This window comes from Ranitomeya variabilis, chromosome 4 (assembly GCF_051348905.1).
Source record: "Ranitomeya variabilis isolate aRanVar5 chromosome 4, aRanVar5.hap1, whole genome shotgun sequence".
Classification (NCBI taxonomy): Eukaryota; Metazoa; Chordata; class Amphibia; order Anura; family Dendrobatidae; genus Ranitomeya; species Ranitomeya variabilis.
The window spans coordinates 202,249,480-202,310,427 of record NC_135235.1 but is presented as its reverse complement, the minus strand read 5'-3'; the positions used below and the strand labels follow the sequence as shown (position 1 = coordinate 202,310,427).

Here is a 60,948-nt window from a genome sequence, read left to right as displayed (position 1 = left end):
AAATAGGAAAAAACGTGTAACACATTTTATCGATTGGCAGGTGTAAAAAAAAAGTATATGTGGCTTCGTAGACACTCAGCTTTACAATCGTACATGACACTCTATAAAGCCAATTTTGAAAATATTTGCCCCAAAATCTCATCAACCTCTCACTCATTATTCTTCTGTTTATCCTATTCCTGTGTTATCCCTTTGGGCAGATGTCACCAAAGCATTCCTAAGGCTTTGTACACCAGTTGAGTATTTTCAGAAAATTTTTCCTCACCTAAATCCAGCGTGTTTGCAGAGAAAACGCTACGTAAAATACACACAGTTTTGCCGTATTTTTATGTGCATATTTGTTGCATTTTTTTCCCATTCGTTTGGCTGAGAGCATCTATTGAACAAGGGGATACTTAATGGGTGAAATAGCTTGAGATCATCTGGAAGTATTGACTAAAGTTCTCAACCATATAAGTTTTGCAATGCTAAATTTCATGATAAATACAGTAAGTAGAGGAAATGTAATCATTATCAATAAATTCCTACAAAATCATAAAAACACTTGTTTTGTCTAGGTATGTTATCACTATAGAATTAAAATGGCCACCATCTTGATACACTGACAGATACTGGCCCTTGAATATTAATAGGACAAGAGCTTGTAGGCATGTACAGCACAAAGCTTTGCTGATGTGACTTGAAGATAGATATAACAAATATTGTCTTTCAGAAAGACATTGTGGACCTCTTCTTACCTCAGCACCCCTAGAATCTCCAGTATTACATCAGAAAGATACTGTGGTCAGCAGTGTGAGCAGCCTCTTCTTACCTCAGCACTCCTGGTATGCCCGGTATTAGATCAGAAAGACAATGTGGACAACAATGTGTTCGGCATCTTTTATCCCATAACCCCAAAATTAGATCAGCTGGACAGGGTGGAAAGTAGTGTGAGCAACCTCTTCTAAACTCAGCATTCCTCTCATCTCCAGTGGTAGATCAGATAAACAGGATGAACAGCAGTGTAAGCAGCAACTTCTTACCTCAGCGCTCCTGGTTTCTCCAGTATTAAATCGAATATAGTGGGAATACAGCAATGTGACCAGCCCTTTCCTACCTCAGCACTACTGCTGTCTCCGGTATTAGATCAGATAGACAGCAGTATGAGCAGCCTCTTTTTACCTCAGCATGATCAGTATTTCCAGTAATACATTAGATTGACAGGTTGGATTGCAATGTGAGCAGTCTCTTCTTACCTCAGCACCCCTGATATCGCCAGTATTAGACCAGATAGACATGGTAGACGGCAGTGTGTGCAGTCTCTTTTTGTAACAAATGGAAACGGGGGCATAGAAGTTGAAGTTCACATTCATTTTTATTAAGATTTAACGTGGAACCTCGGGACCACGGTCCGTAGGGCTCCAAAGGGGGCATGACTATGTGAGCCCCAGACACCCGTGGTAAGTCCCCTCAAACAGAGTCAGAATGGAATGCCTGGGGGACACGGGTGCTACCACCAGATAGACCCCGAACTCGCAGCAGCTGTCCCAGCGAGACAAACGGACAAACAGGGTTAGCGGGAGACGTGAATCTAATGAGGTGATACCGGGTAGATGAGTAGAAGCTGGTTCCAGCGGTACTGATGTTGTCCGGAGATGAGAATGGCAGATTGGCGGGACGAGACGGATCTGGCGTAGACAGAGTGAACGTCATCCAAGATAGCCGGGTAACCGGTAGCTGATGATCTGTGGAGACAGAGAGTATAAGCAGAGTACTGACAGAGAACTTCAGAAACAGAAGCACATGCGGACAGGAACCGGAAGAAGCAACAGTGGATACTTGTTGCTCCGGCGCCCTCCCTATGGTGGAGGAGCTAGAAATAGCAATGAACAACACGCCGTTGGCCAGAAGCATCTTTTTAAAAAATGTGCGCTGTCTCACTCTGCCTGAGAACCTGCTGGCAGCACGCCAGGAAGCAGGAGAGGAAGGAGAGGAAGAGGCTGCATCCTGACAGCGTGGAGCCGGCACAGAGCGGGAGTCCCGACGGGGACCCCGCAAAGGTCCAGAAACCGAACCGGGTGTAACACTTTTTACCTCAGTACCCCTGATATCTCCAGTATTAGATCAGATAGACAGGATAAATACTACTGTGAGCAACCTCTTTCACCAGTATTAGATCAGTTAGATAGAGTGGATAGTAGTGTGGCAGCCTCTTCTTACCTCAGCATGATTGGTATCTCCAGTATTACATTAGATAGACAGGGTGGACAGCAGTATAAGCAGTCTTTTCTTACCTCAGCATCCCTAGTATCTCCAGTAATGTATCAGATAGATAGGGTGAACTCCAGTGTGAGCAGCCTCTTTTTTACCTTAGCACCCCTGGTATCTTCAGTATTAGATCACAAAGACATGGTGGACAGCAGTGTGAGCAGCCTCATCTTACCTTAGTACCCCTAGTATCTCCAGTAATGTATCAGATAGACAGAGTGGACAGCAGTGTGAGCAGCCTCTTTTTACCTTAGTGCTCCTGGTATCTCCATTGCTAGATTATATGGACAGGGGTGGACAGCAATGTGAGCAGCATCTAGTGATTATTACCCTCCCTAGACAAACTGAATGTGATTTGCTAATTAAAGGTATTTATGAATTTATTTATAATTACTTTTAGATATTTATCGATTTCTGTTCTCGGAAACCCTTCTATGACAGAAGGAAGAAGGATAAGTAATTATCACTAAGAGGTGCAAATCAAACATAAGCCAGATGGCATTTCAAAATTATGTGTAATGCACTGTTTCAGAAAAATTAATAAAGGATGTATGAAAAACATGATAGAGCCAAGGAAGAATAGATAAAAATCACAAGGAAGTACAAAATCAACAATAAACCAGGTGACATTGCAAAGGGTTAAAAAGCTCCAGTAGATGTGGACGTCATACAAAATCCACAAAACAATGGAGGAACTGTTTTTTTCACCCTTGTAACTGACTTAGAATTGTTTTACCATTTATGTACATCTAATATATAAAGCTAAATGTGTGTGTGTATGTGTGTGTGTGTGTGTGTGTGTATGTCCGAAATTGGCATCTGCACCGTCGCAGCTACAGCCACAAAATTTTGCACAGTCACACGTCTGGACCCCGAGAGCATCATAGGCTATGTTGTGAGGCAAAATTTTAACCCCGCGCGTTCCAATTCACCAAACAATTTTGCCCCTATCTACATAATGGGGAAAAAGTGAAAGGAAAAGTGTTGGAGGCAAATTGACAGCTGCCAGATGTGAACAAAGGGGACTTAAAGAGTGAGAGAGATGGCGCCAAAGAGTATATACCGTACAGTTTCTAAGGTGGGGCCCCGACATGGGATACTCACCACACACGGGGATATGAACACACACACAAAATGCGCCACACACTACCACGTGCTTGAACACATATATCACCCTCAGCACACATTTCACCACACATACACCAACCTCGCCACATAAAAGTCAAAACACAAAAGTTGCCGCTCAAAACTCGCCACGTGCAAAATTCACCACATGCAAAACTCGCCACATGCAAAACTAGGCTCACGCAAAACTCGCCATACGTGCAAAACTCACCTCATGGAAAACTCGCCACACGCAAAACTTGCACACGCGGAAAAATTGCAACACATGCAAAAGTTGCCTCACACAAAACTTGCACATACTCAAAACGCACCACACCTAAAACTCGCCATGCGCAAAACTTGCTGCACACAACTTGCTGCACTAACCTGTCACATGCAACTCGACACACAAAAAGTCGCTACATGCATGTCGCCACACGCAACTCTACACACACAACTTGACACATGAAACTCACCCTAAAACACACACAAGTCTGGTATTATCCTTCAAAAATAAAAATCTGATTAATAAGCAGACAAACTACAAGAGCAACAACTGTACCATATAAGAAATACGGCAGCTGTCAGTCACATGACCTGTCTATTATGTGTATGTGTGAGCTAATATATACTGCCAGGGGGGAGGGCTTCCTGTTGGCTGGGGATTTATCAGGCTGCCAATTTAGCTTACATATACTGAGGTAAAAATACTGAGCAAATAACGTGTGAACGAGGCCTAATACAGGAGGAGATGACATACAGATATATACTATATACAGGAGGAGATGACACACAGGTATATGCTATATACAGGGGAGATGACACACACATATATACTATATACAGGGGAGATGACACACACATATATACTATATACAGGGGAGATGACACACAGGTATATACTATATACAGGAGGAGATGACATACAGGTACATACTATATACAGGAGGAGATGACATACAGGTACATACTATACACAGGGGAGATGACACACAGATATATACTATGTACAGGAGGAGATGACACACAGGTATATACTATATACAGTAGGAGATGACACACATGTATATACTGTATACAGGGGAGATGACACATGTATATACTATATACAGGAGGAGATGACACACAGATATATACTATATACAGGAGCAGATGACACACGTATATACTATATACAGGAGGAGATGACACACAGGTATATACTATATACAGGAGGAGATGACATACAGGTACATACTATATAAAGGAGGAGATGACACACAGGTATATACTATATACAGGAGCAGATGACACACAGGTATATACTATATACAGGAGGAGATGACTTACAGGTATATACTATATACAGGAGGAGATGACATACAGGTATATACTATATAAAAGAGGAGATGACACATAGGTATATAGAGGAGGAGATGACATACAGCAGGTATATACTATATATAGGGGAGATGACATACAGGTATATACTATATACAGGAGATGACATACAGGTATATACTATATATAGGAGGAGATGACATACATGTGAGGTCGAAATGACAAGTGTTAGGGGGAATGAGAGGAGTGAGGGGGGAATGAGAGGAGTGAGGGGAAAATAAGAGGAGTGAGGGGGAAAATGAGAGGTGTAAGGGAGAAAATGAGAGATGTGAGGGGGAAAATGAGAGGCGTGATGGGAAAATAAGAAAAGTGAGGTGCTATAACTAACCACAGATATTTACTATGCCCAGGCAACGCCGGGCTCTTCCGCTAGTTATATAATCACAATACCAGAAAACCACATTGTAACTATTCCATGCGTTGAATTACGCAAAACACAACATGATAAAATTAATGTTTACGTTGAAAACTACCATTTGTACTGCTAAAGTCAACCTCCATACGGATATGTTTATGGAAAAATAAAAAATGCTTTGCCTCTTGTAAGATGGGGATTAAAAAAACGAGTGCGAAAACAAAAATTGGCAATGGAGGCAAGAGTTTATTCAATTTGTTTCAAGAAATTATTCACAACATTTTTATGATTGATGATATTACTTACCTACTCAACTTCAACAATTCCACAGAGAATATAATTTTTTCTGACCATTATCAACCATGGTCTCTCCCCATTGGCGGAAACAGACAGAATTGGTCTCCTGTGCAAGACCAATATATGGGCCCATTGAAGTCCAATAGTTCATCATAATGTACAGTTCCACTTGATTGGGAAAGGAAATGGGCCACATTACCTCCTGGGCCCCTCCTTGCACCCCAATGTACAGTTCCACTTGATTGGGAAAGGAAATGGGCCACATTACCTCCTGGGCCCCTCCTTGCACCCCTTATTGTGTGGTGAAGGAGTCAGTGATTGTCAGTGAAGGCATTTCTGGTTCATAGACATGTGACCAAAGTGAAGACAATGGATGTCAGAAAAGCACTGGAATGGGAGATTTTTGGGGAGCGGTGATGGTGAGTTAAAATTACAATTTCAAAGTTTGGATTTCACATTTGATAGAGATATTCTGTAAAAACCTGGTTGTTATTATGAATGGGGAAAAAGTTGGTTCAATAAAGTATCACACAAAAGAATTGATTATTGATTTGTCACTAAAGGTACAGTACAGACCAAAAGTTTGGACACACCTTCTCATTTAAAGATTTTTCTGTATTTTCATGACTATGAAAATTGTACATTCACACTGAAGGCATCAAAACTATGAATTAAAACATGTGGAATTATATACTTAACAAAAAAGTGTGAAACAACTGAAATTATGTCTTATATTCTAGGTTCTTCAAAGTAGCCACCTTTTGCTTTGATGACTGCTTTGCACACTCTTGGCATTCTCTTGATGAGCTTCAAGAGGTAGTCACTGGGATTTGTTTTCACTTCACAGGTGTGCCCTGTCAGGTTTAATAAGTGGGATTTCTTGCATTAGGGCTCATTTCCATTTGCGAGGAAAACGGACCAGTGCAATCCGATAAAAAATCGGATTGCACTCAGACCAATGTTATTCAATAGGTGTCTTTTCATTTGCGATTTTTTTCTCAGTCGAAATCGGACTGAGAAAAAAATCGCAGCATTCTGCGTATTGCTGCGATTCTCGGAAGAGACTCGCCAATGCAAGTCAATGGGTGCAAGAAAAAAATCGCACAGCACTCGCACCATGCGAACTCTGTCCAATTTTTACGCACCGGAGTCCTTTGAAAAGCCGGCAATTCAGCGCGGTGTACAGTAGAATCACACTGACAGGTTAGAATAGAGTAGATATATACACATAGAATAGGTATATATACATATATGTCAGTGAGACACCTATATATATAAATTTATATTTAATGCAGCGCTAGATAGCATAAAAGCCGCTAATTCAATTGCCGGCTTTTGCTCTCTACTTCACAAACCCAACAGGATATGAGATATGGTTTACATACAGTAAACCATCTCATATCCCTTCTTTTATTACATATTCCTCTTCACTATGGGTATAAAATGATTTAACCCCTTCAGATGGATTTACATCGTGGGACCTGCCAGAACGATGGAAGCTATGGGATATTGTTGATTTTTTATTTTTCCTTTTTTACAGAACGAGGGTCTTCAGGTGGATTAAGAGAATAATAAAATATTACAACACCCTGTGTCTTTATTTCATTAAAATACTTTGTAATAATGTGTGTGTGTTTTATTAACCATTTCGTACTATTGGATTAATAATGGATAGGTGTCATAATTGACGCCTCTCCATTATTAATCTGGCTTAATGCCACCTTACAATAGCAAGGTGACATTAACCATTCATTACCCCATATCCCACAGCTACACGGGAGTGGGAAGAGAGTGGCCAAGTGCCAGAATAGGCGCATCTTCCAGATGTGCCTTTTCTGGGGTGGCTGGGGGCAGATGTTTTTAGCCAGGGGGAGCCAATAACCATGGACCCTCTCTAGGCTACTAATATCTGCCCTCAGTCACTGGCTTTACCACTCTGTCGGAGAAAATTGCGCGGGAGCCCACGCCAATTTTTTCTGCAATTTAACCCTTTAATTTAATAGCTAGAGCCCCCAAATTTGACACAGACACTTCTTACATTAGTGAAGAGGAATATGTAATAAAAGAAGGGATATGAGATGGTTTACTGTATGTAAACCATGTCTCATATCCTGTCGGGTTTGTGAAGGAGAGAGCAAATGCCGGCAATTGAATTAGCGGCTTTTATGCTATCTAGCGCTGCATTAAATATAAATATATATATATGGGTGTCTCACTGACATATATATATATGTATATATACCTATTCTATGTGTATATATCTATTCTATTCTAACCTGTCAGTGTGATTTTACTGTACACAGCACTGATTTGCCAGCTTTTCAAAGGACACCGGTGCGTAAAAATTGGACAGCAGTACGGAAGTCATACGGATGTCATACGGATGTTGCGATAAAAAATCGCACGACACTCGCATGACACTCGCATGACAATCGCATGATTTTCCTCCATTTTTTCGGTCCGTAAATCGGACCATTTTATCTCTCGCATGTGGAAATGAGCCCTTATAAATGGGGTTGGGACCATCAGTTGTGTTGTGCAGAAGTCTTGTGGATACACAGCTGATAGTCCTACTGAATAGACTGTTAGAATTTGTATTATGGCAAGAAAAAAGCAGCTAAATAAAGAAAAACGAGTGGCCATCATTACTTTAAGAAATGAAGGTCAGTCGGCCGGAAAATTGGGAAAACTTTGAAAGTGTCCCCAAGTGCAGTTGCAAAAACCATCAAGCGCCACAAAGAAACTGGCTCACATGAGGACCGCTCCAGGAAAGGAAGACCAAGTGTCACCTCTGCTTCTGAGGATAAGTTTATACTAGTCACCAGCCTCAGAAATCGCAGGTTAACAGCAGCTCAAATTAGAGACCAGGTTAATACCACACAGAGTTCTAGCAGCAGACACATCTCTACAACAACAGTTAAGAGGAGACTTTGTGCAGCAGGCTTTCATGGTAAAATAGCTGCTAGGAAACCACTGCTAAGGAAGGACAGGCAACAAGCAGAAGAGACTTGTTTGGGCTAAAGAACACAAGGAATGGACATTAGACCAGTGGAAATCTGTGCTTTGGTCTGATGAGTCCAAATTTGAGATCTTTGGTTCCAACCACCGTGTCTTTGTGCGACGCAGAAAAGGTGATCAGATGGACCCTAAATGCCTGGTTCCCACCATGAAGCATGGAGGAGGAGGTGTGATGGTGTGGGGGTGCTTTGCTGGTGACAATGTTGGGGATTTATTCAAAATTGAAGGCATAATGAACCAGCATGGCTGTAACAATATATAGGTACTAAGGAATCTGATAGTGTGGGATAAAATCAGTCTGAGAGCAAAGCTGCAGTAAAAGATGTATTTAAACAAAACAGAAATGCTAACAAAACTAACACAGATATTCCTGCAATTGTAACGAGGTGCTCAGCACAATATGGTAATCACAGCACAGTGAATAGCGGGACGCGACCGCTAATATGAACCAGTCCAGCAAGGATATGATGAGGGGGCAAACAAGACACTTGACAAGGAAGTCCAGTAGGTTATTAGTGGTAATGCACACAGTACTTAAACTTGGGAATCCAGCAGAAGTGAAGTAGAAATGCACACAGAACTTAACGAGGTAGTCCAGCAAAACTTGATCCCAAGTGCGCACAACACTTGTTTGTGGAAGTTCAATAATATGCAGGTGGTGCATTGAGCACGAAGTCCTGGTGAAAGAGGATGAAGGGGAAAAGAGGAAGAGCGCTATCTAAGTGTAGTAGATGAGTACAAAACTCTCTTGGTGAGAAAAGCAACACTAGAAACTTGCTCACCTGGTGTGGTTGTGCAAAGAGGCACATCACTGGGAAAAGCTTAGCAAACAAGCAAAATCCTTCCACAGGTGTGCTGCCAGTCGCAGCAGATCCAGAGGTGAGAAGCAGCTGAAAGGGGTGAGGCAGACCACCGAGTAGTTAGCAGCTGAAGCATGGAGTTCACCAGAACACAAGCAGAAGCTCAGGAGCCAGCAGCACAAAATACTCAGGCACAGAACACCACATGACTCGGACTTAAATAATCAGTACAAACAGGAAGTTCCATGACAGGGTGAGATCCAAGACTCCATCTTGGATCAGGGCGAACAGGAACAAGGGAAGTCCGGAATCCTTACAATGGCTACCACAGCATCTTGCAGCGGCATGCTATTCCATCCGGTTTGCGTTTAGTTGGACCATCATTTATTTTTCAACAGGATAATGATCCCAAACACAAATCCAGGCTGTGTAAGGGCTATTTGACCAAGATGGAGAGTGATGGGGTGCTACGCCAGGTGACCTGGCCTCCACAGTCACCAGACCTGAACCCAATCGAGATGTTTTGGGGTGAGCTGGACCACAGAGTGAAGGCAAAAGGGCCAGCAAGTGCTAAGCATCTCTGTGAACTCCTTCAAGATTGTTGGAAGACCATTCCGGGTGACTGCCTCTTGAAGCTCATCAAGAGAATGCCAAGAGTGTGCAAAGCTGTCATCAAAGCAAAAGGTGGCTGCTTTGAAGAATCTAAAATCTAAGACATATTTTCAGTTGTTTCACACTTTTTTGTTAAGTATATAATTCCACATGTGTTAATTCATAGTTTTGATGCCTTCAGTGTGAATGTACAATTTTCATAGTCATGAAAATACAGAAAAATCTTTACATGAGAAGGTGTGTCCAAACTTTTGGTCTGTACTGTATGTGCTGTGAGCCGGTGGTCCAGTAAGTTCATCATGTATGAAATATGAGTAGGTACAGATAAGATCATTTAGAGGTAAATCCAACTGATCTCGAATTTCACAAGTAAAAATAGATTCAATAGAATCCAAAGCTATTGTGATTCAATTCATGCGAATTCAAGCAAAATGACCGGATAAGACCACCAATTTGGTCTTCAATGTGCCATCTTTGGAATCTTACAATGCCTGGCATCTTTGGTGCCTCTTGCACTGAACAGGCTGTGACATCATGATGCCATACAACGTTATGACGGGCATCATGACATTATAACATCATGACCTAGCCAGAGCAAAAAATGGTGAATCATAGACACTGGAAGGCGCCGATGATGCTGGGAGCCAAAGGTGGCCCAGTAAAGACCTCATTACTGACCGGACCGAAGAAGATGGCTGGAAAAGAACTGCTTATTATTTTCTGCAATTGGGAGAGACCTCAGACCATAATAATGTAGATTTGATTTGCATCGAATAAAATATAAATTTGAACAAGTTTCAACTACTGGTAAGGGGAAAAATTTAAAAAAATCTGAGTAAGGAATAGTGGAGTTCTCTAGGTCTTCTAGAAAGACTCAAAAGATGCAATTAGTTATGCAATATCGTTGTACCAACGGTAACTTTCCATTACATTTATGAGTGTGACCGAACACCACACGCAGTGACTTATACAATTATAGAGAACAATGTAATTCTTCAGCCAACTTTTCACAACAATACTTAATTGCGATATCAGCTCACTGAATGAACGTTGTAACTTCCTTAGGACCATTTGCAATCAAGAGTTGAAATTCTTGGCTCCAGCATCCGGTATTTGTGGTAATAGATACCAGATCTCATGTTATTGTTATAAGAAATTTTATAGTTCCACATGAAAGGTGAAAGAACTATTGTTTAAGTTTTAAGTTATTGATAGGTTTGTGCCCTTAGGAGCTATAATGGCTGGTTAGTGTTTTAGTCTTTGTGTTGAGTAGATTGGTTGCTTGGAGGAAGGTATTTGGTGCCAAAGAGAAACTCTACATTTGTTAATACACCTTAGAAAATGGTTGCTATAATATGTATGCCTATTCAGTAGGGAAAGAAACATAGCCATACATGTACAGTGCCTTGGAAAAGTATTCATACTTTAGATTCTCTGATCCTGGTCCCTAAATTAGACAGAAATTGAAGGTGGATACTCAGAAAAATGAAGCTTGTACCAAAATCGGGATATCAGCCATGAGTTGTAAATAGAATACAGTCAAGGTGCAATAAATCGAAGGATACAATAGAACTGAAGTCAAGAAAGAGACAGAAATCAATACCAGGCAAAAAAATTTCTTGGGAGTAGACAGAACAACAAACCTTCAAGTAGGCTGAGGTCAAGGGTTGTAATCAGGAGAGTTGAACAGGAGTCAAAATACAAGAACAATACATCAGACAAAGGAACGTCAACAAGTCATCAAGACAAGAGACAAGCCAAGGTTCCTTAACCCCTTAACGACCGCCGATACGCCTTTTAACGGCGGCCGCTAAGGGTACTTAAACCACAGCGCCGTCAATTAACGGCGCTGTGGAAAAAGTGAATAGCGCCCCCCAGAGTCGGATTTTCTCTGGGGTCTCGGTTGCCAAGGGTAGCCGAGACCCCAGAGAACATGATTCGGGGGGTTTTTACCGACCCCGAGTTGCGATCGCCGGTAATTAACCGTTTACCGGCGGTCGCAACAAAAAAAAAAACGCGATTTGCCTTTTAATTTCTCTGTCCTCCGATGTGATCACACATCGGAGGACAGAGAAATAGGGTCCCCGATGGCCCCCGATAGCCCCCAATACTCACCTATCTCCCCCGGTGCTCCTCGTGGCTCCCGATGGGCGCCGCCATCTTTTTTCCGGGAAAAAATGGCGGGCGCACGCGCAGTACGCCCGCCGCCCGGCACCCGGAAGATCTTTGGGGTCTCGGCTGCCGGGGGTAGCCGAGACCCCAAAGAACATGATCGGGGTCGGTTTGCCCCGACCCCTGTTTTGCGATCGCCGGTAATTAACAGTTTACCGGCGAGTCGGCGACCGCAAAAAAAAAAAAAAAAAAAAAAGCGATCTGTAATTCTCTGTCCTCTGATGTGATCGCACATCAGAGGACAGAGAAATAGGGGGATTCGGGGACCCTATAATACTCACCCGGTGTCCCTGGGTCCTCCTGTGTCTCCTCTTGCCGGCCGGCTTCTTCGTCAGGAAAGAAAATGGCGGGCGCATGCGCAGTGCGCCCGCCATCTGCTGCCATCTGCCGGCCGGCAGGAGAGACGAGTTGGGGCTAAAATTAGGGTTAGGGTTAGGGTTAGAGTTAGGGTTAGGGTTAGGGCTAGGGTTAGAGTTAGGGTTAGAGTTAGGGTTAGAGTTAGGGTTAGGGTTAGAGTTAGGGTTAGGGTTAGGGTTAGGGTTGGGGCTAAATTTAGGGTTAGGGCTAGGGTTAGGGATAGGGTTAGGCTACTTTCACACTAGCGTTTTTTGGCTTCCGTCGCAATTAGTGTTGAGCGATACCGTCCGATACTTGAAAGTATCGGTATCGGAAAGTATCGGCCGATACCGGCAAAGTATCGGATCCAATCCGATACCGATACCCGATACCAATACAAGTCAATGGGACTCAAGTATCGGACGGTATCCTGATGGTTCCCAGGGTCTGAAGGAGAGGAAACTCTCCTTCAGGCCCTGGGATCCATATAAATGTGTAAAAGAAAGAATTAAAATAAAAAATATCGCTATACTCACCCTCCGACGCAGCCTGGACCTCAGCGAGGGAACCGGCAGCGTTGTTTGTTTAAAATTTGCGCTTTTACTTGGTTACGTGAAGTCCCGGCTTGTGATTGGTCAGGGCGGCCATGTTGCCGGGACGCGGACCAATCACAGCAAGCCGTGACGAAATTACGTCACGGCTTGCTGTGATTGGTCCGCGTCCCGGCAACATGGCCGCCATTAACCAATCACAAGCCGGGACGTCACGGGAGGCTGGACACGCGCCCATTTTAAAATGGGCGCGTGTCCAGCCTCCCGTGACGTCCCGGCTTGTGATTGGTTGCGCCGCGGTCAACCAATCACAAGCCGGGAGGCTGGACACGCGCGCATTTTAAAATTTTAAAATGGGCGCGTGTCCAGCCTCCCGTGACGTCCCGGCTTGTGATTGGTTGCGCCGCGGTCAACCAATCACAAGCCGGGAGGCTGGACACGCGCGCATTTTAAAATTTTAAAATGGGCGCGTGTCCAGCCTCCCGGCTTGTGATTGGTTGACCGCATGGCGGCCATGTTGCCGGGACGCGGACCAATCACAAAGCCGGGACGTAATTTTAAAATCCTTAAGGACCTGAAATTACGTCACGGCTTGCTGTGATTGGTTGCGTCTCCCATGTGACTGCGACGCAACCAATCACAACGCCGGAACGTAATTTTAAAATCCTGAAGGACCTGAAATTACGTCACGGCTTGCTGTGATTGGTTGCGTCCCGGTCACATGGGCGGCACGCAACCAATCACAAGCCGGGACTCACGTAAAGGAAAGAAAAGCGCGAATTTTAAACAAAGAACGCTGCCGCTTCCCTCGGTAAGGTGCAGGCTGCGTCGGAGAGGTGAGTATAGCAATATTTTTTATTTTAATTCTCTCTTTTACACATTTTTACATTAATGTTGTTTCGATACCGATACCCGATATCACAAAAATATCGGATCTCGGTATCGGAATTCCGATACAGCAAGTATCGGCCGATACCCGATACTTGCAGTATCGGAATGCTCAACACTAGTCGCAATGCATCGTTGGAGAAAAAACGCATCCTGCAAAAGTGCTTGCAGGATGCGTTTTTTCTCCATTGGCTTGCATTAGCGACGCATTGCGATGGATTGCCACATGTCGCATGCGTCGTGCGACGGATGCGTCGTGCTTTGGCGGACCGTCGGCACAAAAAAAGCTACATGTAACTTTTTTGTGCGACGTGTCCGCCATTTCCGACCGCGCATGCGTGGCCGGAACTCCGCCCCCGCCTCCCCGCACCTCACAATGGGGCAGCGGATGCGTTGAAAAAACAGCATCCGCTGCACCCGTTGTGTGGCGCTTACAACGCTAGCGTCGGTACGTCGGCCCGACACACTGCGATGGGCCGAGTACGACGCTAGTGTGAAAGTAGCCTTAGGCTTCTTTCACACTTGCGTCGGTACGGGGCGGTCGCAATGCGTCGGCCCGACGTACCGACGCACGTTGTGAAAATTGTGCACAACGTGGGCAGCGGATGCAGTTTCTCAACGCATCCGCTGCCCAGTCTATGTCCTGGGGAGGAGGGGGCAGAGTTACGGCCACGCATGCGCGGAAATGGCAGACGCGACGTACAAAAAAAAAGGTTACATTGAACTTTTTTTGTGACGATGGGGCTAAAGTTATGGTTAGGGTTGGGGCTAAAGTTAGGGTTAGGGTTGGGGCTAAAGTTAGGGTTAGAGTTGGGATTAGGGTTTGGATTAGGGTTGGAATTAGGGTTACGTTTGGGATTAGGGTTGGGATTAGGGTTACGTTTGTGATTAGGGTTAGGGGTGTGTTGGATTTAGGGTTTTGATTAGGGTTATGGTTAGGGTTGAGATTAGGGCTGTTTTGGGGTTAGGGTTGTGATTATCGTTAGGGTTGTGATTAGGATTATGGATCGGGTTAAGATTAGGGTTAGGGGTGTGTTGGAGTTAGGGTTGGAGTTATAATTTGGGGGTTTCCACTGTTTAGGTACATCAGGGGGTCTCCAAACACGACAGCCAATTTTGCGCTAAAAAAGTCAAATGGTGCTCCCTCCCCTCTGAGCTCTGCCGTGCGCCCAAACAGTGGTTTACCCCCACATATGGGGCATCAGCGTACTCGGGATAAATTGGACAATAACTTTTGGGGTCCAATTTCTCCTGTTACCCTTGTGAAAATAAAAACTTGGGGGCTAAAATTCTTTTTTGTGGGAAAAAAAAATATTTTTTTATTTTCACTACTCTGCATTATAAACTTCTGTGAAGCACTTGAGCATTCAAAGTTCTCATCACATATCTAGATAAGTTCCTTAGGGGGTCTAGTTTCCAAAATTTGATCACTTGTGGGGGGTTTCTACTGTTTAGGTACATCAGGGGCTCTGAAAACACAACATAACACCCACAGACAATTCTATCAAAGTCTGAATTCCAAAATGGCGCTCCTTCTCTTCCAAGCTCTGCCGTGTGCCAAAACAGTGGTTTACCCCCACATATGGGGTACCAGCATACTCAGGACAAATTGGAGAACAAATTTTGGCATCCAATTTCTTTTGTTACCCTTGTGAGAATAAAAACTTGGGGGCTAAAAAATCTTTTTTGTGAAAAAAAAAATATTTTCTATTTTCACTACTCTGCATTATAAACTTCTGTGAAGCACTTGGGCATTCAAAGTTCTCACCACATATCTAGATAAGTTCCTTGGGGGGTCTAGTTTTCAAAATGGGGTCACTTGTGGTGGGTTTCTACTGTTCAGGTACATCAGTGGCTCTGCAAACGCAACATAACGCCCGCAGACCATTCTATCAAAGCCTGCATTTCAAAATGGCGCTCCTTCCCTTCCGAGCTCTGCCGTGCGCCTAAACAGTGGTTTACCCCCACATATGGGGTACCAGCATACTCAGGACAAATTGGACAACAACTTTTTGGGTCCAATTTCTCTTGTTACCCTTGTGAAAATAAAAATTTGGGGGTTAAAAAAATCTTTTTTGTGGAAATTTTTTTTATTTTTTATTTTCACTACTCTGCATTATAAACTTCTGTGAAGCACTTGGGCATTCAAAGTTCTCACCACATATCTAGATAAGTTCCTTGGGGGGGTCTATTTTCCAAAATGGGGTCACTTGTTGGGGGTTTCTACTGTTTAGGTACATTAGGGGTCTGCCCGCAGACAATTCTGTCATGATTCCCCAATGGCATGGGAACATCAGAAACACAAAAATAACAGACTAGCTCTCGGGTGATGGAAACTCAAGCTGACCGTGACCTAAATCTACCACACAACTAACAGTAGCCAGGAAGCATTCCTACGGCTGCCTAGATGCCATGCGCCAGCCGGAGAACTAACTACGCCTGGAAGAGGAAGGAACAGACCTGGCTTACCTCTAGAGAAATTCCCCAAAGATGATAGTAGCCCCCACGTATATTAACGGTGAGTTCAGAGGAAAAGACATACACAGTATGAAGGTAGATTTAGCAAAGCGAGGTCCACTTACTAGATAGAGGAAGGATACAAAAGAGGACTTCACGGTCAGCTGAAAAACCCTTTCAAAAACCCATCCTGAAATTACTTTAAGACTCCTGTGTCAACTCATGACACAGGAGTGGCAATTTCAGTCCACAAGAGCTTCCAGTAACAGGAAAAGACAAAACTGTAAACTGGACAAGAAAAACAAAAACAATAAGGACAAGAGTCCACTTAGCTGATCAGCAGACTAGTAGCAGGAACATGCAACTGAATGACTCAGATTACAATGATGACCGGCAAGGAAGTGACTGGAGAGCAAGGCTAAATAGGGAACTCCCAAAACTGATGGAAGCAGGTGAGCTGAGGCAGAAAAGCACACACAAGTCTCCAGTACCACCAGCCACCACCAGGGGAGCCAAAAAGCGGATCACAACAGTACCCCCCCCTTAAGGAGGGGGCACCGAACCCTCACAAGAACCGCCAGGGCGACCTGGATGAGCCCTATGAAAGGCACGAACCAAATCCGAGGCATGAACATCAGAGGCAGTTACCCAAGAATTATCTTCCTGACCATAGCCCTTCCATTTAACCAGGTACTGGAGTCTCCGCCTGGAAATACGGGAGTCCAAGATCTTCTCTATAACATACTCCAATTCACCCTCAACCAGCACAGGAGCAGGAGGCCCAGCAGAAGGAACCACCGGCACCTCGTATCTCCGCAACAACGACCGATGGAACACATTATGGATAGCGAAAGATGCCGGAAGGTCCAAACAAAAGGAAACAGGGTTAATAATCTCCAAAATCCTATAGGGACCGATGAACCGAGGCTTAAATTTAGGAGAAGAAACCCTCATTGGGACAAAACGGGAAGACAACCACACCAAGTCCCCAACACGAAGGCGAGGACCAACCCGACGCTGGCGGTTAGCAAACCGCTGAGTCCTCTCCTGGGACAAATTCAAATTGTCCACCACTTGTTCCCAAATCCGATACAACCGATCCACCACAGCATCTACTCCAGGACAATCCGAAGACTCCACCTGACCAGAATAAAAACGGGGATGAAACCCCGAATTGCAAAAGAAAGGGGAAACCAAAGTGGCAGAACTGGCCCGATTATTAAGAGCAAACTCCGCCAACGGCAAAAAGGCAACCCAATCATCCTGATCCGCAGACACAAAACACCTCAAATACGTCTCCAAAGTTTGATTAGTTCGCTCCGTCTGGCCATTAGTCTGAGGATGGAAGGCAGACGAAAAAGACAAATCAATGCCCAACCTGGCACAGAATGCCCGCCAAAATCTAGAAACGAACTGGGTACCCCTATCAGAAATGATATTTTCAGGAATACCATGCAAGCGAACCACATTTTGAAAAAACAAAGGAACCAACTCAGACGAGGAAGGCAACTTCGGCAATGGCACCAAATGAACCATCTTAGAAAAACGGTCACACACCACCCAGATAACAGACATCCTCTGAGAGACAGGAAGATCAGAAATAAAGTCCATCGAGATGTGCGTCCAAGGCCTCTTCGGAATAGGCAAGGGCAACAACAACCCGCTAGCCCTAGAACAACAAGGCTTGGCCCGAGCCCACACATCACAAGACTGCACAAAAACACGCACATCACGAGACAGAGATGGCCACCAGAAGGATCTAGCCACCAAATCCCTGGTACCAAAAATTCCAGGATGACCCGCCAGCGTAGAAGAATGAACCTCCGAGATGACTCTACTGGTCCAATCATCAGGAACAAACAGTCTACCAGGTGGACAGCGATCAGGTCTATCCGCCTGAAACTCTTGCAAAGCACGTCGCAGATCTGGGGAAATAGCGGATAATATCACCCCATCCTTAAGGATACCTGTAGGTTCCGAATCACCAGGGGAATCAGGCTCAAAACTCCTAGAAAGGGCATCCGCCTTCACATTCTTAGAACCTGGTAGATATGAGACCACAAAATTAAACCGAGAGAAAAACAACGACCAGCGCGCCTGTCTAGGATTCAGGCGCCTGGCAGACTCAAGATAAATCAGATTCTTGTGATCAGTCAAAACCACCACCTCATGTCTAGCACCCTCAAGCCAATGACGCCACTCCTCAAATGCCCACTTCATGGCCAAAAGCTCCCGATTACCGACATCATAATTTCTTTCGGCGGCAGAAAATTTTCGAGAAAAGAACGCACAAGGTCTCATCACTGAGCAATCGGAACTTTTCTGCGACAAAACCGCCCCCGCTCCGATCTCGGAAGCATCGACCTCAACCTGAAAGGGGAGAGAGACATCGGGCTGGCGCAACACAGGGGCAGACGAAAAGCGGCGCTTAAGTTCCCGAAAGGCCTCCACAGCGGCAGAGGACCAATTGGCAACATCAGCACCCTTCTTAGTCAAATCCGTAAGAGGCTTAGCAACACCAGAAAAACCAGTTATAAATCGACGATAAAAATTAGCAAAGCCCAAGAACTTCTGAAGACCCTTTAGAGAAGTAGGCTGCGTCCAGTCACAAATAGCCCGAACCTTGACAGGGTCCATCTCAACAGAAGAAGGGGAAAAAATGTACCCCAAAAAGGAAATCTTTTGAACCCCAAAAACACACTTAGAACCCTTTACACACAGAGAATTCTCCCGCAAGACCTGAAAAACCCTCCTGACCTGCTGAACATGAGACTCCCAGTCCTCAGAAAAAATCAAAATATCGTCCAAATACACAATCATAAATTTATCCAGATATTCACGGAAAATATCATGCATAAAGGACTGAAAAACTGAAGGCGCATTAGAAAGGCTGAAAGGCATTACTAAATACTCAAAGTGGCCCTCAGGCGTATTAAATGCGGTTTTCCACTCATCCCCTTGCTTAATTCGCACCAAATTATACGCCCCACGGAGATCAATCTTGGAGAACCACTTAGCCCCCCTTATACGAGCAAACAAATCAGTAAGCAGCGGCAACGGATACTGATATTTGACAGTAATTTTATTCAGGAGTCGATAATCAATACAAGGCCTCAGCGAGCCATCCTTTTTAGAGACAAAGAAAAACCCAGCTCCTAAAGGTGATGAAGAAGGACGAATATGTCCCTTTTCCAGGGACTCCTTAACATATTCTCGCATGGCAGCATGCTCAGGTACAGATAGGTTAAACAAACGACCCTTTGGAAATTTACTGCCTGGAATCAGATCTATGGCGCAATCACACTCTCTGTGGGGAGGGAGAGAACCAATTTTAGGCTCTTCAAAAATATCCCCAAAATCCGACAAAAATGCAGGAATCTCAGAGGGAATAGATGACGAGATAGGAACCAAAGGTATGTCCCCATGAGCCCCCCGACATCCCCAGCTTAACACAGACATAGTTTTCCAGTCCAGTACTGGGTTATGAGATTGTAACCATGGTAATCCAAGCACTAAAACATCATGTAAATTATACAACACGAGGAAGCGAATCATCTCCTGATGGTCTGGAGTCATACGCATAGTCACTTGCGTCCAGAACTGTGGTCTATTACAAGCCAGAGGTGTAGAATCAATACCCTTCAGAGGTATAGGAACTTCCAGAGGCTCCAAATCAAACCCACAGCGCCTGGCGAAGGACCAATCCATGAGACTCAGAGCGGCGCCAGAGTCCACATAGGCATCCACGGTAATAACTGATAATGAACAAATCAGAGTTACAGACAGAAGAAATTTAGACTGTAAAGTGCCAATAGAAACGGACTTGTCAACCTTCCTAGTACGTTTAGAGCATGCTGATATAACATGCGCGGAATCACCACAGTAGAAGCACAAGCCATTTTTGCGCCTATAATTCTGCCGCTCGCTTCTTGACAGAATTCTGTCACATTGCATTTTCTCTGGCGTCCCTTCAGAAGATACCGCCAAATGGTGCACGGGTTTGCGCTCCCGCAAACGCCGATCAATCTGAATCGCCATTGTCATGGACTCATTCAGACCTGTGGGCGTAGGAAACCCCACCATGACATCCTTAACGGCATCAGAAAGGCCTTCTCTGAAATTTGCCGCTTGGGCACACTCATTCCACTGAGTAAGCACAGACCATTTACGAAATTTTTGGCAGTATATCTCAGCTTCATCTTGCCCTTGAGACAGGGCTATTAAAGCTTTTTCAGCTTGAATCTCCAAATTAGGTTCCTCATACAGCAACCCTAAAGCCAGAAAAAACGCATCCACATTGAGCAACGCAGGATCCCCTGGTGTCAATGAAAATGCCCAATTTTGAGGGTCACCTCGCAGCAAAGAAATCACAATCTTAACCTGCTGAACAGGATCTCCAGAGGAGTGAGGTCTGAGAGAAAGGAATAATTTACAATTACATTTGAAATTCAGAAACCGAGATCTATCTCCGGAAAATACCTCTGGTGTAGGAATCTTAGGTTCAGAAATAGGAGTACGTATAACATAATCTTGTAAATTCTGAACCTTCGTAGCAAGATTATTTAAACCTGCAACCAAACTCTGAGGGTCCATCCTTAAACCGGAGAGATCAGAGCCATTCAAGGATTAGAAGGAGAGAAAGGCAAGGCTGTAAATAGAGCAGAAATACAACTGAGCCAACTAAGTAGCAAACATGAGAGGAAAAAAAAAAAAAAATCTACAGACTTCTTTTACTCTCCTTTCTTCTGCCAATTACTTTAACAGCGGCCGGTCATACTGTCATGATTCCCCAATGGCATGGGAACATCAGAAACACAAAAATAACAGACTAGCTCTCGGGTGATGGAAACTCAAGCTGACCGTGACCTAAATCTACCACACAACTAACAGTAGCCAGGAAGCATTCCTACGGCTGCCTAGATGCCATGCGCCAGCCGGAGAACTAACTACGCCTGGAAGAGGAAGGAACAGACCTGGCTTACCTCTAGAGAAATTCCCCAAAGATGATAGTAGCCCCCACGTATATTAACGGTGAGTTCAGAGGAAAAGACATACACAGTATGAAGGTAGATTTAGCAAAGCGAGGTCCACTTACTAGATAGAGGAAGGATACAAAAGAGGACTTCACGGTCAGCTGAAAAACCCTTTCAAAAACCCATCCTGAAATTACTTTAAGACTCCTGTGTCAACTCATGACACAGGAGTGGCAATTTCAGTCCACAAGAGCTTCCAGTAACAGGAAAAGACAAAACTGTAAACTGGACAAGAAAAACAAAAACAATAAGGACAAGAGTCCACTTAGCTGATCAGCAGACTAGAAGCAGGAACATGCAACTGAATGACTCAGATTACAATGATGACCGGCAAGGAAGTGACTGGAGAGCAAGGCTAAATAGGGAACTCCCAAAACTGATGGAAGCAGGTGAGCTGAGGCAGAAAAGCACACACAAGTCTCCAGTACCACCAGCCACCACCAGGGGAGCCAAAAAGCGGATCACAACACAATTCTATCAAAGTCTGCATTCCAAAATGGCGCTCCTTCCCTTCCGAGCTCTGCCGTGCGCCCAAACAGTGGTTTACCCCCACATATGGGGTACCAGAATACTCAGGACAAATTGGACAACAACTTTTGGGGTCCAATTTCTCTTGTTACCCTTGTGAAAATAAAAACTTGGGGGCAAAAAAATCTTTATTGTTAAAAAAAAATATTTTTTATTTTCACGACTCTGCATTATAAACTTCTGTGATGCACTTGGGCATTCAAAGTTCTCACTACACATCTAGATAAGTTCCATGGGGGGTCTAGTTTCCAAAATGGGGTCACTTTTGGGGGGTTTCTACTGTTTAGGCACATCAGGGGCTCTCCATACGCGACATGGCGTCCGATCTCAATTCCAGTCAATTTTGCATTGAAAAGTCAAATGGCGCTCCTTTGCTTCCGAGCTCAGCCATGCGCCCAAACAGTGGTTTACCCCCACATATGGGGTGTCGGCATACTCAAGACAAACTGTACAACAACTTCTGGGGTCCATTTTCTCCTGTTACCCTTGGTAAAATAAAAATTTGGAGGCAAAAATATCATTTTTGTAGAAAAAATGCGATTTTTTTATTTTCACGGCTCTACGTTCTAAACTTCTGTGAAGCACCTGGGGGTTTAAAGTGCTCACCACACATCTAGATAAGTTCCTTAAGGGGTCTAGTTTCCAAAATGGTGTCATTTGTGGGGGGTCTCCACTGTTTAGGCACATCAGCGGCTCTCCAAACGTGACATGGCATCCGATCTCAATTCCAGCCAATTCTACATTGAAAAAGTAAAACGACACTCCTTCTCTTCCAAGCTCTGCGGTGCGCCCAAACAGTGGTTTACCCCCACATATGGGGTATCGACATACTCAGGAGAAATTGCTCAACAACTTTTGTGGTCTCATTTCTCCTGTTACCCTTGTAAAAATAAAAATTTGGGGGCAAAAATATCATTTTTGTAGAAAAAATGTGATTTTTTATTTTCACGGCTCTACGTTATAAACTTCTGTGAAGCACTTGGGGGTTCAAAGTGCTCACCACACATCTAGATAAGTTCCTTAAGGGGTCTAGTTCCCAAAATGGTATCACTTGTGGGGGGTTTCCACTGTTTAGGCACATCAGGGGCTCTCCAAACGCGACATGGCATCCGATCTCAATTCCAGCCAATTCTGCATTGAAAAAGTCAAACGGTGCTCCTTCACTTCCAAGCTCTGCGGTGCGCCCAAACAGTGGTTTACCTCCACATATGGGGTATCGGCGTACTCAGGAAAAATTGCACAACAAAATTTGTGGTTAAATTTCTGTTTTTACACTTGTGAAAATTAAAAAAAATTGTTTTGAAGTAAAATGTTTGCAAAAAAAAGTTAAATGTTCATTTTTTTCTTCCACATTGTTTCAGTTCCTGTGAAGTACGTAAAGGGTTAATAAACTTTTTGAATGTGGTTTTGAGCAGCTTGAGGGGTGCAGTTTTTAGAATGGTGTCACACTTGGTTATTTTCTATCATATAGACCCCTCAAAATGACTTCAAAGGTGATGTGGTCCCTAAAAAAAACATGGTGTTGTAAAAATGAGAAATTGCTGGTCAACTTTTAACCCTTATAACTCCCTAACAAAAAAAAAATTGTTTCCAAAATTGTGCTGATGTAAAGTAGACATGTGGGAAATGTTATTTATTAACTATTTTTTGTGACATATCTCTCTGATTTAAGGGCATAAAAATACAAAGTTTGAAAATTGCAAAATTTTAAAAATTTTCGCCATATTTCCATTTTTTTCATAAATAATCGCAAGTAATATCGAAGAAATGTTACAACTAACTTGAAGTACAATATGTCATGAAAAAACAATCTCAGAATCAGTGGGATCCGATAAAGCGTTCCAGAGTTATAACCTCTTAAAGTGACACTGGTCAGAATTGTAAAAATTGGCTCGGTCATTAAGTACCAAATTGGCTCTGTCACTAAGGGGTTAAAACAGGATGGCTGAATGTTTGAAGGAAGCACCAACTGCCATAAAAACATACACTTCCACACCAGTGATCATGGTCAGCACCACTGGCCACCAGGCATGTTGAGTTATGTCTACATAGAGTTTTTGGGAGATTATCCTCTCCATAATCCTCATTAACCCCTTTCTGTCATTGGACGTACTATTCCGTCCATGTGGGGTGGGCCCTACTTCCCAAGGACGGAATAGTACGTCCAGCACGATCGGCCGCGCTCACGGGGGGAGCGCGGCCGATCGCGGCCGGGTGTCAGCTGACTATCGCAGCTGACATCCGGCACTATGTTCCAGGAGCGGTCACGGACCACCCCCGGCACATTAACCCCCGGCACACCGCGATCAAACATGATCGCGGTGTACCGGCGGTATAGGGAAGCATCGCGCAGGGAGGGGGCTCCCTGCGGGCTTCCCTGAGACCCCCGGAGCAACGCGATGTGATCGCGTTGCTCCGAGGGTCTCCTACCTTCTTCCTCGCTGCAGGTCCCGGATCCAAGATGGCCGTGGCATCCGGGTCCTGCAGGGAAGGAGGTGGCTTACCGAGTGTCTGCTCAGTGCAGACGCTGGTAAGCCTGCAGCCCTGTCAGTGTGATCGGTGATATGACAGAGTGCTGTGCACACTGTCAAATCACCGATCTGTAATGTCCCCCCCTGGGACAAAGTAAAAAAGTAAAAAAAAAATGTCCACATGTGTAAAAAAAAAATTCCTAAATAAATAAATAAATAAAAAAAATTATTCCCATAAATATATTTCTTTATCTAAATAAAAAAAAAATCAAACAATAAAAGTACACATATTTAGTATCGCCGCGTCTGTAACGACCCCACCTATAAAACTACATAACTAGTTAACCCCTTCAGTGAACACCGTAAAAAAAAAAAAAAAAAACCGAGGCAAAAAACAACGCTTTATTCTCATACCGCCAATCAAAAAGTGGAATAACACGCGATCAAAAAGACTGATATAAATAACCATGGTACCGCTGAAAACGTCATCTTATCCCGCAAAAAACGAGGTGCGATACACCATCATCAGCGAAAAAATAAAAAAGTTATAGTCCTCAGAATAAAGCGATGCCAAAATAATTATTTTTTCTATAAAATAGCTTTTATCGTATAAAAGCGCCAAAACATAAAAAAATGATGTAAATGAGATATCGCTGTAATCGTACTGACCCGACGAATAAAACTGCTTTATCAATTTTACCAAACGCGGAACGGTATAAACGCCTCCCCCAAAAGAAATTAATGAATAGCTGGTTTTTGGTCATTCTGCCTCACAAAAATCGGAATAAAAAGCGATAAAAAAATCTCCCGTGCCCGAACATGTTACCAATAAAAACGTCAACTCGTCTTGCAAAAAACAAGACCTCACATGACTCTGTGAACTCAAATATGGAAAAATTATAGCACTCAAAATGTGGTAACGCAAAAAATATTTTTTGCAATAAAAAGCGTCTTTCAGTGTGTGATGGCTGCCAATCATAAAAATCCGCTAAATAACCCGCTATAAAAGTAAATCAAACCCCCCTTCATCACCCGCTTAGGCTACGTTCACATTTGCGTTGTGTGCCGCAGCGTCGGCGACGCAACACACAACGCAGGAACACCGCATGCACAACGCATGCACAACGCTGCGTTTTGCGACGCATGCGTCCTTTTTTTGCTTGATTTTGTATGCACAAAAAATGCAACTTGCTGCGTCCTCTGCGCCATGACGCGTGCGCCGCAGTGACGCATGCGTCGCAAAACGCAAGTGCAACGCATGTCCATTCGCCCCCATGTTAAATATAGGGGCGCATGACGCATGCGGCGACGCTGCGGCGCCCGACGCTGCGGCGCAGAACGCTAATGTGAACGTAGCCTTAGTTAGGGAAAAATTTAAAAAATTTAAAAAATGTATTTATTTCCATTTTCCCATTAGGGTTAGGGCTAGGGTTAGGGTTAGGGTTAGGGCTAGGGTTAGGGTTAGGGCTAGGGTTAGGGCTACATTTAGGGTTGGGGCTAAAGTTAGGGTTAGGGTTGGGGCTAAAGTTAGGGTTAGGGTTTGGATTACATTTACGGTTGGGAATAGGGTTGGGATTAGGGTTAGGGGTGTGTCTGGGTTAGAGGTGTGGTTAGGGTTACCGTTGGGATTAGGGTTAGGGGTGTGTGTGGATTAGGGTTTCAGTTATAATTGGGGGGTTTCCACTGTTTAGGCACATCAGGGGCTCTCCAAACGTGACATGGCGTCCCATTTCAATTCCAGCCAATTCTGTGTTGAAAAAGTAAAACAGTGCTCCTTCCCTTCCAAGCTCTCCCGTGTGCCCAAACAGGGGTTTACCCCAACATATGGGGTATCAGCATACTCGGAACACATTGGAGAACAACTTTTGGGGTCCAATTTCTCCTTTTACCCTTGGGAAAATACAAAACTGGGGCTAAAAAATAATTTTTGTGGAAATTTTTTTTTTTTATTTGCATGGCTCTGCGTTATAAACTGTAGTAAACACTAGGGGGTTCAAAGCTCTCACAACACATCTAGATGAGTTCCTTAGGGGGTCTACTTTCCAAAATGGTGTCACTTGTGGGGGGTTTCTACTGTTTAGGTACATTAGGGGCTCTGCAAACGAAATATCACGCCTGCAGACCATTCCATCTAAGTCTGCATTCCAAATGGCGCTCCTTCCCTTCCGAGCCCTCCCATGCATATGGAGTATCAGCGTACTCAGGACAACTTGCAGAACAACTTTTGTGGTCCAATTTCTTCTCTTACCCTTGGGAAAAAAAAATTGGGGGCGAAAAGATCATTTTTGTGAAAAAATATGATTTTTTATTTTTACGGTCCTGCATTATAAACTTCTGTGAAGCACTTGGTGGGTAAAAGTGCTCAACAAACATCTAGATAAGTTCCTTAGGGGGTCTACTTTCCAAAATGGTGTCACTTGTGGGGGGTTTCAATGTTTAGGCACATCAGTGGCTCTCCAAACGCAACATGGCGTCCCATCTCAATTCCTGTCAATTTTGCAGTGAAAAGTCAAACGGCGCTCCTTCCCTTCCGAGCTCTCCCATGCGCCCAAACAGTGGTTTACCCCCACATATGGGGTATCAGCGTACTCAGGACAAATTGTACAACAACTTTTGGTGTCCAATTTCTTCTCTTACCCTTGGGAAAATAAAAAATTGGGGGCGAAAAGATCATTTTTGTGAAAAAATATGATTTTTTATTTTTACGGTTCTGCATTATAAACTTCTGTGAAGCACTTGGTGGGTCAAAGTGCTCACCACACCTCTAGATAAGTTCCTTAGGGGGTCTACTTTCCAAAATGGTGTCACTTGTGGGGGGTTTCAATGTTTAGGCACATCAGTGGCTCTCCAAACGCAACATGGCGTCCCATCTCAATTCCAGTCAATTTTGCATTGAAAAGTCAAATGGCGCTCCTTCGCTTCCGAGCTCTGTCATGCGCCCAAACAGTGGTTTACCCCCACATATGGGGTATCGGCGTACTCAGGACAAATTGTATAACATCTTTTGGGGTCCATTTTCTCCTGTTACCCTTGGTAAAATAAAACAAATTGGAGCTGAATTTAATTTTGTGTGAAAAAAAGTTAAATGTTCATTTTTATTTAAACATTCCAAAAATTCCTGTGAAACACCTGAAGGGTTAATAAACTTTTTGAATGTGGTTTTGAGCACCTTGAGGGGTGCAGTTTTTAGAATGGTGTCACACTTGGGTATTTTCTATCATATAGACCCCTCAAAATGACTTCAAATGAGATGTGGTCCCTAAAAAAAAATGGTGTTGTAAAAATGAGAAATTGCTGGTCAACTTTTAACCCTTATAACTCCCTAACAAAAAAAAATTTTGGTTCCAAAATGATGCTGATGTAAAGTAGACATGTGGGAAATGTTACTTATTAAGTATTTTGTGTGACATATCACTGTGATTTAATTGCATAAAAATTCAAATTTGGAAAATTGCGAAATTTTCAAAATTTTCACAAAATTTCCATTTTTTTCACAAATAAACGCAGGTAATATCAAAGGAATTTTACCACTATCATGAAGTACAATATGTCACGAGAAAACAATGTCAGAATCACCAGGATCCGTTGAAGCGTTCCAGAGTTATAACCTCATAAATGGACAGTGGTCAGAATTGTAAAAATTGGCCCGGTCCATAACGTGCAAACCACCCTTGGGGGTGAAGGGGTTAAAGACTGCTTCATAAACCATTGGAAAACTCTTCCCACTCATTCGAATCCACTTTCTGTTTTATATGAACAGATTGTTTAGCTTTTTTTTTCTGAAACAATTTTGAAAAACATCTGATTGAAAAAAGAAAGTGCATGTTATTTTTTCAAAGTGTATCTTGAGTGAAACCTCTCCAACTTAGACACTCTACAATTAAAAGGTTGCAAAAAAATCTTAAAAAACTAAAAAAAACTCCTCCAAAAAAACTCCTTTCAAGCTGTTTCTGCTTGAAAAACTTGTCATTTTTGCAAAAAACTCTTTGATATCAAAGCCTGTTAGTGACCATGAGGAATGACTGATAATGTCAGTATCTGGATGCTGAATATCTACTTGAACAATGATTGTTCACCCATGGACTATACTAATGAATAAATAACTTTCTGGATATTATAGTATAATTACATATTATAAAAATATTCTGTGAGAACCTGGTTCTGATTATGAACGGGGGCACAAGTTGATTTAATCAAATGTCATACAAAAATATTGATTTGTCAACCAGTGAGGTGTGTGCTGTGATCTGGTGACTCGGTATGTAAGTCATGTATGAAATTTTAGTAGAAACTATGGTAATAGATAAACACATGATAAAAGACCCTGAGGAAGGAAAGGTGGTGTCCTTCAGGTCCAGCATAAATACTCTGAAAATGCAATTAGTTGTGAAATATAGTTCCACCTCCAATAATTTAACATTTTTTTTATTAGTGTGACTGAATACCACACGCAGTGACTGTTTTATTTTATACAATTACGTGCAACAATGTCATTTTCCTGGCCAACTTTTGACAACCATGCTTGATACTAACGTGAACTCATTGAATTAACATTGTGAAATTCTCGGAAACACTTGTAATCAAAAGGTGAAATTCTGGGCCGCAGCATAGACATCAGTATCTGTGATAACAGATACCGGATCTCATTGTATTGTTATAAGAAAGTACATAGCTCTGCAGGGAGCTTGATTTGGTCATGGAAAGGTGGTGGAACTAATGTTTTATTTGTATGCTATTGATGAGCCTGCATTATTAGGAGCTATAATAGCTATAAAATATTTGGTCCTTGTGTTGAATGGATGATTTGCTTGGATGAAGGCATTGATGCAAACAGGAAACTCCACATGTGTTCATACATCTTAGATAATGTTTTCCCTAATGTACATGTATTTTGAATGGGGAGAGGACCTATCCATTGCCAGACATCTATCTTGATGGCTTATTTCATAGGGAAACAAAAGGATCGGGTATTGAAAGTCATTGTCTGGTGGCCTTAAAGGGAACCTGTCACCCCCAAAATCGATGGTGAGGTAGGCCCACCATCATCAGGGGCTTATCTACAGCATTCTGCAATGCTGTAGATAAGCCCCCGATGTTACCTAAAAGAGGTGAAAAAGAGGTTAGATTATACTCACCTAGGGGCGGTCCCCCTGTGGTCCGGGTCCGATGGGTGTCTCAGGTCCGGTCCGGGGCCTCCCATCTTCATTCCATGGCATCCTCTTCTGGTCTTCACGCCGCGGCTGTGGCGCAGGCGTACTTTGTCTGCCCTGTTGAGGGCAGAGCAAAGTACTGCAGTGCGCAGGCGCCGAGCCTCTCTGACCTTTTCCGGCGCCTGCGCACTGCAGTACTTTGCTCTGCCCTCAACAGGGCAGACAAAGTACGCCTGCGCCACAGCCGCAGCGTGAAGACCAGAAGAGGACATCATGGAATGAAGATGGGAGGCCCCGGACCGGACCTGAGACACCCATCGGTCCCGGACCACAGCAGGACCGCCCCTGGGTGAGTATAATCTAATGTCTTTTTCTCCTCTTTCAGGTAACATCGGGAGCTTATCTACAGAATTACAGAATGCTGTAGATAAGCCCCTGATGATGGTGGGCTTACCTCACCATCGATTTTGGGGGTGATAGGTTCTCTTTAAAACACGATAAATGGTCATCCCATGCTTCAAAATCTGTAAGTTTGACTGACCATAACCTAATCTGTCAGGCGCCCCTTACAGAGAAGAGTCAGGCATTACCAACTAAATACATTTTTGATTTTCCAAGAATATTAAGGACCAAATTAGTCAGATTTAACAATCTTTTCTCAATGTGTTCATGATTTCTATGGTCATTACTGTTTATCTTGTTGTTGGTCAGCTTTGTCTTCTTTCATTTTGGACAAACAATCAGCAGATTTGGGTTCCAGTACCATCTCTATGTTGACGACACCCAATTATACACTTCTTCCCCTGGCATCACCCCCACTCTAATTCAAAATACCAAGGATTGTCTGGCTGCTGTCTCTAACATCATGTCCTCCCTCTATCTGAAACTAAATCTCTCCAAAACTGAACTACTTGTGTTTCTCCCTTTTACTAACTTCACTCTACCCAACATCGAAATTACCCTGGAGGGTTCAATGGCAAATGGGAGTATACTCAGGACTACAGAACAGGAGAAGGACGTGGCTATTCTGGATACAAGTAAGCTAAGCAGCAGTACTCAATGTCAAGCAGTAGCCGCAAAAGCTAACAAGATTTTAGGATGTATAAAAAGAAAGATAAAATCCCACAATCCCAATGTATTACCCCTTTGTAAATCACTGGTGAGGCCACATCTAGAATATGGGATCCAGTTTTGGGCTCCACATTTTAAAGAGGATATTCAGAAGTTAGAATCAGTTCAAAGATAGGCAATTAGATTATTACAAGGGATGGAAGACCTGTCATATGATGAGAGGCTGGAAAAGTTGGGCTTGTTTAGCTCTGATGCCTCAGAGGAGATCTCATTTACATGTATAAATATATGTGTAGTTAGTAGAAAGAACTGCACATGACTTATTCCTTCCAAAGACCATACTTAGAACCAAGGGAGCACTCATTACGAGTGGAAGAAAGGTGATTTCGACAGCTAAATAGGAAAGGGTTCTCTCCTCCACACTTATTCGCTCCCCACCCAACCGCCTCCAAGACTTCTCCCGAATATCCCCCATCCTCTGGAATTCTTTGCCCCAACACATCCGACTATCAACCACATTCGGATCCTTCAGACGGAACCTGAAAACCCACCTGTTCAACAAAGCCTACAGCCTGCACTGACCCCGCTGCCTCCTCAACACTACCGAAGCTACCGCGTCACCAACACCGGAGCTCCTGCAACCCTCAACCTATTGCCACCTTCCCCACCATCCTGTAGAATGTAAGCCCGCAAGGGCAGGGTCCTCGCCCCTCTGTATCAGTCTGTCATTGTTAGTCTGTTTACTGTATTTTGATGTAACCCCTTCTCATGTACAGCACCATGAAATAAATGGTGCTATATAAATAAATAATAATAATACAGTTTGGGCATTCCGCATTCTGACTGCTCTATCACAAGAAGTAGCAATGGCCGACATTATAACAGCTTTAAAAAAAGTGCTGTATGATTTCCTCAATACACATAACATTGCAGGTTATAGTTAATTTAGTGACAAAATGTATAATTGATGGAGGAAGGTTAAACTTGGTGGACCATGGTATTTTTTCAACCTATGTAACCATGTAACAATGTACTGAAAATTAGGGAAGAAAGTTCCAAGTGGGGTAAAATGGTTAAATCAATTTCATTCCGCCATTGTATTCTTTGTTTTTTTGGGTTTCATTTATATGGCACTTATTATACAGTAAAAATGACCAGACAACATGAATTTTCAGGTCAGTATGATTAGGGTAATGCCAAACGTATATGGGTTTTATGTACATTTTAGTGGTTAAAAAAATCTAAAGTTTGTAAAAAAATAAAATTGGTTTGGGTTCCCTTTTTCTCATACCTTTTCTCTTTTTCCATTGATAGATCTGTAATATTGCTTGTTTTTTTGGCATGGTGAACCAAGATTTTTATTGATATCAATTTGAGGTACAAGCGATGTTTTGATTGCTTTTTCCCGGAATTTTTCTTGGGATGTGCTGAAATAGAAAAAGACCATTTGTTGCATTTCATTTTTTTTGTCGTTCAGTTTAAATTATTTAACATTTTGATAGATCAGCGTTCTGCAAACATGACACTGTCATATACAGGTTCTTCTCATAATATTAGAACATCATCAAAAAGTTAATTTATTTCAGTTCTTCAATACAAAAAGTGAAACTCATGTATTATATAGAGTCATTACAAACAGAGTGATCTATTTCAAGTGTTTCTTTCTGTTAATATTGATGATTACGGCTTACAGCCACTGAAAACCTGAAAGTCATTATCTCAATAAATTAGAATAATTAACAAAAACGGTCCCTTAGTCTGTTTCAGTAGCTCCACAATCATGGGGAAGACTGCTGACTTGACAGACTTGACACTCTACAAGGAGGGTAAACCACAAAAGGTAAAGAAGGCGGCTGTTCACATAGTGCTGTATCCAAGTATATTAATGGAAAGTTGAGTTTAAGGAAAAAGTGTTGTAGAAAAAGGTGCACAAGCAACCAGGATAACTGCAGCCTTGACAGGATTAAGAAAAGGCCATTCAGAAATTTGGGGGAGATTCACAAGGAGTGGACTGCTGCTGGAGTCATTGCTTCAAGAGCCACCACAAACAGACATATCCAGGACATGGGCTACAAGTGTCGCATTCCTTGTGTCAAGCCACTCATGACCAATAGACAATGCCAGACGCGTCTTAACTGGGCCAAGGAGAAAAAGAACTGGACTGTTGTCAGTGGCCCAAGGTGTTGTTTTGAGATGAAAGTAAATTTTGCATTTCATTTGGAAATCAAGGTCCCAGAGTCTGGAGGAAGAGTGGAGAGGCCACAATCCAAGCTGCTGGAGGTCTAGTGTGAAGTTTCCACAATCAGTGATGGTTTGGGGAGCCATGTCATCTGCTGGTGTAGGTCCACTGTGTTTTATCAAGACCAAGGTTAGCGCAGGCGTCTACCAGGAAATTTTAGAGCACTTCATGCTTCCCTCAGCCAGCAAACCTGCAAATTTAATTCTCTAGCAGGACTTGGCACCTGTCCACACTGCCAAAAGTACCAATGCCTGGTTTATAAACAACAGTATCACTGTGCTTCATTTGCCAGCAAACTCGCCTGACCTGAACCCCATAGAGAATCTATGGAGTATTGTCAAGAGGAAGATGAGAGACACCAGACCCAACAATGCAGATGAGCTGAAGGCTGCTATCAAAGCAACCTGGGCTTCCATAACCCCTCAGCAGTGCCACAGGCTGATCACCTCCATGCCACGCCGCATTGATGCAGTAATTGATGCAAAAGGAGCCCCGACCAAGTATTGAGTGCATTTACTGAACATACATTTCAGTAGACCAACATTTCGGATTTTAAAATCACTTTTCAAGCTGGTGTTATAAATTATTCTAATTTACTGAGATAATGACTTTTGGGTTTTCAGTGGCTGAAAACCATAATCTTAATCATAACTGATTTTGTGAGAAGCACCTGTATGTATGTCGGAAAATAAAAACAAAATGTATTGCTTGGAACTTCGGAGACATGTTGTCAGTAGTTTATAGAATAAAAGAACAATTTACATTTTACTCAAAAATATACCTACAAAGAGAAAAATCAGTCGCACTGGTCTCTTAATTGTTGCTAGATATATATATATATATATATATATATATATATATATATATATATATATATATATACATATATATATAAACTATGGAGAAAGCCATGTGACTTAAACATTTATATTTTAAATATTATTTGTAAACTTTTTATTTTCTTTATATTTTACTTCACTTTTCATAAAGTATGCAGGAGAAGGAGGTCTGAAAGCTTTAACGGGATCCACATGCACCACCTAATGGGTAGAGCAAAATCAGAAGGCAGGTGGGTGCTCACAAGGCTGGTGAGCACAGCCAAACAGGAGAAATTAAGAGGATAGCGGCACACCACTGATGAAAAAATGAAAAAATCTTTACCCAGGCATAGCAAACCATATTAAAAACATGAAAAGCATTATGCATTTCAGGTGCATGCAACACCCTTAGTTATAGGTGCTGCATGCACCTGAAACGCGTTAGGCTTTTCATGTTTTTAATATGGTTTGCTATGCCTGAATAAAGTTTTTTTCATTTTCCATCAGTGGTGTGCCGCTATCCCCTCAATTTTTGCTTTTCGTTCTCTTTATTGGACTACCACTGTATTGCAATATATAGGAACATTACTAATCTAGAAATTCTGGCCAATAAAGCACCAACATTGTAACCATAGAGGTCTTCAGTGGGTCCCATTGGCTTCCTTTGATCTCCTTTATCCTTTGGTGAATGGGATGATGGACATTAATAATATTACACAACAGAGATTGGCAGCATTTACATGGTTAAACAGCAGTGATTGTAGTAAGTTTCAATGGCTGTTATTACAGGTAAATGCCGACTGTATAACACAGCCAGTTTCTGGCCATTATGGAATGGTCTCCTGAGCGACACGCCATACCTAGTATATCATATATCAGAAGTGGTTAAATCTTCAAAAAACATTGACATGTTCCTGAAATATAAACCCTTTAGAGCTTTACTCTGAGTAAATATTTGCGTAAAGAAGGATTCTTTAGGTTTTATCACATCAAATCATTTTAATCTCATTGACATGTAATGTATATGTGTCAATGACAAGCCCTCCACATTTACGACAGAGCTAGACTCAAGTTGACCCTATTGTGTGACTCACCGACAATAAAATAATGTCTTGCTTCATAGGTTATGCAGAAAAGATATTACTGTTTGCTTTACTTGGCGGTCTGTTCATCAAACTTGAGCAAGTGTAAGAAAGGGGTGTGAAGAACGTCCAAGCCCTGATATAACACATCATGAAACAATGGTTGTGATGTTAAGAGTAGATGTGAATGTGAACCGTGGGTGTCTCCGTTGTGAAGAATCCACTTCTTTTAGGGTAGGTCCTACAGAAGATGGTCATCTGAGTTATTTCACATGCAAAAGTGTTTGCTTAAAACAAATATGAATTGAAAATGCAATAATTATATTTTGACCCAAGATGTACTCTTCAAGTAAATAAACTTGGAAGAGTTTATATTCTTTTTAATGGAAATTATGTTAACCCTTTAATGACTAGGGAATTTATTGTTTTGAAGGTTAGATACCACCGAAATCTACCGAAGAGCATGTAATACTCTATGGATGACCAATATAATATTGAAGAAAAAAGAGAAACCTTGCTTTGAATGTTAGATACCACCAAAACTTATTGAGAGCATGAAATACTCTATGGATGACCAATATAATATTGAAAAAAAAGAGAAAACTTGTTTTGAGGGTAAGATGCCACCGAAATCTACCAAAGAGCATGTAATACTCTATGGGTGACCGTTATAATATTGAAGAAAAAAAGAGAAACCTTGCTTTGGAGGTTAGAGACCACCGAAATCTACCAAAGAGCATGTAATACTCTATGGATGACCAATATAATATTGAAGAAAAAAAGACAAACCTTGCTTTGAAGGTTAGATACCATCAAAATCTATTGAAGAGCATGAAATACTCTATGGATGACCAATATAATATTGAAAAAAAAAAAAGAGAAAACTTGTTTTGAGGGTTAGATGCCACCGAAATCTATCCAAGAACACATAATACTCTACAGGTGAGCATTATAATACCAATAAATTTTTGAACAATTTTTGGGAGGGTTAGCTACCCCAGACATATACCCAAGAACATGTAATACTCTTCGGGTGAGCAATATAATAACGATACAATTTTTTATCAATTGTTTTAGGGTTATATAACAACGAAATGTACCTCAGAACACGTTTTACACTATGGATGACTAATTTAATCTAAGTACAATTTTGAACTCTGTTTTGGGGTGTTATATGCCACCAAAATGTATCCTAGAATATGTAATACTGTATGGGTGAGAAATTTAATCCAGCAACATTTTTTAACCCTTTTTTAAAGTATTACATGTCACAAAAATGTATCCCAGACCGTGGAATAATGTATGGTTGACAAATTTAACCCAGAAAAAAATGTTATGCTTCTTTGCAGTGATAGATATTACAGTAATGTACTGCAGACCAAGAAATACTGTATAGGTGAGTAATTTAACCCCCCAAAATATTTTGAAAGTGTTTTATAACACTGAAATGTACACCAGACCACTTAATACTGTATGTATGAGGTATTGAAGCCTGAACAATTTTTAAACACTTTTTTGTAGTGTTAGATATCACAGAAATGTACCCCAGACCACCCCAGAATAGTATATGGGTGAGAAATTGAACCCAGCCAAGTTTTTTTAATGCTTTTTTGGAGTTTTACATACCAACCGTAATGTACTAATATCCACGTTAAATTTTATGGATGACTATTTGAATTCAGAAATAAATATATTGAAAGTATAGTTTATTTACCCTTACACTCATAAAGGCTTTGCACAAAGTGCAAAGCCAGGAAAAAAATTATGAGGATGGTCATCCATAGACCCCTGAAAAGCAACAACTTGCGGTCCTCATTGAAATATTTTTAAAGTGTAGTTGCTATACTCCTACACTCAGAAATGCTTTGTGCAAATTACAAAGCTAGTAAAAAAATTTATAAGGAGGGTAATACAGCAATCTTCTTCAGGTGTCCACTTCTCCTTCCTCGGGAGGTTGTGGGGACTACCTCCACCTGCTTTCTGGAGCCAGATTCCCAGGTGCCTGGGCTTTAAGTGACCTGGCTTCCGGCAGTGCCAGAGTCCCCACATATAGAAATTGGCAATAGCCCCCTGTGTCACCTGCACCATCAGCTGCTCTCACATTGGAGGTGCAGAATCCCAAGGACAGTACGCTCTCTCTGGGGTGGTAGAGTAATAACCGCCTCAAGAAGTCTCTCCCAGGCCCATTCATTCAAGAAGGGTTCATCCTTTGCCCTTTCTTTTGGGATCATATCCACTGCATACCAGCGATGTTGCCCTTCCATTTTGATGTTCCAGCCATCATCTCTTGCAGCCCTTGAGACTAGTGTTTGATCTCTGCTACCTGATGATTGAACGAGATGTGATGACGGGTCCCAAACTCTTCAAAGGCAGATCAGCGCTGCACAATACACAGTACTACCTCAGGCAGCATCAGCTTCTGGTTATGTCACTTCCAGAAGGCATGGCCTACACGCACTTCTGGTCCGGCGGTTCCCAACACAAAGTATTTAGAGCCCACTCACCAAGCTAAGCAGTGTGTTGCAGCACACAATGAAGGTGCGGAAGTGCCAGTATACAGACGCACCTAAGGTAATGTAGCCTCCTGGCTACCCCCAAAAGCTTAAGAACTCTGCAGTTCCCAATTCTCTCTTTTTCTGCCTGCCTCTCTATGTTGCAGGACTGGTACTCAGTCACCTCTAACTCTTTTCTTACCCCTTACAAAATACACATTGTTATACTCTCTATTGAGATGTCATTACCTAACATGTCATATTCTCCATAACTTCATCCCCTTACTGTGACAGCGCCACCTTGCTGATATGCAATTGACTATACCCTTATGCTAATTCCAAGCCTTCTCAACAAATGTGTTATACCCTTGAGCATTATTGTTGTTTCATTGTTTGTCTTTTGCATTGTGTTATTTTTAACCCCTTGTTTTGATTTCTTGATTTTTTTTTTATCCTAGATTTTATTTATTTGTTTTTATATGGTATCAGTATCTTATGTTATGTTTCTCTCATTGCAGCGACTATATGAATATATATGACCTGGCAGGGTTAAAATGTTATCTTGTCACTTGCCACCTGTAAATATTTCCTGTACCTTCACCATATAGTGCTACTTTTTCGTTCACTGTATGTGAAACAAGATTGCTGCTAGAAATGTATCAAGCGTGTGCCGTGATTATATATACTCCTGAGCGGTGCAGTGGCGTCAGTGTATCGAGCTGGGTGGCGCCTGTTCTCTTATAATCCCTGATGATGTCACATGGCCAGCCAATCACAGTAATGCCACTACCAAGATGGCTACTACATTACAGTGATTCGCAGGCAACCCCTCATGCTTATTGGCTGTGTAATAGTCGCCAAACATGCGAGGAGGGGATTAGAGTTTTACATCGAGCACCGCCCAATGCTCGCCGAGTAACAAGAACCCAGATACTCTAATGATATTTGAATGTATCACTGAGCACTTTCGCTCATCCCTAGTGACAATACCCAACCAAACAGGTTCAGGCATTATTACATTTTTGTTAACTCACTAAGCTCTATGTAGCAACTATGCAAGTGAATTTGTTTAAGGTATGCACTATCTGAAAATCAGATGTGTTGGTTTCTTTAATCATACAAGCCTAAAGGGTTTTTCTGTGAAAAAAAAAGAGAACAACTTCAAATTATTTTATTTAAAAAAATGCCTCATAGATACTTAGAAATGGAATCTTGAAGAACACGTCAACTTCTATAATATTCAGTCACTTAGAGGCTGGCATGTAACATGCAGTACCATATGGAATGTGCCAAAAAATTCTTGTAGAAATGATAGATTTTGATTTACAAAACTGTATATATCTTCCTGAGTTATGTCTTATATGACAACCAAGAGCTGCATTTTTAATAATTTTACTGGTTGCATTGGCAAAAAGTTGGTCACAGACATATCGCTAACAGCCAGGGTAAGTCATACTTGCCAACCTTCTGATAAGCTTGTGAAAAGAGTATGTTGTGCATAAAGTACATGCCTGAAAATTGTTCTGCCATTGTCGTATTCCTTTCTTAGGTCATGTTCACTCTACAGCCACTCCAAGTCTATTTCACAGCCACATTGTCTCTTGTCAAGTCTCATGCGAACATTTTGTGTCTGCCTAGGTAATTTACTAACTATTTGTAAGTTTGTAGTGTTGTCCTCATGTTAAGTAAAGTTACCAAGTCTTTAGAAGTCTGTGGTGTTGTCCTAATGCTCAAGAAATTTACCAATTCAAGAGAGAGTCATGAAGATCTCCTTTTTCTTATGGGGCCTCCCGAAGTTTCCAGAAGAGTTGGCAAGTACGATCGTGTCCTGTTATGGAAGAGTTGGAGTATGATCGTGTCCTGTTATGGAAGAGTTGGAGTATGATTGTGTCCTGCTATGGCGTTGAAACTCTGAAGGTACAAGGACACCATGGGATATGACATATAGATGACATATAGGATGGACACAGATACAATTGATTGTGGTCATTGGAGACCTGGGACAAGATACAGTAGTAGAACATACAGTATGTACAACAGAGTTGGATTCTATCTCCAGATTTACCAGATAAGCAGATTAGATGTATTATTATTGGGGGCTCTCTCTACCCCCTACATTTTCCAGTACTGAGATCAATGCAAATGTACCAGCCACAACATTTTGGGGAAAATTTGGCTAAATAGGAAAATTAAAATTTCAAAAGATCTCTTCATATCTACTTGGAGCTAATCTATTTCATTGGTCCATCTAAGAGAACGAAGTTCTAGCCAACCATGTACCTGCTCCGTTCTTACAGGGGATTTTTGTACTCTGAATAGGTATTCAGCTTGGGTAGTTGAACCTTAGCTGTCATGTATTTAGTAGAAAATCTCATTTAAAAAAAGGAAAAAATTAAAAATGGAAATCTGATGGACCCACTAAAAATTGGTGGGATATGCAGGGCTAAGTTACAACGGGATCCATTATCTTAATATATACTTACCTTGTAATGTCTTCACATCCTGTTCAATCCAGATGTGTCAGGATCCCAGAATTCCAAGCGGCGTATGTCCCAATATGGCAGTCGATGAACTTCCAAGTGATGGTGTCTCAATATGCAAACTGCTGGTGGTACCAGCCTCTTGCACGGTACCACCAGCAGAACACCGTCGCTAACACACAGCTGCCGGGATCAGCCAAATGAGTCACTGACCGCCACCATCTTTTGTACAGGAGCGCATGCGCAGTTTTAATGTGACCTCCGCTATCTGTCTGCACAAAGATGGCGGCGGTCTGATTCACTGTGCCTGCGTAAATTCAGAGCAGGTGCAGTGAATCATTCTGCTGATCCCGTCAGCAGATGCGTGATGTGTCTACAGGCAGAGGAAGGTGGTCACATTAAAGGGTTTTCCCACGAACGAACGTTCATTTTAAAAATTGTCTGTGTCTGATGGTGTACAAGAGCACATGGGGTACACAGGTCAAAGAAGAGATGACATGAGAGGAGAAGACAGCAGATGGGGAGAGAGAGAGTACACAGGGGTGTGAGAGACAGCACAGGGGGGAGACGGCTCAAATGGGACAGCACATGAGGGGAGAACACAGCACAGGAAGGAGGGAGACAGCAGACAAGGGGGATGGCACATGGGGTAGACAGGTCAAAGAGAAGAGCACAGATGGGAGAAGTCAGCACATGAGTGGATAGGTGGGTGAGCACATGGGGTAGCGATTCTCAACGCTGCAAAGCCTGCCCCCATTGTGACAGTACCGACCTCCATCTAGTATTGCATAAAACCTTAAAACATGACACCATTGTACACAGAGACTAAATATCATCTTCAACTAGTCTGATCACATTCTGTAAAACATACTTATGTCCAAGTAACTATTGTAAATGAATAAATACTATGAACAACAAATGTAGAGTCAGTGCCGCTCCTGCAAAGAGTCTTGTTCTATTGTAAGTCTGTAAGGGACCATGGAGAATTTGCAGTATACAGTATTACATAGTACACAAGAAAAGAAAGGGATATACAAAGAGGTAGGATGTTTTCAAGGCTTGTCTTCAATTCCACCATCTGACAGAAGCTAGAAAGGCAACCGTAATCCTGATTATTTGTTAAGTGTTAGTTGTATCTGAGGAAATGTCAAATCTTATGTTACTGTCTCGAAGGACAGCAACAAAATTAAAACTGTGAACTGTAGCAAAGTGGAAGATCTCAAAGCACAAACACAAAAAAAACCTAACACAAAACTGAATGCGGGACCAAGGTAATTACAAAAACAAATACAACTTACCGTAACTTATATTTAATTTTATAAAAAACATACGTGAATCCAGCCCAATAGACATAAAGATGTATTAGTGAGCCAACAGGAAAACTTATATGAAAGGAATAAGTTGAAAAATCACACAATAAGCAAAAAAATGCATTAGAATGACAAAAAACAGTAATTCTGAGATATAGAGGAAAAAACAATACACTCACACACCAAACACATCTGGTGCACGTTTCACAAATGCTTCATCTGGGGTTTGACAAAGCCTTTGTAAAACACTGTTCATTTGGGTCTGTCGAAAAATTTGTGATATATGGGTCTGATGTGTTTGTGCTCTGAAATGTTATATTCTGCAATTTTACAGTATTATGAATCATTTTACCTCTTCCTTTAACGAATTTCTGTTTTTTGGGGGTTTGTCAAAGAATTTTATATTTGGAGGGGGCTAAGAGATGTTATATTCTCCTATTTTAGTGTATATGTCTTTTACCTCATTTATTAGGGAATAACTGTTTTTGACACTATAATCCTTTTGGTCCATCTTATGTACCTAATTTTTCATTTATTAATTTGTCTCTTTTTTTTATTGTGCACATTACATATTTCTGTATTTTACTCTTAATGTGTGGTCTATGCCACTAATTCCAATCATGGGGGCTACCCTGTTGGCTTGCCCACTAACTTATCTAATGTGTTGGATACCTGTATGGTTTTTTTAACCAGAATTTAACAAAAGCTATATTTTATTTATTTTTGCAATTACCTTGGTCCCTCAGGTAATTGTTTTAGCATTTTTTAAGGATGTTCAAAATGACTGAAATGTCTTAATTTTCTTCAGGGCAGGTGTCAAAAAGGGGAATTGACGTCACACTGATGAAATGTGTAATACAAGGTGTTCCTTGAGCTGGGTTTGATACCTTTTTTTAAAATTTGTACAGACTCAAAATTTTATATCCTTTGATCAATGATCAACTTCATTAGCACCTTCACCCTGAAGCTTGAGTTCACCTTCCTGACCTGGCCAAATTTTACAATTCTGACTAGTGTCACTTTATGAGGTCATAACTCTGGAAAGCTTCAACAGATCTCAGAGATTCTGAGATTGTTTGTGACATATTTTATGTTAGTGGTAAATTTAGCATTATATTTTTTACATTTCTTGGTGAAAATTTAGAAAATGTCAAAATTTTTAAACTTTTAAATTTAATGCCCTTACACCTGAGAGTTATGTCTCACAAAATAGTTAATAAATAACATTTACCCCATATTTACTTTATGTCAGCATCATTTTTTAAGCATTTGTTTTTGGTTCAATAGTTAGAAAGTGTAAAAGTTTATTAGAAATTTCTAATTTTTCCAACAAAATTTACAAAGCCAATTTTTTTAGGAACCATATCACATTTAAGGTGACTTAGAGAGGCCTACTATATATGACAGAAAATACCCAAAAGTGACACCATTTTAAAAACTGCACCCCTAAAATTGCTCAAAACCACATCTGAGAAGTTTATTAACCTCTCAGGTGCCTCACAGGAACTAAAGCAATGTGGAAGGAAAAAAAATAAAATTGTACATTTTGCCATATAAATTTTGCTTTAGCCGCAAATTTTGCATTTTCACAGGGGTAAAAGGAGAAAATGAACCACAAAATGTCTTGTGCAATTTGTTCTTAGTACGCCAATACCTTATTTGTGGTGGAAAACTACTGTTTGGATGCACGGCAAGGCTCGGACGGGAGGAAGTATCATTTGACTTTCGGAACGCAAAATTAGCTGGAATGCCATGTCGTGTTTACAGAGCCCCTGATGTGACTAAACAGAGGAAACCTGTTTAGTCATCTCAAAAAGAGGTGACCTCATTTTGTAAACTACATCCTTCAGGACAGGTGGATAAATCTGGGTGTCCTTCCCTTCGTAAACCCTAAATCTGTGCAGAGCTTGTACAGCTTCATTTCATACCTTGCCCTCTTACTGGACAAGTACTATCGTGATTTTAGCTTCCCTTTGAAATGGACCAAAGATTTATCTACACCGTGTTCTAAATTATTATGTAAATTGGATTTAAGTGTCATAAAGATTTAATTGTTTTGTTTTTAAAATAAATTCTGGATGCTATTGTGTCTCAGGGCTCACAATGGATCACTGAAATCAATCTTAAACACATGTGATAATTAGTTTTCAAGGTGATTCTAATTAAAGGAAAACTACTTAAAGATGATGTTCCACATTATTAAGCAGGCCACAGTTTTTAAGTAACATGGGAAAAAAAGGATCTCTCTGCTGCCGAGAAGCATCAAATAGTGCAATGCCTTGGTCAAGGGATGAAAACATTAGATATTTCCTGAAAACTTAAGCGTGATCATCGTACTGTTGAGAGATTTGTGGCTGAATCTGAGCACGGATGTGTTCGTGCTGATAAAGGCATAATGAGGAAGGTTTCTGCCAGGCAAGTTCATTGGATTAAGAGAGCCGCTGCTAAAAAGCCATTACAAAGCAGCAAACAGATAACACAGGTCAACAAAAAAAATTTTTTTTTCTGGTGTCCAAAATATTTTAATGAATTTGGGGTATTTTTGGGGTGCTGATTCTGAATATGCTATCAGTTTTGCCAGATTGGCTCAAGTTTTTGAGATTTTTGGTATCTTATTTATAGCACTTGTTGGTAAATGCGACGCATCATCTCATTAATTTCTTTGGATTAGTACTTAAACTGAGCAGTTCTCAATATAGTTTTGTGTTAATTAGTGTTCTAAAAGTTTGTTCATAGCTTGATTTTTGCACTAACTTTATGTTGTTGTCTGTTTTCCAGTGAAAAGCATGAACTCATCAAGAAGAAGTTGTCTTAACGATCCAGACTCATTCTGTTACATTTGTGGTGAATACACACTGCCAAAACATAGAAGAAACATAACAGACTTCGTAAAAAAAGTGTATTTTGCCTATTTTGGGGTTATGCTTGGGGACCAAGACAAGTTTTGGGCACCACACATAGTGTGCAAAGCATGTATCGAATTATTACGAAAATGGAGCAAAGGACAAAGAAAAAGCTTCAAATTTGGTGTTCCAATGGTGTGGAGAGAGCCAAAAAATCATCATGATGACTGTTATTTCTGTGCAGTGCAAGTGCAAAGATTCAATAAGCATAAGAAACGAAAATGGGAGTAACATGGAATCTGCAAGAAGGCCTGTCCCTCATTGTGAAGATGTGCCTGTACCTGTGTTTACCATAAATAACAGTCATCATGATGATTTTTTGGCTCTCTCCACACCATTGGAACACCAAATTTGAAGCTTTTTCTTTGTCCTTTGCTCCATTTTCGTAATAATTCGATACATGCTTTGCACACTATGTGTGGTGCCCAAAACTTGTCTTGGTCCCCAAGCATAACCCCAAAATAGGCAAAATACACTTTTTTTACGAAGTCTGTTATGTTTCTTCTATGTTTTGGCAGTGTGTATTCACCACAAATTTAACAGAATGAGTCTGGATCGTTAAGACAACTTCTTCTTGATGAGTTCATGCTTTTCACTGGAAAACAGACAACAACATAAAGTTAGTGCAAAAATCAAGCTATGAACAAACTTTTAGAACACTAATTAACACAAAACTATATTGAGAACTGCTCAGTTCAAGTACTAATCCAAAGAAATTAATGAGATGATGCTTCGCATTTACCAACAAGTGCTATAAATAAGATACCAAAAATCTCAAAAACTTGAGCCAATCTGGCAAAACTGATGACATATTCAGAATCAGCACCCCAAAAATACCCTAAATTCGATGAAATATCTTTGGCACCAAAAATGCTGTTGACCAGTGTAATTGAAGCTGCTGGTGCCTCTGGAGTCCCTCAAACCTCAAGGTGTAGGATCCTTCAAAGGCTTGCTTTGGTTCATAAACCTACTAGTCGGCCACCCCTAAGCAGTGTTCACAAGCAGAAATGGTTGCAGTGGGCCCAGACATACATGAAGACTAATTTACAAACAGTCTTGTTTACTTGAGTTTCGAGCATCCCTGGATGGTCCAGATGGATGGAGTAGTGGATGGTTGGTGGATGGCCACCATGTCCCCACAAGGGTGCGACGTCAGCAAGGAGGTGGAGGAGTCATGTTTTGGGCTGGAATCATGAGGAAACAGCTGGTAGGGCCCTTTAAGGTTCCTGAAGGTGTGAAAATGACCTCTGCAAAGTATATAGAGTTTCTGACTGACAACTTCCTTCCATGGTATAAAAAGCAGAAACGTGCCTTCAGGAGCAAAATCATCTTCATGCATGACAATGCACCATCTCATGCTGCAAAGAATACCTTTGAGTCATTGGCTGCTGTGGGCATAAAAGGAGATAAACTCATGGTGTGGCCACCATCTTCCCCTGACCTCAACCCTATAGAGAACCTTTGGAGTATCATCAAGCAAAAGCTCTATGAGGGTGGGAGGCAGTTCACATCAAAACAGCAGCTCTGGGAGGCTATTCTGGCTTCATGCAAAGAAATACAAGCAGAAACGCTCCAAAAACTCACAAGTTCAATGGATGCAAGAATTGTGAAGGTGAAATCAAAGAAGGGTTCCTATGTTAACATGTAACTTGGCCTGTTAGGAGGTTTTGGAGTTAAATAGCTTTTTTGTTCAATGAATGTGACCTCCTATTGCTGCAAATTCCACAAATGAGCATTTTCAGTTCTTTAAAACATATCAAATGTCTAGAAATTCTACTGTGCCTAATAATTTGGAACAGTGCATTTTGAGTTTTTATTCGTTTTGGAGATTATACTGTTATCATTGGGAGGTTTCTTCAATAAGATGTATAATCTAACGGGTGATGACTTTTGTTAGACTGACTGTCATTTGCACCGAACATTTAGGAAAATCCGAGAAAATTTCATTTGCATAATAATTTGAAACATGGTGTATATATGTGTCTTTGGGGGATGTATATGTATTATGTTTGTCCTGTATCTCTTTGGTCTCTTTGGGGGATGTAAGTCTCAGCAAATTTTCTGTTGAAGTGGTCAACTACTGGCCGAATTTTGTATACCCTGTCAAGGTGGGGATCATCTCGGGGAGGACACTGCGCATTATCACTATAATGCGAAAATGTTTGGATTGTTGAAAATCATGTCCTTGTCATGGCCTTACGGAATAACGGTGTGCTGTAGCGTATATCGGTACTTCAGTATTGCCAAAGCTCTGGTTTTTCACTATGTCCATATGCAGCACAATGCTCGAAAACATCCATCTAGGGTATGATAACGTGGGATTTTTGGTGAAAAATTGATGGGCATACAAATTTTTCTGGATAAGATTTATTATATCCTCACTGAAGAAGACATTGAAAATGTCAATTTTAGTAAAGTTTTTGAAGCATTAAATTGGATTTCTGAGCTGCCCCTAAAATCCAGAGTAAGAGGCTGATAATTTTCAGGGGGTGGAGTCCATATGGGATTGATTACTGAAGGAGTTGTTTCTGTCCTAGGGCGCTATGCTGGGAATCCTCCCTAATTAGATGAGGAGGAGTAAGAAAGAAAAGAGGAATGTGGAATCTTCCTTAATTAAAAAATGATGGTGACTTTCACTACATTGACGCAATACCTAAAAGGTTACACTGTGACGTCTGCTCCCCTAGTGCGCTACCTATGAAGCTGCTTCGTGCTAACTATTATTAAGTGTGACATTCCCTCCCCGAATCTCCTACGCATAAAGCTACGCGGTGCTACTATTACTATTTATGCTCTACAAGAAAATCGGACATCACTAGCGTGCGCTGTGTCTGCTACTCTACTTATAGAAGAAAAATGTCCCTTGTCGCGGACTCTGATCTGCAGCAATACCGATCAGAGCAGTGCGACCGTGGCACGTGCACACGTTACTGTCCCCCAAAAAAGCACCAAAAATTGAGCAAGAATGCTCAGCGCAAAATGCAAGTGGGGTGTGCAAGTGTATGGTTTGCTGGAAAGCAGTTCAAACCACGCCGTGCATGTACGGCGGATGTCATGACGGTGATAATATTTTTAAGTCATTGATGTTTACTAGTACATTAGTTTTTGTCTTTTCTGTGCTAAATGATCTGCCTACTGCCTACAAATTGGGCTAGATCTTAAGGAGGATTTAAGGAGAAATGGTGGATTGTGAAGTAATACTAAGTTGTTTACCAATCAGAGTCCACTGTTAGGCTACGTTCACATTTGCATTGTATGCCGCAGCGTCGGCGACGCAACGCACAACGCAAATGTGAACGCATGCACAACGCAGCGTTTTTTGACACATGCGTCCACTTTTGCATGGTTTTGGGCGCAGAAAAAACTGCAACTTGCTGCGTTCTCTGCACCCTGACGCATGCACCACAGCGACGCATGCGTCACAAAGCGCAAATGCAACGCATGTCCATGCGCCCCCATGTTAAATATAGGGGTGCATGACGCATGCGGCGACGCTGCAGCGCCCGACGCTGCAGCGCCGAACGCAAATGTGAACGTAGCCTTAGTCCACCCCTGCCAATCATGATCTAACTTCCTGCTTGCTTTTTCGGAAATCGATATGTACATTAGCAGCAATAGACTGACACAGACCCCATCTTTTGTATTGAAACATGTAATGAGCGTGTGAAAAGTTCATTGTGAAGAGACGTGGAGCAGGGCCAGCTGTGACATCGAATATTTTGATCTGTGGATCCTGTGTTATCAACTGTATATAGAGGTGTTACCCACTGGCGGACACAATCAGAATGAGGTCACTGTGCAAGAACAATATATGGGCCTATTGCAGTCCAAAGTATCAGAATGCAAAATTTAACCTCCTTTGGAGCTGGATGTGGGCCCCCTTAGCTCTTGGGCCCCGGCGGATGCACATGTTTCAAAAATGTTATGTTTTTAACCCTGGTGTTACCAGTCATTGTATTCCTGTCTATGATGGTAATGAGACTGCTGAAAAGTTTTCTGTAAAGAACAGCAAGCATGAGACTAATATTAGTCCTAGTGAATGTGAAGATTTATTAACATTTTCTAATACTGATTGTAATATAAAAAAATTGAAAAAATATTTTAAATATAAATGTAACCTAAAATCCCAACTTAAACAGTTGCCCTTTTTTCTGATGACACATTCCCTTTAATAGAAATAAAAAAAACACATACCACTTTGCACAAGCCCAATGTGTTTTTTTAACTGACTCCATGATCAGCCAGTACAGTCTGTTGCTATTGGGATCATTTGTATGAGTGAACGCAAAAATAGTTGGTTGATGACATTCTTTAGGTGTATGGCCGGCTTTAGGCTGATACAGCAGTTCTGCCAGTAAGAGCTTTGCATGTTATCTAAGTCTAATCATGCCTCCAGTCATATTAACTAGTGTTTCCCAAAAGACTGACCACTTTCATACTACTCTGGCGGCACATAAGATCTGCTTTTCCATATCACAGGAGACCGCTAAAGTGGAATTTGAAGAAATACCTAATAAATGTTTAAAAAATAAAGGTCTTAAAGTCATATGCATTTTAAAAACAATAATATGTCAATCTTAATCTATGGCACAATGATGGGTCCATGCACAAGTCCTTGTACAGTCGTCTATGGGCATGAGAATTGCAAAGATTGTGCTTTAATGGGACCCTTAAGGTCACTCTATGAGCGGACCAGTGCTGTACATGACTTGTTATACTTAGAGGCCTTGTTACATGATTTTCAAGGTTCTCCACATACAGGTTCGTATGATGGACCTTCAGGCACTCTTTGTACCCCAGCATGCTGTTACTCAGAGACACAGTATTCTTTCCCCTAAACAATGCCTCAAGTGCAGAATATATCAATGATACGACGTGCAATGCGACCTGCCAAGATTTTTTCGTATAACTTCACGTAGAAACAAAGGTGTATGACCCTGTAGAATTCCATGAGTGCCTTATTACTCATCTGTAAACTATGCCCGTGTGCATGAAGTCCAAAGGATCAGCACATTTTACTCTGTAGCATGTCTTCATCTCATACAGATAATGTCCACCTTCTTTATGTTCTTCAAAAACCATCCCAGTATCGTTGCAAGTAGTCTAGCATCCCTTATACTAAAGGGGTACTATCAAATGATCAATGCTGCCCAAACCACTCTAAACATAGTTTAAAGATCTGGCCGTGACCATTGGGAGAAAGAACACTAGTCTGGCTTTGCCCCTGGCCACCTTTTCCCAACATCACTCCAAGTGATTGACAGGTCTTTACAAGTGTACACATGGAAGATATCTGTCAATCACCTGAAGCGGTGCTGGAAGTAGCCTTTGAGGGATGGTTCTAGACTAGTCCCATCTCCGGCTGACCATTGGAAGAAACAAGATTAGACTGGCATTGCCCCCTGGCCGGCATATCTACACAACACTTCAAGTCATTGACAGGTCTTTACATGTGTACACAAATGGGAGAGATCTGTCAGTCCTCTGGAGCAGGGCTGATATTAGCTGACAGTAATAGACTAGTCTCATCTCCGGCTTTGGTCCTTGGCCAGATCTTTCAAATATATTTTCTGTGAAAGGCCAGACTGGCTGCAATCATTTAGCCAAGATTTGATTCATGTTAAGTGTGGTTTGGGCAACATGAATAGAGTACCAGGTTACCATAAAGGGGTGTGAGGCAGTGAGGGGGATCATACATGAGGGCCGGTATGCATTCCACAGGATGCGTATAGAGATATATTAATTCCGCTGGAGTGCGTTGTGTTTACAGCAAAATGTCTATGAATTACAAGGCAAAGTAAAAGTAAGTGCGGATTTGGTCAAAGTAGTTGACCAAGTCATATTTTAGGTAAACTCGACATGGGCTTTTATCTTTGGAGGGATTGGTAGGTTTGGTAGTTGGGGCAAATCCCTCCCTCCATTCCAGGTTTTGTGAGTGGCTCTATGTCGATGATTCCCATTTAAACTCTCAGTTTTGTGTTGGGTGTGTCAGTTTGTTTTTTTTCAAGCTGCAGAGCAGGAGGCTCTGCGCAACCCAGACCTGTGTGAAGCTAACACAGAGCCAGGGACTTCAAAGCTGCTGATGCACCCAAGAGTTACGGCAGTGTCATTGCCTACAGCAACATGTTGGAACTCGGACTGTTTTTTTTTTGAGGACCCGGCTGAGAACCGGAGTATATCATTTTCCTGTTTATGTGAGTTTCTTGAATAAAGACATTTTATGCTGAACTTTCTGTAGTCCCTGCCTATCTGACACACTGTGCAAACCTTTCTGCACAACAGGGGTTTCCCCACTACTAAATTAGCTAATCTTAATGGACCCAGGACAGTGTAAAACATACCTCAAAACCTACACTAATCTCCTAGACTGGCTCCAAACTGTGAGCCTTCTCGGTCTCCTGGCATTAACATCTAGTTGGTTGCGTCACTTGATGGTTGCAAACAATCATTGACTGCTATTCTGTCTGAGCAGGAAGAGACTGTTAGGGCAGAATTTGAAGGCTGTATTAAGTCAACAGCTGCTGATTAGCTTCAGCAGTCACTTGATGCCCATCATCATATGTTGATGCCAGATGGCTAGATGGGGACACAGTACATAGTGCAGAGAATTAGCGCCAGCCTGGTATTATATAATTAAATACAATTGCCATGGAGTCCTTCTCTGGAATCGAACTGAGTGAGGGAAGAGTGAACAATCCCAATACCTTTATTTTAGGCAAAAACCAAAAGGTCCATATACAATCCACCACACAAAGGATAAAATAGTCCAGAGCCCGAATGCAGTTCAGTAACTGGATAAAAGCCCTGGGAGATGAGTCCCACAATCCAGCAGACAGAAGATAAAATAGTCTATGTATTCTCTTTCTCTCTGAGGTGCTGTGTTCACATCATCGTCCCACACAGGATCTGATCTCTTGACTCTCCTGGCTGATATTTTAAGGGTACTGTCACACAGTGCAATTTTGATCGCTACGACGGCACGATCCGTGACGTCGCAGCGTCGTATGATTATCGCTCCAGCGTCGTAGACTGCGGTCACACGGTGCAATCACGGCGCTGGAGCGATGCCGAAGTCCCCGGGTAACCAGGGTAAACATCGGGTTACTAAGCGCAGGGCCGCGCTTAGTAACCCGATGTTTACCCTGGTTACCAGCGTAAACATAAAAAAAACAAACAGTACATACTTACATTCCGGTGTCTGTCCCCCGGCGTTCTGCTTCTCTCCACTGTGTAAGCACCATAGCCAGAAAGCAGAGCGGTGACGTCACCGCGTCACCGCTGTGCCCGCTTTCCGGCCGGCAGGCGCTCACAGTGCAGAGAAGCAGAACGCCGGGGGACAGACACCGGAATGTGAGTATGTACTGTTTGTTTTTTTTACGTTTACGCTGGTAACCAGGGTAAACATCGGGTTACTAAGCGCGGCCCTGCGCTTAGTTACCCGATGTTTACCCTGGTTACAAGCGAACACATCGCTGGATCGCTGTCACACACAACGATCCAGCGATGTCAGCGGGTGATCAAGCGACGAAAGAAAGTTCCAAACGATCTGCTACGACGTACGATTCTCAGCAGGGTCCCTGATCGCTGCTGCGTGTCAGACACTGCGATATCGTAATGATATCGCTAGAACGTCACGAATCGTACCGTGGTAGCGATCAAAATTGCACTGTGTGACAGTACCCTAATAGTCCCTCTCCTCATTCACAGGTCAGGGGGGAAGGTCGTAAGATCTCATTGTTTTAGCATTTTATCAATTTGCATTGTGCGTCTTCCATTGCTTTACAAAATCAACAAGCCAGTTCAATATGTCATTAGCATATTATCAAACAGCATTGTTCACTGACCCTGTAGAAAGTTAAGTTAACAGCACAGTACTGTGGGGCTGATATCATATGGCTAATAACAGCTATTCATCAATTAACAAATATCAATCAAGTCCTACAAGAGAAGTCAACATTATAGGGAAAGAACAGAGGGACACAGAGTCACAAGAAAACATTATGAAAATAAGTAAAATATGAATATAGACAAAATGATACCCACATACTATATCCCACCATCACAATAATTATTATAGATAATACAATTTCAGAAAAAAATCAACTTTTTTTAAATCAAAATGTACAGGAAATACTGTAGCAATACTGTCGTAAGTGCAGCCAGTTACATTTATTTCCATTAATAGGCTTTTGCTCCAGTTTTCTAGTGTCAAACAGCAAATGGCGTTCTTGTGCAAAACTTTTCAACTTTTTTCCAGATTTATAAAAAGATGCCATTCTTATAGAGGGTTAATTTAAAACGAGAGAAACCGCTCTAGACGTTAGATACACCAAATGTATCAAACATTGTTCACATTTTGATACATTTGACAAAACTAATGGCAACACGGCCTCAACCAAAACCAACTTTGAAAAGTGTCCACTCATAATAATTCTAATAATTCTCTGCCATAGTGTAGAGCATCTGTACCTGCTTGGCATAATTAGCATCTTAGGCAAACAGTGCATTTATGGCAAAGATTCTGGAAAGTAGGTGTAGGAATTGTTGTGCTCAACATTGTATGAGAGAAACAACAATGAAAGAAAAAAAATTATTACTATGATAGGAAATTACAGAAAATCTCTGGTTTGAAGTTTATGATCAAACCACTGTGTTATAATCCAGCTTGGGGTTTGCTTCTTGTTTCTCTTCCCCCGGCCTGGTCATGGAGGGGTTTACCTTTCCTGCCTCTCTTTGGTTCTTGGGTGGCTATTTATTGGTGATATTTCTGGTTGTCTGTATCAGTGATAATTCATGCTTTGGGCTAGAGCAGCTGACCCATATAGCCTGGTGGTCCTTCTGCCTCTGACTTCCCTTATTTGCGTGAGACCCGTTCCCTATCCCTGACTTAGTGTTCGTCTGGTGGTTTGCTTAACAGTGTATGACTCGGCCTGATCTCTGTACCCTGCCTCTTGCTTTCTGTCTCTGATACCTCGTCCCCCCGACCGGCTTTGACTTCTAGCTTGTACCCCGACTCTATCTTACATCTCTCATTTTAGATACCGCGCTCCCGTTTGGCTCTGACTTCTGGCTTGTCTCTGACTTTGTTCATTGCTGTTATCTCTGGTACTTCTGCTCCTGACAGTTTCTGACCACTCTTTTGTTACCTGTGACACTTGTGCAGCTGTTCAGTGTTGCTACTCTGTGAGTGTGCAACCTCTCTTTCCTCACCAGCACCCCCTGGTGGAGGTTGTGCTAAACTGCACTGCAGCCGCATCACACACTGCCCATCAAGCCAAATTGGTAATGAACACCATCATGGAATTCTAATGGACCATATTATAATTAGTGGGGCTGATCAAGCATCATTAATGTGATTAGAATAATTTTTGTTTAATGAAGTTGTCCCCTATATGGACAAATTCTTGTCATACCCCTTGCTTGGCCCCCATAAAATAATGAAGATTATACTCACTTCCCATCCGCATTCGCTCTCCCATGTGGTTGTTGTGACATGTGACCCCGGCACCCAATCAGCGCTGGCATCAGTGTTCCCACCTCCTGTTGAATTGAACATGAAGAGGAAGTCAGAGATCAACTGCAACCTGCCCTTCCTCTTCATGTTCAATTTGTCCAAAGGCGAGGACAGTGATGACTGAGCACCGGCATACTGTGCCACAACAACCGCATGGGAAGAGCAAGTGCGACACTGCAGGAATGGCGCCACCACAGGAAGTGAGTATAAGCTTTATTATTTTATGGTGGCCAAACATTTTGATCAAGAAGGATTTTTCATGAAACAGAAAAATTTAAATGTTGACAAAAATGTGAATAAAGCTTTAAAAGGAATGCATAATCAGAAAAGAAATTATTGTTTAACCCCTTCACCCCCAAGGGTGGTTTGCACGTTAATGACCGGGCCAATTTTTGTAATTCTGACTACTGTCTCTTTATGAGGTTATAACTCTGGAACGCTTCAACGGATCTTGGCGATTCTGACATGGTTTTCTCGTGACATATTGTACTTCATGATAGTGGTAAAATTTCTTCGATATAACTTGCGTTTATTTGTGAAAAAAATGAATATTTGGCGAAAATTTTGAAAATTTCGCAATTTTCCAACTTTGAATTTTTATGCCCTTAAATCACAGACATATGTCACGCAAAATACTTAATAAGTAACATTTCCCACATGTCTACTTTACATCAGCACAATTTTGGAACCAAAATTTTTTTTTGTTAGGGAGTTATAAGGGTTAAAAGTTGACCAGCAATTTCTCATTTTTACAACACCATTTTTTTTAGGGACCACATCTCATTTGAAGTCATTTTGAGGGGTCTATATGATAGAAAATACCCAAGTGTGACACCATTCTAAAAACTTCACCCCTCAAGGTACCCAAAACCACTTTCAAGAAGTTTATTAACCCTTCAGGTGTTTCACAGGAATTTTTGGAATGTTTAAATAAAAATGAACATTTAACTTTTTTTCACACAAAATTTATTTCAGCTCCAATTTGTTTTATTTTACCAAGGGTAACAGGAGAAAATAGACCCCAAAATTTGTTGTACAATTTGTCCTGAGTACGCTGATACCCCATATGTGGGTGTAAACCATTGTTTGGGCGCAGGGCAGAGCTCGGAAGGGAAGGAGCGCCATTTGACTTTTCAATGCAAAATTGACTGGAATTGAGATGGGACGCCATGTTGCATTTGGAGAGCCCCTGATGTGCCTAAACATTGAAACCCCCCACAAGTGACACCATTTTGGAAAGTAGACCCCTTAAGGAACTTATCTAGATGTGTGTTGAGCACTTTGACCCAACAAGTGCTTCACAGAAGTTTATAATGCAGAGCCGTAAAAATAAAAAATCATATTTTTTCACAAAAATGATCTTTTCGCCCCCATTTTTTTATTTCCCCAAGGGTAAGAGAAGAAATTAGACCACAAAAGTTGTTGTGCAATTTGTCCTGAGTACGACGATACCCCATATGTGGGGGTAAACCACTGTTTGGGCGCATAGCAGAGCTCGGAAGGGAAGGAGCGCTATTTTACTTTTCAATGCAAAATTGACTGGAATTAAGATGGGATGCCATGTTGCGTTTGGAGAGCCCCTGATGTGCCTAAACATTAAAAAACCCCACAAGTGACACCATTTTGGAAAGTAGACCCCCTAAGGAACTTATCTAGATGTGTTTTTAGAGCTTTGAACCCCCAAGTGTTTCACTACAGTTTATAACGCAGAGCCGTGAAAATAAAAATTCTTTTTTTTTTCACAAAAATGATTTTTTAGCCCCCAGTTTTGTATTTTCACAAGGGTATCAGGATAAATTGGACCCCAAAAGTTGTTGTCCAATTTGTCCTGAGTACGCTGATACCCCATATGTGGGGGGGGAACCACTGTTTGGGCACATGACAGAGCTCGGAAGGGAAGGAGCGCCATTTGGAATGCAGACTTAAATGGATTGGTCTGCAGGCGTCACGTTGCATTTGCAGAGCCCCTGATGTACCCAAACAGTACAAACCCCCCACAAGTGACCCCATATTGGAAACTAGACCCCCCCAAGGAACTTATCTAGATGTGTTGTGAGAACTTTGAACCCCCAAGTGTTTCACTACAGTTTACAACGCAGAGCCGTGAAAATAAAAAAATATTTTTTTTTCCCACAAAACTTATTTTTTGGCCCCCAGTTTTGTATTTTCACAAGGGTAGCAGGAGAAATTGGACCCCAACAGATGGTGTCCAATTTGTCCTGAGTACGCTGATACCCCATATGTTGGGGTAAACCCCTGTTTGGGCACACGGGAGAGCTCTGAAGGGAAGGAGCACTGTTTTCCTTTTTCAACGCAGAATTGGCTGGAATTCATATCGGATGCCATGTCCCGTTTGGAGAGCCCCTGATGTGCCTAAACAGTGGAAACCCCCCAATTATAACTGAAACCCTAATCCAAACACACCCCTTACCCTAATCCCAACAGTAACCCTAACCACTCCTCTAACCCAGACACACCCAACCCTATTCCCAACCGTAAATGTAATCCAAACCCTAACCCTATCTTTAGCCCCAACCCTAACTGTAGCCCCAACCCTAGCCCCAACCCTAGCCCTAACCCTAGCCCTAACCCTAGCAATAACCCTAGCCCTATCACTAGCCCTAATACTACCGTAACACTAGCCCTAACCCTAGCCCTAACCCTAGCCCCAACCCTAGCCCTAACCCTAGCCCCAACCCTAGCCCTAACCCTAGCCCTAACCCTAGCCCCAACCCTAACCCTAGCCCCATCCCTAACCCTAGCCCTAACCCTAGCCCCAACCCTAGCCCTAACCTGTTGTGAACTCTATTTTTGGGCTCCCTCTAGTGGTCACAAGCGGTACTGTGTAGTGTTGTCGTTTTGGGTCTGCCATGGCTGCAGGCTCATAATCCAGTTTTAGATTGGAAAGCTATGTCTGTGTCTAGTTGGGGTTGTCAGGGAATTCATGGCGATACTCCATTGGTGTCTATTGCTTCTTCCACTCCTTCTGAGGTCCCTGAGTTTTTGACTTGGTGGAGGAGAGCTTGCGATAGGCTTTTCTGATGTCAGCAGCTGTAGCATCCTGCTCCACTCCCAGGAACTGGTAGAAGTTTTGCTGAATCTCCTCCACCAAGTCAAAAACTCAGGGACCTCAGAAGGAGTGGAAGAAGCAATAGACACCAATGGAGTATCACCATGAATTTCCTGACAACCCCAACTAGACACAGACATAGCTTTCCAATCTAAAACTGGATTATGAGCCTGCAGCCATGGCAGACCCAAAACGACAACACTACACAGTACCGCTTGTGACCACTAGAGGGAGCCCAAAAATAGAGTTCACAACACTAACCCTAGCCCTAACCCTTGCCCTCACCCTAACCCTAACCCTAACCCTAGCCCTAACTCTAGTCCTAACTCTAGCCCTAACCCTAACCCTAACCCTAATGGGAAAATGGAAATAAATACATTTTTTAATTTTTTTATTTTTCCCTAACTAAGGGGGTGATGAAGGGGGGTTTGATTTACTTTTATAGCGGGTTTTTTAGCGGATTTTTATGATTGGCAGCCGTCACACACTGAAAGACGCTTTTCATTGCAAAAAATATTTTTTGCATTACCACATTTTGAGAGCTATAATTTTTCCATATTTGAGTCCACAGAGTCATGTGAGATCTTGTTTTTTGCGGGACGAGTTGACGTTTTTATTGGTATCATTTTCGGACACGTGACATTTTTTGATCACTTTTTATTCCGATTTTTGTGAGGCAGAGTGATCAAAAACCAGCTATTCATGAATTTCTTTTGGGGGAGGCGTTTATACCGTTCCGCGTTTGGTAAAATTGATAAAGCAGTTTTATTCGTCGGGTCAGTACGATTACAGCGATATCTCATTTATATCATTTTTTTTATGTTTTGGCGCTTTTATACGATAAAAACTATTTTATAGAAAAAATAATTATTTTGGTATCGCTTTATTCTCAGGACTATAACTTTTTTATTTTTTTGCTGATGATGCTGTATGGTGGCTCGTGTTTTGCGGGACAAGATGACGTTTTCAGCGGTACCATGGTTATTTATATCAGTCTTTTTGATCGCGTGTTATTCCACTTTTTGTTCAGCGGTATGATAATAAAGCGTTGTTTTTTGCCTCGTTTTTTTTTTTTTTCTTACGGTGTTTACTGAAGGGGTTAACTAGTGGGGCAGTTTTATAGGTTGGGTCGTTACGGACACGGCGATACTAAATATGTGTACTTTTATTGTTTTTTTTATTTTATTTAGCTAAAGAAATGTATTTATGGGAATAATATATATATTTTTTTTCTTTATTTAGGATATTTTTTTTATTTTTTTTTACACACATGTGGGGAATTTTTTTTCACTTTTTTACTTTGTCCCAGGGGGGGACATTACAGATCATTGATCTGACAGTGTGCACAGCACTCTGTCAGATCGACGATCTGCTGTGCAGGGCTGCAGGCTTACCAGCGCCTGCTCTGAGCAGGCGCTCGGTAAGCCACCTCCCTCCCTGCAGGACCTGGATGCCGCGGCCATCTTGGATCCGGGACCTGCGGCGAGGAGGGAGGTAGGAGACCCTCGGAGCAACGCGATCGCATCGCGTTGCTCCGGGGGTCTCAGGGAAGCCCGCAGGGAGCCCCCTCCCTGCGCGATGCTTCCCTATACAGCCGGCACACCGCGATCATGTTTGATCGCGGTGTGCCGGGGGTTAATGTGCCGGGGGCGGTCCGTGACCGCTCCTGGCACATAGTGCCGGATGTCAGCTGCGATATGCAGCTGACACCCGGCCGCGATCGGCTTCGCTCCCCCCGTGAGCGCGGCCGATCGCGTATGACGTACCATCCCGTCGGTGGTCATACGGGCCCACCCCACCTCGACGGGATAGTACGTCAGATGTCAGAAAGGGTTAAATCAGCTTTTTGTGTTATTCTTACTGTAAGAAAAAAAAATTGCAAAGTTTTTCTCTTTGATATCACGACGATCTCTATCAAAAAAACCAAAATGAGTAATCTTGCAATTTTCACACTGGCTACTGGGCCTTTTTTAGACTCCTACTTCCTACTCTGTCAAGCCACAGATATGGGGTAATCTGTAGGCGAATAGCGTTGTGAACCTGCCCGGCGCCAACACTTAGACCCCTGCTGCTGGCAGGAAATTAACTTTATTCTTCCCGGTAGCATTCTGGCTTCAGTCAACTGCACCTTTACTGACAGCAGCTAAGCATTAGGGCCGACTGTAAAAAAACGGATCCGGCAAAAGTTGCCACCGGATCTGTTTTCTTCTCATAGACTTGTATTAGCGTCGGATTGCGATGGATGGCCTCACGTTTCATCCATTTTTTGCCGGATCCGTCGAAAATTTGTTTTCCGGCAGCCAGAGAAAACGGACATAGGAACGTTTTTTCTGTCCGTCAAAAAAACGGACAGCGATGGATCCGGCGAAAAATGGATGAAATGTGAGGTCAAATGATGGAATCCGGCAACAGATTCCGTTTTTTTAAAACAAATCATGCATTTTCAATTCTAGGGTCTCTCTCTCTCTTTCTCTCTCTCGCTTTCTCTTTCTGTCTCTCTCTCTCCTCCTCAGAATCCAAAATAGCCAGCAGATCCACAAACTCGGATCCGGCAAAAAAACCTAATCCGTCGCATCAGTTTTTCACAATTTCCAATGGATCAGTTTTTTCAAAATTCGCTGGATTGTGCCTGACAACGAAAACTGATGTGTGAAAGCAGCTTTATGTATAAACAAATTTGTGGCTGGAGATTGGTTGCCTTTTCCCAGGTCCATTTTTGAAGAGTCTTCTTTGACGGCAAGTGATGGTTTTGGCCATACAGCTAACCAAGTTCCCCCTGCTTCTTCTTGAAAGCAGAGCTGAATATTGGATGATCATGAGACAAAGCCTGGACCGGTGTAGTTAACCTGTAATCTATTTGCACAAACCGGAACAATTGTTCTCATGCACTTGTCTTGGAAAAGGAAAACCCCTGTGAGGGATCTTATTTGGAAAGTTCAAAACTTACCGCAACCTGAATTTTCAGTTGGCTGGAGATTGACTTCAAAACAAAGAGTGAACATTCTCTTTGATGTTTCCATAGACATGACCAGGTCATAGGCTTACTACTACTTATATATCTGGTATAAATACCAATTATAACTTGTCGAACTTGACCCTGACATTCTTCCAGACAGACAAGTGGTTAAGAAAGAAGGTTGAATGCACGTGATCCATGACCTATTGAAGGATATTATTTGTTAAAGTCAACATGTGATAAATAATTATAGTTTGTAGCACCTGGAACCCACGTCAATCAGATATTTAAAAGAATACTTGAACACTTAATTGTTGATCACACAGTGTCTTCAAAAGTTTTCCAAAGTAAAAGACTGAAAGAAACACTCAAAATGAAAGTAATAGGACTAGGGTAAAATATGTGTAATTGGGTTAATAAATGGCCCAGTCATGGAAAACAAAGGTTGGCTATTAATAGAACACACTCTTCTTGGGTCCCAGTTAACAATGGAATACCACAGGGTTCAGTATTGGGCCCTCTTTTTTAATATATTTATTAATAATCTGGTTGGAATCATGCATAGGGCATAGTAGAATTTCAATATTTGCAGATAATATGAAATTCTGAAAAGTAATCAACAGAGAGGAGGACAAGCCGCTGCTGCCAAAGCAAATAAAATAAAGGGATAGATTACATAGGGCATAGATGCTTATAACAAGAGCATAGTTCAACATGTAGAATACTGTGTACTATTTTGGGCTCCAGTATAGAAGAACATAGCTGAGCTATAGCGAGTGCAGAGAAGACCGACCAAAGTTATTAACTTGTGGTTATTCTGTTTTGAAAAACATTGACAATAATGGTATCTTTCTAATGATCTTTTATACCTAAGCTGCAATGATGACAAGAGGCCATCCTGTATAACTAGAGGAAACTTTAAGAATGTGAGATTATGGAACCCTCTGCCACAATATGTTCTAATGGTTGATTCACTAAAAAAAAAAGTTCAAGGAGGACCTGGATGCCTTTCTTGAAAAATAATATACTACAGGTTAAGGGATGTTGATCCAGGGAACTAGTCTGATTGCGATATATGGAACTGGGCAGGACTTTTTACTTTAACATGGGAAAACTAGCATCTGCCTCACTGAGTTTTTCTTACTGTAATTTAGCATTCATCTTTGCAAACCTATTAATATTTGGGGGAATTGAGCTAAAACAATGCACAATGATACTAGACTAGGCCTATTATTTAAAAATTTCCCCCGAGGAAGCAGTATCACACTAACCGCGAAACGCGCATTGGGGTCTAATTTCCCTCGTGACCTCCACCACATTACTATGGGTAAGGGTGCAATATTTACAAACTATATCTAACAATGCACAGGCACTTTATTTTTGTATAGATGACTCATAGGTCTATTGTGGCACTGAGATCTCTTCATATACCATTGATTGGTGCGGTCTCTAATATTTATTAGACATTCCTGTTTTTCCATGGTAGGACATATATTCTAGGTGTGCACTATGGCAGATTACTCATGATGTGTCACTGTGGCTTTTGGCTCTTTGTTGTCCTATGTTTTATTCTCATGTAACTATGTGTTATTTCTATGATATATTTGTTCTCAA

General features: G+C 41.9%; 2 long non-coding RNA genes across 4 annotated transcripts; one reads left to right on the top strand and one right to left on the bottom strand.

Moving 5' to 3' along the window:
• Window positions 1–1,335: 1,335 nt before the first annotated feature.
• LOC143770231 (uncharacterized) lies at window positions 1,336–43,329 on the bottom strand. Of its 3 annotated transcripts, none has more exons than XR_013214575.1 (3): window positions 39,585–43,329; window positions 31,762–31,897; window positions 1,336–1,724 (listed from the first exon to the last, which is right to left on the bottom strand). It is a non-coding gene; the product is annotated as an uncharacterized LOC143770231 (long non-coding RNA). The 3 variants fall into 3 exon arrangements; XR_013214573.1 differs by lacking the exon at window positions 39,585–43,329 and adding an exon at window positions 34,622–34,846; XR_013214574.1 differs by lacking the exons at window positions 31,762–31,897; window positions 39,585–43,329 and adding an exon at window positions 9,184–9,391.
• On the top strand, window positions 35,012–39,599 carry LOC143770230 (uncharacterized). The gene is made up of 3 exons (XR_013214572.1): window positions 35,012–35,551; window positions 35,959–36,005; window positions 38,651–39,599. It is a non-coding gene; the product is annotated as an uncharacterized LOC143770230 (long non-coding RNA).
• Window positions 43,330–60,948: the final 17,619 nt, after the last annotated feature.